General features: G+C 33.1%; 9 protein-coding genes and 2 long non-coding RNA genes across 14 annotated transcripts in view; 3 read left to right on the top strand and 8 right to left on the bottom strand.

The window, feature by feature from the left end:
* The window catches only part of LOC140974094 (uncharacterized), a 5,569-nt gene extending 2,230 nt beyond the window's left edge, over nt 1-3,339 (bottom strand). Inside the window, exons 1-5 of the mRNA XM_073437336.1 lie at nt 3,163-3,339; nt 2,648-2,671; nt 2,179-2,284; nt 1,946-2,014; nt 668-1,161 (exon numbers count right to left, since the gene is read on the bottom strand). Coding sequence (XP_073293437.1) covers nt 668-1,161; nt 1,946-2,014; nt 2,179-2,284; nt 2,648-2,671; nt 3,163-3,167 — 698 coding nt within the window. The 5' untranslated portion in view covers nt 3,168-3,339. The remainder of the gene's footprint in view (nt 1-667; nt 1,162-1,945; nt 2,015-2,178; nt 2,285-2,647; nt 2,672-3,162) is intronic.
* Nucleotides 3,340-4,365: 1,026 nt separating this feature from the next.
* Nucleotides 4,366-4,770, bottom strand: LOC140972311 (uncharacterized). Its single transcript, XR_012174492.1, has 2 exons — nt 4,566-4,770; nt 4,366-4,489 (listed from the first exon to the last, which is right to left on the bottom strand). It is a non-coding gene; the product is annotated as an uncharacterized lncRNA (long non-coding RNA).
* A 1,910-nt stretch (nt 4,771-6,680) lies between these two features.
* Nucleotides 6,681-9,056, top strand: LOC140974093 (uncharacterized). Of its 3 annotated transcripts, none has more exons than XM_073437335.1 (2): nt 6,681-7,920; nt 8,113-9,056. In XM_073437335.1, the coding sequence occupies exons 1-2, from the start codon at nt 7,056-7,058 to the stop codon at nt 8,874-8,876; spliced, it is 1,629 nt and encodes a 542-aa protein (XP_073293436.1). In that variant the 5' UTR covers nt 6,681-7,055; the 3' UTR covers nt 8,877-9,056. The 3 variants fall into 3 exon arrangements, with proteins under 3 accessions (XP_073293436.1, XP_073293435.1, XP_073293434.1); XM_073437334.1 differs by having other exon boundaries at nt 6,682-8,239; nt 8,345-9,056; XM_073437333.1 differs by having other exon boundaries at nt 6,684-9,056.
* A 707-nt stretch (nt 9,057-9,763) lies between these two features.
* LOC140974092 (isopentenyl-diphosphate Delta-isomerase I) lies at nt 9,764-13,434 on the bottom strand. The gene is made up of 6 exons (XM_073437332.1): nt 12,988-13,434; nt 12,472-12,527; nt 11,938-12,029; nt 10,930-11,032; nt 10,705-10,842; nt 9,764-10,236 (listed from the first exon to the last, which is right to left on the bottom strand). The coding sequence occupies exons 1-6, from the start codon at nt 13,248-13,250 to the stop codon at nt 9,983-9,985; spliced, it is 906 nt and encodes a 301-aa protein (XP_073293433.1). The 5' UTR covers nt 13,251-13,434; the 3' UTR covers nt 9,764-9,982.
* An 8,851-nt stretch (nt 13,435-22,285) lies between these two features.
* On the top strand, nt 22,286-24,700 carry LOC140974091 (putative gamma-glutamylcyclotransferase At3g02910). The gene has a single exon (XM_073437331.1). It carries the CDS (start codon nt 22,491-22,493, stop codon nt 23,034-23,036), a length of 546 nt encoding a protein of 181 aa, XP_073293432.1. The 5' UTR covers nt 22,286-22,490; the 3' UTR covers nt 23,037-24,700.
* On the bottom strand, nt 22,958-25,984 carry LOC140974090 (CRIB domain-containing protein RIC4-like). The gene is made up of 4 exons (XM_073437330.1): nt 25,259-25,984; nt 25,004-25,150; nt 24,457-24,699; nt 22,958-23,085 (listed from the first exon to the last, which is right to left on the bottom strand). Exons 1-4 carry the CDS (start codon nt 25,380-25,382, stop codon nt 23,042-23,044), a joined length of 558 nt encoding a protein of 185 aa, XP_073293431.1. The 5' UTR covers nt 25,383-25,984; the 3' UTR covers nt 22,958-23,041.
* Nucleotides 25,985-26,470: 486 nt separating this feature from the next.
* On the bottom strand, nt 26,471-33,544 carry LOC140974089 (GDT1-like protein 3). 2 transcript variants are annotated; one of them, XM_073437327.1, is made up of 9 exons: nt 33,287-33,543; nt 33,132-33,188; nt 32,621-32,761; nt 31,636-31,734; nt 31,345-31,417; nt 29,657-29,742; nt 28,948-29,031; nt 28,047-28,106; nt 26,471-26,832 (listed from the first exon to the last, which is right to left on the bottom strand). In XM_073437327.1, the coding sequence occupies exons 1-9, from the start codon at nt 33,371-33,373 to the stop codon at nt 26,644-26,646; spliced, it is 876 nt and encodes a 291-aa protein (XP_073293428.1). In that variant the 5' UTR covers nt 33,374-33,543; the 3' UTR covers nt 26,471-26,643. The 2 variants fall into 2 exon arrangements, with proteins under 2 accessions (XP_073293428.1, XP_073293429.1); XM_073437328.1 differs by lacking the exon at nt 28,047-28,106 and having other exon boundaries at nt 33,287-33,544.
* An 8,016-nt stretch (nt 33,545-41,560) lies between these two features.
* Nucleotides 41,561-46,261, bottom strand: LOC140974088 (cellulose synthase-like protein D4). Its single transcript, XM_073437326.1, has 6 exons — nt 45,527-46,261; nt 44,766-45,164; nt 43,763-44,567; nt 43,240-43,644; nt 42,820-43,154; nt 41,561-42,724 (listed from the first exon to the last, which is right to left on the bottom strand). The coding sequence occupies exons 1-6, from the start codon at nt 45,982-45,984 to the stop codon at nt 41,761-41,763; spliced, it is 3,366 nt and encodes a 1,121-aa protein (XP_073293427.1). The 5' UTR covers nt 45,985-46,261; the 3' UTR covers nt 41,561-41,760.
* A 1,502-nt stretch (nt 46,262-47,763) lies between these two features.
* LOC140972621 (uncharacterized) lies at nt 47,764-55,042 on the bottom strand. Its single transcript, XM_073435013.1, has 4 exons — nt 54,778-55,042; nt 54,293-54,490; nt 48,374-48,658; nt 47,764-48,242 (listed from the first exon to the last, which is right to left on the bottom strand). The coding sequence occupies exons 1-4, from the start codon at nt 54,928-54,930 to the stop codon at nt 48,042-48,044; spliced, it is 837 nt and encodes a 278-aa protein (XP_073291114.1). The 5' UTR covers nt 54,931-55,042; the 3' UTR covers nt 47,764-48,041.
* Nucleotides 55,043-59,837: 4,795 nt separating this feature from the next.
* On the bottom strand, nt 59,838-60,539 carry LOC140972310 (uncharacterized). Its single transcript, XM_073434755.1, has 2 exons — nt 60,232-60,539; nt 59,838-60,133 (listed from the first exon to the last, which is right to left on the bottom strand). The coding sequence occupies exons 1-2, from the start codon at nt 60,385-60,387 to the stop codon at nt 60,065-60,067; spliced, it is 225 nt and encodes a 74-aa protein (XP_073290856.1). The 5' UTR covers nt 60,388-60,539; the 3' UTR covers nt 59,838-60,064.
* Nucleotides 60,540-65,604: 5,065 nt separating this feature from the next.
* LOC140972309 (uncharacterized) lies at nt 65,605-66,542 on the top strand. Its single transcript, XR_012174491.1, has 2 exons — nt 65,605-65,936; nt 66,090-66,542. It is a non-coding gene; the product is annotated as an uncharacterized lncRNA (long non-coding RNA).
* The last annotated feature ends 4,698 nt before the right edge of the window (nt 66,543-71,240 follow it).

The following is a 71,240-nucleotide window of genomic DNA, read 5'->3' as shown; positions in this document are numbered from 1 at the left end:
ACAATCAAGCTGCATAATGAAATTAACATTAAATCACCTTGCAAAACTTGACAGCAAATAATTTCAAATCTTTTGGCATCTCCACGCCCAATGATGCCGTTTATACAAAAATTCTGTCATAACACACATTAATAATGCAATCACATTGCACCCACCTGGTTCGAGTGGCATCAACTGTACCCATGAACGGAGAGGTAATGGGTTTTAGATCATGTAATAAAAGAAACTATTGACAATGCCAACAGACTACAATAGATGCAGGCATTCCAATTACAATGAATGTGAACAAAAAGTGGTAAATTTTCGTCTTCTCTTATTGGTGAGAATAATATGGAGAGCTTTGCAATCTCTAGTTTTTTAAAAATTAATTATTTTGACTTTACCTCCACAGCTTAAAGATAAGCAGTCGACTTAAACATCAAGAATCAATCAAACTAAAGCACTTTATGATCAGCTTACACGAGGAAAAACTCTTTGCTTTTTTCGAATTTAGCCATGTTTCGAACAATGGGTCAGAGCAAACAGGATTATTTTTAAATTGTGTGATCACCATCAGATAATATGGTTTGTGTTATATGTGAGGTGATAATTTACTTAGCCACAGTATAGCTGGTAAGGATAACATCCATTAAACACAAATTGCAACGCAAAGGGGTAAAAACCTTACGTAAAATGCTCAGATAAAGCTTCAGGTGTCCGCTTTCCAGATGGGAAAAAGTCCAGGAGATTGTCATCCATTTTACCCCGCTTCAAGATTAAAATCAGGTCATCAAGGCTATTATCAACAAGATATTCCTTGAAGAATTCAGTGATGAAAGTGAGAACTATCCCTTTGGCAACAAGGTTATCCTTGAGCAATGGCTGGAAAACAGTTTCAGGAGGAAGGCCAGACAACTTCTGAGAAAAGGCAAGGGCGGTGAAGATTGCAAGCTTCTTTCTTTCATCATCCTCAAAAAGCTCCAAGGACTGCAAGAATCTTCGCATAACATTTTCAAGATTCTTAATAAGAAAAGGCTTCCTCCTCAAGATCTTCTGTATATATATCACAGATGGCAAAATCACTTCACGCTTTGGCTCACAGTCAATTATAGAGTATGGGTGAAGCTCTCCTTCATCAGGTTTGATTGTGCCAGGTTGTGTGCGGGCCCCCCTAAAGACCACCTGGATCAATGCAAAAAACAAAAAAAAAGGTTAAGGAAAGATATCACAAATCGTATCATGCAGATCTAAATTAGAGGAAAAATTGAAATTGATATAACAGACTAACAAGGTAAGTGTTTAAATTAAAACGTGTAATTGAATGGATGTTTTTGGGGTGAATCAGTCAAAGCTCAATAAACTAAATGAACTATGTTTCAGAGAAGAAACACCTTTGATGCCAAGCATTTCCTTCCAATTGTCTATTAACATGATGAGCTAAATTGCATGAATCTAAGAATGAAAAATTGCATGCTTTCCCACTTGTCATGTAACAGAAAAAGTATGGTTCCAATGGATATTCTTGGTAAAGCTTCAACTCATTTCTCCAAAAAGTGGATACCACTCTAAGAAATTTAACATGCATTCGAATACAAAGGTTCTGTTCTTTCATAAACACACCTCTTGAATATTTTATATACTAGGGATTTCACATGTATATAAATTCTGCACCATAACCATGGGTCCCACAACACGAGACCTCATAGGTGTAGCACTTAACTATGAGACCCTTTCAATTAGCACTACACAGGATAATATATCATTCATAAAAACAAATACAGTTAGATGGGCTCTTCATAGACAAACTTTTCATTTGTAATCCTAATTATTAGTTTAGAACCATGAGATTCTTCTCAATCAAACAGGAAGGCTGTAGCACAAAATTATTTCTAACAAAGGTGTGCCAAAACTACACTGCGAATAAATTTACACCAGGTAAAACAGAAGTTGAATAGAATAAACTAACCTCAAAAAAAGTGTCACCGTATCTAGAGAAATTCAAATCTGAAGATTCAATGGTCTTGGCAACAAGTTCCTAAATAAAATACATTCACATAAGTATAGTCTAAGGCCTGCATCCAGCCCCTGTCCAGAGGACAAATATATCCAAAATGTGTATGCATGCAGTGCAACCAAGATTTAAGGGATAACTGATTTGTGAAACTAAATATGAAAAAAGCAGTGAGAAAGAAGAAGTACCAGATCACCAGCATTATCCAAATAGACCTGGACCACTGCATCCGAAAATGCTGCAGGGTCCAGCGGCGCTGAAATATTCCGTTTGCGGGTCTTAATCCGCGTGCCACTGTAATTTCAACATTGAAAATTACATTGATGAAAATAAGCTTAGAAAACACTGCTGTAAAAGCATATCAGTTTCAGCTACAAAGACTACTTCAAGATTCTTTAAGAAATAACAAGAGACACAGAAAAATCAACTATAACTAAAACCAAGAACAACCTGTTTCCCAAAAGAGAACAAAGTAGAAATTTGCCATAGTTTCTGAAAAAGTAAAAACTTCTTGACCAAACTTTGAATGGATGCAAACCCATGACTAAACCAGGCTTGTACATGGACAAAATATAAAGCGCTCACACATTATTATACAACAAAATCAGACAGCAATCATCATCAATTAATTATTAAATTGGTGTTCAAAAAACTTACCCGAGAGTGGGTTTCTCCTTCGAGCTGCACAAGTGGCAAAAATATTAAAATCATAAACACACTAACAAAATTAATAACGATTAACGAACCCCAAATAAAAGCGATCGCCTATCGGATCTGACTAAAAGATTTTGACTTCCAAAGAAATAAAAAAACCATCAAGAAACATCTAAGCTGAATGAGAGAGACACCCTATTCCGCTATACAATCCAAGAACGATAACAGAGTGATCAAGATTAAATATTGATTTCACTGTAAGCTAAATGAGAAAGATACCCGCTTCCGCTATACAAATCCAGAACGATCAAAGAGTACAGGGAAATCAAGATCAAATCTTTCACAAAAAAAACTACTATCCAACCCTCAATTCATTGACCAAAATTTCTAAATGATTAGACGTCTAAAAGGTCGAAAAGGGTAGATCCAAAAATACAAATCGGACAAATTTAACACAAAATCATAAGATGAAGAACGAAATTCTACAAAAAGAACGGATCGAAAAGGGAGAATTGTACCTCATAAACCAAAGTTCGGAGAATTGAGGAGAGGGACGAGTCCGAAGAAAATCACAGCGACTCGCGATGCCAAGAGAAAAGAGGATGAGTGGTAAAAGAGAGAAATAGGTGTCGATACCTACTTTGAAACCCGCATTTATTGTTTCGATCGCTGAAAGAGAAGTACAATAACTAATGCACAAGGTACTGCTTATTCGCGTGGATCCCACTTCACGAGAGAAAAGGGGATTTTCTTTCGTAAGAATGACCAGTAGGTTATATAAAAAGAATGACCAATAATAAGTTGAAAATAGCATATTACACCCTGCTTCTTTGGAAAATGCTGATGTCCCCTTATCGTCATATCGTGTAACAAACGGGCAAATAGCATTTTACACTCTTGTAAAATTGCCAAAAACACAAAATTCCGTTATAAAATTAATAATATTTTTATATCATGAAGACATGTTTGGAAGAAAGGAATGTGTGTTTTCATATTCACAAGAATGATCATTCCGCCTATTTTAGATTAAAATGATCATTTTCACTCTCATTTTTTACATATTTTATTAAAAAATTACCTTATTTAGTCTAACTAATTTAAAATCATATCTTCATCATACAATAATATAATAAATATATATTATTATTTTAGGTACTTATATAATAAATATATACATATATATATAATATATTATTTATTTAAATTAAAAGAAAATCAAAATTGAGTTTTTCGAGCTCGAATAACTAGATACGTTATCGAGTCGAGCTCGAATTCAAGTATATAATTTTTTTTTAAGTCGAGCTCAAGTAATATGATATTCGATCTCGAATCAACTCGAGTACACCCTTATTTGCATGTATGATAGTTGATCTTACCCGAAAGATATTTGTTTTTAAAAATAACACTATTGAAAATAAGATTAAATTTAATTTTTTCCTACATCTTTCGTTAGTAAAATAATTACATTTTAGTTACCAAGAAAGAATACACATCTAAATTTTTGTAAAACAGTTTTTTTCTGAATTAATTTCGTTAAAAAAAAACGATTCATTTATTGAAAAATGGAGAGACCAAAACTTGTACATGAATAGTTTTATCGTTTCGCAAGTTAATTAGGCATCAACCACTTGGGAAATTTATCGAACATCTGGCACGCAGTATGAGACAAATATTTTCGTAAAATGGAACAGAGAGCCTATGATTTCTCCTCGAATGCGCTGCCATTAGGGTCGTCGGAAATAATGGTCGTGCCGGTGGGTTTTCCGACTTGGGGGTCGTCGGCACCGTTGTTGATGAATTTCTCCATGTCTCTCATCCTTGTCCTCACAACATTCGTCACCAGCACTGCGATCAACCCCACGACAGATCGGATTACAATGTATTATCGTTACACATACAAATATGGAAGTAAAACACGTACCAGCTGCGGTTCCGAATGTCCAAAGCCAAAGGATCTTGAGGCCAGGACTCTTGTCTTTCCACATTTATTTATCTTTTCCACTCTGTTTGATTCTCTGGGGCACCGGGCACGTAATCCTGGAAATACTACTTTTCCATTTCAGGACCTTAATTCATTAGAATATAAACGTATTTCACTTTGTATAAAATTATATTTGAAATTTTGTATTTTGAATGATCAAATTATAAAAATAAGAAGATATAAGACTAAACTGAAATTTGATAATAATACATTAAATATTCTTACCCGTGTCGTTGAAAAAAATATACAAGTCTAAAAATATAATTTTCTCAAATTATCTTACATGGTTTATAAATTCATCTTTTTTAGGAGTTTTATAAATAGCAGTGTTTTAAAAAAGAGAGATTTTCTTAAATAGGCTTCACACAATTACTATAATCAATTTTATTCTTCATTTAAATTAATTTACCAAAATAATCTTTTTATCATATCAAATTACAAAGATATCCTCATTCTTTTAATTCATATTCACCATCAATTTCTTCATCGATCTCAAACTATTTATTTTATTATCTCATTAATTCTGCATGTGTGTATAGAGGCGGCCGTTAAACACATCAATCCTATTTCTTTAAACAAGTATGAATTTTTTTTTACCACTTAATTTTTACGCAAAAAAAATTGATTTTATGTTGATATTATTAATTGTGTGTGTAGGTATATGGGTTATGAAAAACTCATTCTGTTACCAATTTTGTTTATGTAAAATCATTAGAATATATTGCCTAGAATTGATTGCTCTAATTTTAATTTTGAATTTTTTTAATATTTGACTTGATTATTTTCATGATTTTTTGATAATTTTTAGGTTTAATTTTTTTTAATCATGAAGGTTTGTAGGTTTAATTTTTTATATTGATATAAGTAATATTTAAAAAATTAATATATTATAAATAAATAAATAAAACATAACATATGTTAAATGAACTCTTAAAAAGAAATAATAGATAATTAAATAAATGAATTATGAAAATGGAACATGTGTGGTCATAGGAAAAGGGTATTTTAAGATTTTTAAATTATATAAGACATAATGCAAATTATGTAATAAAGAAGGCCATTTTAAAAATTATGACTTCGAAATAGACTAGAATAATCAATTTCCCTTTAAAAAACGCGTTTAAGCTTGAAGCTCGACAAAAACGTTCCGTTTCGGAGAAAAACGGAAAAAGCGGTTAAACTGTAGTTTGACCGAATTAAGCGTAATTAAAGCGTTTAATTAGACGTACTTAATCACAATTAATCGTATCAGTTTATTTTTAAATTTTTTTATTTTGAAGGTATGTCTTTTTATTTTAAAATAATAAATTATGTTTATAATTTAGATGTTAATTTTTATATTTTATTTATGATTAAGTATCTCTGACAATGATTTGACAAATATTTAATATTTTTTAATGTGGTCTAGTTGCAAAAACAAATAAGATTGTAATTTTGAGATGTTTATGTTTTTATAAATATGAGAATTAATGCATCAACTTAAATTTATCTATGTATTATTTTATATATTTATTGGTTTGAGATAATTACGATTACACTAAAGATAAAAAACACTTTTTCAAGCTCAAGCACGTGCTAATCTCGCTTAAGCTTGAAAAGCTTGGAGCTCGATATCTGTGCTTCGACGCACTTAACGCTTTTTAGAACCTTGATAAATAGTAAAGAGTTATGTATTAAATATATTCCTATCTTATTATAGTAGAAGTTCTTTAATTAACTGTTTTCTAATTAATTAGTTAATGCAGTAGTTTTTATAAGAAATTATTGCAACGTACGAAAAAATATTACGTACATATAAAAAGGTAAAATTGGATTCCCTTCAAAAATCTTATTTAGGTTGCTGTTTATGGTTTATAACTCAGTTGGTATTATGAATTCAAGTTTAGAACATGATATCGGTTTTGATCCTAATCCACTCCCCATAGCAATGATTTTTTATCTGCACTACTGTTGTTTTTCAAGATGATTGGCACCTGTTTGATGAATTGCCTATGTGGTGGGTGCCTTAACCTGTTGAACTNTTTTTTTTTTTTTTTTTTTTTTTTTTTTTTGCTTAATAATTCATTTAATTCATTGCATGTTTCTTGTCAGTTTCAGTATTTTCCATTTCTTTCGGTATTTGCGAAGTGAAATTTTATTTATGCTTTGAATATATAGATGGAGTAATTTAGCGTGTTAACTAATTTATGTCTTTTTTCTTACTCAGCTCGAAGGAGAAAAATCCCTCTCCCGTGAGTTTCTTGACAGCTTTCCAGGATCTATTTAATGATGATTGCTAACTTCTGGAGGATTGTTACTTGCTAATTTGGTACGATTGAGTCCTATTTAGTTGTCCATCTCTGCAATTTATTAGTGATCCCATTTTGGTACACTCGCTTTCTCAATTCAAGCTCGCCTTGTTTAAATTTTGTGTGACAATGATTTTCAGTCATGAGTCGTGCTAAATTAAGTACCCCCTTACCTCCACTTTCTCAAGTGACACAAATTGTTTCCGCAAAACTCAGGAATCCATCTGCTCTGCAAACTATCAACGGCAAACCGATACCCAACCCACTTTACAACTTTCTTCCCAGTACCGAAAATCCAAATAATATTGTGACCCTCGTATGCTCTTCCCTCAAGAAAAAGGATTGTGTCTACTGGGACCATCTTCAACAGAAAGGATTGTTTAGTAATTTCACGAGCCTTGAATTCTCAAGAGTTTTGTTGAGATGCCAGTCTGATTCATGTACAGCACTCACTTTCTTCAAATGGGTAAAAAAATACTTGGGTCTCGAACCAAATGCGCACAATTATTCCATCATGATTCATAATTTGGTGTGGTCTAAAAATTTTAAGCAAGCAATGAAGCTTTTGTTAGAATTGGTGGAAATGAAAGGAAACGGCTTGAGTGTGTACAAGAACTTGATTTCGTGTTCAAATGAATGTAATCGGGACCCTGTTGTACTTGACATGCTCATCAAGGCTTATCTTAAAAAGGGTATGGTTGAAGAAAGTTTTAGAACATTTAGAAAAATGTTAAATCTCGGCTTCGTTCCTAGCCTCATCACTATCAATTGTCTGTTAAATGGGCTTTCTAAGGTTGACTGTGGAGAAAAATGTTGGGATGTTTATGAAAAACTGCAGAATATTGGGGTGCATCCTAATGCGTGCACATTTAATATATTGACTCATGTGTTGTGCAATGAGGGAAATGTGGACAAAGTGAATGAATTCTTGGAGAGGATGGAAGATCAAGGATTTGACCCTGATGTCGTGACTTACAACATGCTTATTGATAGCTATTGCAAGACGGGTAGGTTAAAGGACGCAGTTTATTTGTATAATATAATGACTACGAGAAGAGTAAATCCCGATTTAATCACGTTCACATCCCTGATAAATGGTCTTTGTAAGGGAGGTAGTGTGAGAGAGGCTCATCGGTTGTTCCATTTGATGGTTAATCGCGAGATGAAGCCAGATGTTTTTGCTTATAATACTCTTGTAGATGGATATTGCAAGCAGCGAATGATGAAAGAGGTAAGATCCTTGTTGTTTGACATGATTGGAAGTGGGATTCACCCTGATAACTTCACTTGTTGGATTATCATAAAAGGATACCATGATCAAGATAGGTTGATTTCCGCATTGAATCTTATTTTAGACATCACACACATGGGAGTTACAGTCTCTCATGATGTGTATTTGTATTTGATCCTTGCTTTATGCAAGGAGAACAGGCCATTTGCAGCAATGTCTCTTTTGGATCAGATGTGCCAAAATGGTGGTGTCCCTAGCGAGGAAATCTATAATGAGTTGATTGGTTCTCTTTGTAGAGGTAATTTTGTAAAGGAGGCATTAAAACTGAAAGTGGAGATGGTATCGATGGATATGAAACCGAATCTGAATTCATACAGAGGTATGATTAGAGGTTTGTGTGGATCAAACAGAACCGTGGAGGGACAGTTCTTGATGCAAGAAATGGTTGAATCCGGTTTGCCCCCAGATGTTGAAATTTGTAGAACTGTGACGAATGGGCAATGCAAAGAGAGAAATTTCGTTGAAGCCGAAAAATTGTTGAAACTCTTCGCTGAGGAATTACAAATCTTTGATTCAGAATGTTATAATGCTCTTGTAAGGATGCTCTCCATGGAAGGAGATCTTGCTAAGTTGATGGAGTTCCAAGATAGGATGACAAAAATAGGATTTGAACCAAATAAGCTTACTTGCAAGTATGTTATTGATGGAATGCGGAGAGCTATGGTGGCGTAGAAACGTGAGCAGTTGGTGAAATAGCAGTGACTACACTCGCAGCACGTATGCCTGATGGTTAACATATAGTAGTAATTGGAGGAACGTGAACATATGTGTAATTCAATATTTATATATAATTTTTTTAATGAGCAAAATATTTTACGGAATGCAACTGAGTTTTAGGGGGCATCACTCATAAGAGTTGATTTTAAATTGTTTTCCTTAAAAATTTTGTAATTTGATTTGTGTTTGAATGGTCTTTTTAGTGCTTTTAAAAGTACTTAATTAAGTTTAAATTAGAGTTTTTCAAAAATCTCAAATTAAAGCTTTTCTAACGCTTTTTATTAATTATGAAATAAAAAAATATGTATCTATTTATCCAAACAAATAAATAACACAAATTTTTAANTATATCATTGATTTTTTATTTTAGAAAATTTTATTTTGCAGTATTTTGATATTTTATATCCAAACAATAAAATCCGTCTACAACATTCACTTCACCATTTACTAGTTTATTATGATTATCTGACCATTCTTGTTAATCAAAATATGTTAATAAAAATTAAAACGAGGCAATTTATTCTTTAAAAATCATTTCATTTTTCAATGGAAATTTTTTAATACATGGATCTGTACTTTACAAACATATAATCACCCCATACATTTTAGTTCTTGAAATAAAAATGAATTGTATTTCAAATTCTATTATCAGAATTTATGGTATAATTATCCATAAAATATTCATCAAATGAACAATGTTACCAAATGGATTTTTGGTAGAAACAATAGTCCAATGTCAATCAACAATTGCTTACAACTTATTTGACACCAATGCCTCAAGCCTGAGACGAGATTTCAGATTTGTAATCCAATTTTAACAGACCGCTAATGGCAACGGAAGATGACAGACAACAGACTCACTATCCATTTGAAGCCGAATCAATATGGGAACAAGTCTAAACAAAGATAATGTAGTTCCAAATCAAGGGACGCTGATCCAACTCAGAGTAAATCCGACAAGGTTTTAACTTATTGCTTCAAACAACCAACCTATGATATCAAGAAAAGACACATAGACAACCATAGTAGCATCATATATTCACTCACTCCTGGTAGATCTTCTAAGTTAACTTGTGAATTGTTTTCATGTCTGCTGCTTCCTTGAGAGTTCCTTTCTCCACATGATCCCACCACTTCATCAAGAAGTTGTCCACGACCAATCTGAACCATGGTGATAGCTTCAGTCCCCCCTCGCCCGCATCAGCTTTCCTCAAGAGCTCTTTCAGCTCCTCTCGGTTCACGTACTTTACATCAGCCACTTCATCAGGATTTGGGTTCACATTAACTTCCCGAACAATGAAGAGAAGATAATCAACTGCATGTGTCAAATAACATTGATCAGAGTCAGACACACATAGTGCCTTGAGCAATCAAGATTGCAACTAAATGTTCAGGGGAGGAGATGAAATTAGGGGGGCAGCTGGATCGACTGTGGGATAACTTATATATTTTTAAAAAATTAGACATGGAATTTCTCTTGAGAGCATTCACCCTCCCATTGAGTCTGCCATAGCAATGTTGATAGGTAATTTTAAGGTTGATCTGGTAAGATGTCCCAAAACGAAGCTGCCGTTAAAATTGAAATGAGAGATTGCTAAGATGAAGCGAAGATGGTGGCTTGACAGATTTGGGGCCTGGGGGCTCAGAGTAGCATTTTAGAAAAATTACTTTGAAAGTTAAGAATTTTTTCGGGTGGATCTTTCGGCAAAGCAAATGGTAATAGATAAGTGACAAAACAATTCCATGGCAATAGATAATAATGACTAGAAGTATGAAATATTACGTTCATGCTCTCCCCATTTCCCATCTGATGGTGCCTTGTACAGCATACGACCCAACGGAGTGAAATGACCGACTGGGACGTCTTCAGCAGGAATACCCAGTTCATCCAAGAGCTTTCTCTGAGCAGCGTTCCTCACCCCTTTTAAAATGAAAAATTGGGTTAGAGTCAAAATTTCTGTTGGACAAAAATTAACTCCTTAGTTTAAATGCGAAGCGAGAAAAATACCGAGAGCATTCTCTTCGATAAGCTCGGAATCTCGGTACAGAGGATGACTGCAGCAGGTGTTGGTCCACACCAAAGGAAACGTCACCTTTGTTGCTGATCGTTGCTGCACGAAAACAAACATGATAGATCATGTAAGCATTCCTTCACAGACAGACATGAAATTCGTGAAGAAACACTAGCTAGTTGAGATGAAATTAACAGGAGGCAAATTTCACGGAAGATCGACATCTTCAGAAATTTCTAAATTAAGTTGACCAAAAAAAAAAAACAATTTATTAAGTAGGTCTCAATTGATTCTTAGTGGTGCAATGCTTCGGGGACATCCAATGAGATACCATAATCAGACGTGAATCGTACCAAGCAGACTCCTTCTCAGCAGTATTATACCTCAATCTTCTTTAGGGCCTAGAGAAATCCTAGTCCTATTACGATTGTTCCATTTATTCTTGATCAATAAATTTTTTTTTTCATCAAAAAGGCATTCACATTTTAAAAAGTCTGTCCATGATTAATGTCGAGCATTTGAGAGAAACAGTTCGGCGAGAGCAAGAAATTAGATGTGCCCATGAAGGAGGAAACCTGAGATTTATTAACCAACAGATAATTCACTCTCCAAGTTCAGAATTATCCAGTGCCTTGACTAAACAAAATTTTAGTTCGATCAAGCATGAAAGTTAGCGTACAACACACATAGTACTATGGTTATGAGAACAGGGAAATATAAAATTCACAAATGCATTCAAACACAGAGAGTTGTGGCAACCTGAACGCAAGAGTAAGAGAATTGTGTAATTGTTAAAAGATATGCCATGGACAACTTAGGTAAAGATAAAAGTGATAACCGATACATGCTCCAATTTAATCCTTATTTATATCCAAAAATTAATTGCTTTTAAGAATACCCAAGTGCCCCGAGAAATGATAAAATAGCCCGATTCTAAAACAACAGATTGTATGCATGATCTTCAAAGAACTTAGCCAGCACAAAACTCACTCGGCAACACGTACCTGAAGCAGTAACTCATATTTTGAGTTAAACAAGAACACACTGAAAGCCCTGTGTAACAAATTTTCAGATTCGATCTTTTCCATCAGATGGCCTGCATAATACAAAACTTGAATGGTCAGGAGTATAATACTCGAAGCTAAAATAGGCTGCAGGTACCATATTAAAACTGCATCTGAGAAACCGCGAAAACGAATAAAAATGAAAATCACAGACCACTCTCTATGCACCCAGCAAGAACCATTAGAATATTTTTTCCTCGAGTAAATCATCAAACATACTTAAAGAGCAGTAATTTAAAAACATTGGCATACATATATCACCATATGTTTGATCATGACTTGATGACAAAGTAAAAGATTACAGTGTGCAGCATAAAAATCACTAACATATATGACCATACGTTTGATCATGACTTGATGACAAAGTAAAAGATTACAGTGTGCGGCATAAAATCACAAGATTTTATATCGATCGAATTACATGTTTTTTTTTGCATTCAAGATATTACAGAAGAATCGAAGGTGGTGGCTTACAATTGTATTTGGTGTCATGGCCAACAACCCGATCATTCTCATCAACCAATATGCATCTGCAAAAGAAGAACACAAATATTACTACTCCTTTTCAATAAAAAGCAAGACCAGAAATCAAATCCGAGGAAAAATACATCCGAAACTATGAACTCAATCAAAAGGAAGCTCGGAATGGGAAAAATGATCCATATTGTCACGTAAAAATAAATAGATGCAAAAGCTGATTAGATGGTCTTGAAAAAAAACTCAATAAATAAATAAACAAATAAGAAGCAGACATTCAAGAAAACATCTTTATCACGAATGATTCAACGTTCTCTATTTCTCAACCCTTTGTGGGGGAAAAAACAAACAACAAAGCAAACCCAGTTTCAATTTTCAAGATCCACATATCCCAGACTAGATAACCCAGAATCCAATCCCATTTCACCAAAAAACCCATCGCAAATCCCCTCATTTGAGTGTAACAAAAAGCAAAACGAGACAAATGAGAGGTCAACAGATAGAATCACTAACTCGTCGTCGAACATGAGCCGCCTCTGGACAGCATCCATGCCGGTATCAGCGGAAACAGCAGCAGCACTCATGGTTGAAGGGGTGTTGGTGAGGGACGAAGCGTGGACCGAAAAGGGCCTTGAGGAATTATCTCTGAAAAGGGATGCCGATTTGAGGAGAAGGGATTTGAATGGCAACGAAGATGGAGAGATTGAAGATGAAGAAGCAGCGGAGGAGGAGAATGGTAACAAACTTTGGAACCGAATGCCAGTAATGGAGGACATTACTATTCTGTGATTTTTACCCCAAAAAAAAAAAAAAAAAAGAGTATTCCCTTTCTTGGTTTCACACAACAAAATAAAAAATAAAAAACAAATAAATAAATTTGGAGCACTAAATCACGATCTTGGATTCCCCACCAGCAATCTTGGATCTTGGTTTCAGATTGCCTAATGGTTATGTATAGATATATACAATGTGGATTGAATCGAAAGCAACTTATTGTTGTTTTATTTTGTTTTTCTATTGTTTTTTATTGTTGTTGGGATGTACAAAATTTTTCATAAAACTTGTCAAAATCAGCCATAATTGACCGCTGCCAAATGTTGAAAAATACACAGTTACACACATGTTTTGACTTATGAATACAACAAATGAATGATTCAGTTGGTGGAGTCAAGTCTAAATTTTTATGTGGATATCTAAATTATGTATGTTAGTAAACTTTATTTGAATTTTTAGGTATAAAAAATGATTTTAACATAATTATATATATATATATATATTTATTACAACACACACGGGGAGGAGGATCGAACCCGGAGAGACCGACTAATTCGGCAGGAGGTGAGACCACTGGACTACAAGTCCGGTCTCAACATAATTATATATTGACCCCTCTACCTTTCATTGTGACGGCTTCATTTATGTCAAAATGAGGCCGTGCTTGGTTTTATACTAAATTCCATGCTGTGCAAAAATTTGTGTGAGACGGTCTCACGAATCATATTTTGTGATACGGATATCTTATTTAGATCATCCATGAAAAATATTACTTTTTATGCTAAGAGTATTATTTTTTGTGCTGAATATCGGTAGGATTGACACGTTTCACAAATAAAGATTCGTGAGACCGTCTCATAATAGGTTGTGTTCTTGGAGATTTCCATGACAATTTTTGTTAATTTTAGAATATCGAAAATCTTGGCTTCGGATTTTCCCTAATTGTAGTCAGACCACTCATATCTTAGTTCGATTTTATATGTGATGTATGATGGATTTCTCTTAACACTTCTCTAATTTATGAACTATGATAATAATATTACTATCTTTTAAAAAACATGACTAAAAAAATTGAAAATATAAGATCAAATATGTGTTACATATATTGAATATAAAAAATAATTTTCTCTCTTGTCCTAATTATAAAGGTCACGCCTTATTTTTTATCGATCCAAAATATATAATCTAGTATCTATATTTATTATGATTTTCTATATTTTTTTTACCAGTCTATCTCTATTCATTAAATACATTATATATTTCCAACAATTTTTTATATCATATTAGAACATTCATTAAATAAGAGTGAAATAAGAATTTTCTATTTAAAACTTGTTTTTCCAATAATTTTTATAATCCGTGAGAAAACACAAATAAGAGTAGAGACAGAGCTAGGAAAATGAAGTTATGAGATGAAAAATATATTAATGTTATGAAAAAATAAAAATTTACGGTAAAAAGTAAAAATCTCAAACTCTCAAAATTATCAAACTACACAATTTATAATATTTTTCTCTCAACTCAATTGTCTCAAATCTTTACAAATGGAGACCTATTTATAGGATTTCTTTACAAATAATCCAAAAATAAATTTCATCATTACATACATCACCAAAAGATTTTGGTTCATGATCTTCATTATCATTTATGATGTCGATTGCCACATTATAAGAAATATATCATCAATTTCTTCTATATCTTTTCGGTTCCATATTTTTCCAGTATTAATATAATTGATAGAGATTTCACGATTCTCGTCAGTTTGTAGTTTTGACAGAACATTTTCATTATCATGTGTTTCTTCAGGAACATCATTCTTTATTTTGTGATCATCATGTGTTTCTTCAGGAACATCATTCTTTATTATGTGATCATCTTGTTTCTCTATGAATTTTCTTTTTCGAGGATTTTTATCCTTGGAACCGACTGGCCTTCCACGCTTCAGGCGTTTAATGACATCATGAGTATCTTCAATTTGTTTCTTCGGAATTTCAATTCGAGTAGGAGCATTTGCAGCATGTATATACGATTTAGTTACCCCTTTTATGTCTGCAAATGCATCTGGTATTTGATTTGCTATTCTTTGCAAGTGCACAATTTGCTGTACATCTTTTTCACATTGTTTTGTTCTTGGATCCAGATGTAACAATGATGATACATACCATGTAATTTTTTTTTCTGTTTGTTTCTGTTCTCCCCCTAACATTTGGAATATTTCCTCATTAAAATGACAATCAGCAAAACGTGCTGTGAACACTTCGCCTGTCTGAGGTTCAAGATATCGAATAATTGATGGACTATTATAACCGATATAAATTCCAATCTTCTTTGAGGTCCCATTTTCTTTCGTTGAGTGGTGCAATAGGCACATACACCATACATCCAAAAATTCTCAGATGAGAAATGTCTGGTTTTTTACCAAATGCAAGCTGCAATGGGGAGTATTTATGATATGCACTTGGTCTGATGCGAATTAATGCAGCAGCATGTAAAATTACATGTCCCCATATAGAAATAGGGAGCTTTGTTTTCATAATCATTGGTCTAGCAATCAGTTGCAGACGTTTAATCAATGATTCAGCCAATCTATTCTGTGTATGTACATGAGCAACATGATGCTCAACAATGATTCTCATAGACATACAATAATCATTGAAAGTCTGGGAAGTAAATTTACCAGCATTATCAAGTCTAATTTTCTTGATTGTATAATCAGGAAATTGATTCCTCAATTTTATTATTTGAGCAAGTAATCTTGCAAATGCAACATTTCGAGTTGACAATAAACATACATGTGATCATCTGCTGGAGGCATCAATCAATACCATAAAGTATCTGAATGGTCCACATGGTGGATGGATTGGTTCACAAATATCACCCTGAATACGTTCAAGAAACATTGGTGATTCAGTTTGGATTTTGGCTGATGATGGTCTTATAATAAGTTTTCCAAGAGAACATACTTTACATTGAAACTTATTATTCTGAAAAATCTTCTAGTCTTTCAACGGATGACCATATGTATTTTCTATAATTCTTCACATTATTGTTGAACCAGGATGTCCTAATCGATCATGCCAATTGGTTAATATTGAAGAATTATCAACTACTATGTTTGATTCAATGGGACTTATATGTGTATAATGCAATCCAGTAGGGAGCATTGGTAGGTTTTCAATCACATATTTCTTTCATGATTTATATGTGGTAAAACACATATATTTCTCAATCCCTTCATTCATTGTTTGAGTATCATACTCATGGGAATATATATCATTAAAACTCAACAAATTTCTTTTCGATTGTGGTTAATACAAAGCATCATTGATCAAAAATATTGTACCATTAGGTAACAAAAATTGTGCTTTACCACATCCTTTAATCAAGTCTACAGGACATGATATTGTATTCACCATTGTTTTTGTTGGTTTTAGTTCTAAGAAATATCTTTTATCTCTGAGGATAGTGTGCGTTGTACCATTATCAGGTATGCAAACTTCAGCTTTGTTCATAGCATTTTTCATATTTGAACTTCAAAAAAAATATGTAATGAAATAAAATTACTGACGATACATTTATAAAAATAAAATACAATACATATTTAAAAATATAACACACTATAAAACATTATCATATGAATACATGAAAAATAAATTATTGTACATTTATATTCCACCAATATATTGTTCATTTTCAGATAAATCATTGAGAAAATCTATAGCATCAATATTTTTCATTTTTATCCCACCAACATATTGATCATTTCCAGAGAAATCATTCAGAAAATCAGCAGCATCAAAATGAGTTGAATCACTCAAACGGTCACTGCGTTCAGTGAAGTTGGTCTTTTTTTTTCCCCTTTATCGATTCTTTATAGAGCTTGCAAAGGTGCTCAGGGGCTCGACAAATACGAGACCAATGTCCTGGAGTGCCGCATCTGAAACAAGAACTTTCAAATCTTTTCGAGTGATTTTCATTAACACTCATGTTCTCATGATGCTTTTTCAGTGGGTGGTTCGTGACTACTTTTTGAGATGAGTTATAAAAATAACTATCTCGATTGTTTTCAAAACCACGACCTCGACCACGACCACGACCACGACCTCGACCTCGAATTGGATTTTGGTTTCCAGGTTTAAATTCATTTTTACTTACAGCATTTACTTCTGAAAATGCTGTTGATCCAGTGGGTCGGGACTGATGATTTCTCATTAGAAGCTCGTTGTTCTTTTCCGCCACAAGAAGACAGGCAATGAGTTCAGAATATCTCGCAAATCCACGCACTCTATATTGTTGCTGTAGGGTTATATTTGATGCGTGAAACGTGGAAAATATTTTTTCAAGCATTTCCGATTCTGTAACCTCATGTCCACAAAATTTTAGCTGGGATATTATTCGATACATCGCTGAATTGTAATCACTGACTTTTTTAAAATCTTGGAATCTTAACATATTCCATTCATCACGAACGGTCGGAAGTATAACTTCCCTTATATGTTCAAATCTTTCTTTTAATCCTTTCCACAGAGCCATGAGATTTTTTGCGATGAGATATTCACATTTCAAACCTTCATCAAGATGTCGACGTAAAAATATTATAACTTTTGCTTTTTCTTGTGATGAAGATATACCATTTTCTTTAATAGTCTCCCTTAGACCCAATGACTCAAGATGCATTACTACATCGAGAGTCCATGTCATATAATTTTTTCCCGTAATGTCGAGTGCAACAAATTCGAGCTTTGCCAAGTTTGACATGGTGGTACTAAAAAAAATTATGATGCATTTTATTAGTTAATGAATATTGCAATACAAAGTAATGGATAAACAACAAGTACAAGCATTCGTAAAAATAAAGAAAATACACGAGAAGTATATTCTCCGATAAATACAAGACTCGTGAGTATGATAACCAAAATAATTAAAAATAACCTTGAGAAAGCCATCTTCTTTTTTTCTTCAAAAATTTGATGAAGAATAATTTTTAGAGAAGAAGAGAAAGTTGGAGTGATTGAATGTGTTTGTGAGATCATATTTATAGGGCAAAAACTAGTCGTTTTGTTACCGTTTATGACCGTTGGTGTACAAAAAAATAAATGTGTGTATTTGTATAATTTTATGGTAATAATATGATGTATATAATATTAATCAGGTTTAAATAATTATGTATATCATATCACATTATTATAATGAGGTGTAATAAGGTATTTTGTTTAAAAATCTTATAGGCTTTTATACTTGTCGTATCCCTTACCGGGAGTGTGGGATGTCGTCTTAACATCCTCCCAGGATTTATAACAAGTTTTTTGAAAAATTTATTTTATTATATAATAACATTATATTATGTATTAAATATATACACAATAAATAAATAAACAGTAAAATAAATATTATTACTTTTGTTATCTTTTTCTTCTGTTTTGGAGCTTGGAAAAATATGGAGGACTTTTAGAGTTTCGTGCTGATAACGTGTTATGAAAAAATAAAAATTTACGGTAAAAAGTAAAAATCTCAAACTCTCAAAATTATCAAACTACACACTTTATAATATTTTTCTCTCAACTCAATTGTCTCAAATCTTTACAAATGGAGACCTATTTATAGGATTTCTTTACAACTAATCCAAAAATAAATTTCATCATTACATACATCATCACACACTAATTTTCAACATTCAACACCTAATTTTACTTAATTTTCAACATTCAACATTATAATTTTCAACAAAAATATTTTTCACATTTTCAACAATTAAAAATTTTCAGAGTGGCAAGTGCAAATTTTAAGAGAAGGGTGAGTCTCTTGTGAGACGGTCTCACGAATCTTTATCTGTGAGATGGGTCAACCTTACAGATATTCACAATAAAAAGTAATACACTAAGCATAAAAAGTAATATTTTTTCATGGATGACCCAAATAAGAGATTCGTCACACAAAATACGACTCATGAGACTGTCTCACACAAGTTTTTGTCTTAAAAGAGAGAAAGTGAAATAAAATAATTTTATCTAGTATCATGCTCTATAAAAATAAAAAAATCGAGGGGAGACGACCGTACTCATTACCCCTCCTTCGTCTCTATCTCTGAATAAGACTAAATATATGGAACAAATTGAATAATATTGTAATAATTTCTATAAAAAGTTTATGAATCGGCTGAAAAACTTTCAAGCAATAACACAAAAAACTTGAACTCGAAGATATAATCAAACATCTCGTATCTTAACCTTATGCATGTTTGTGTTCATCTTACATAAAGTTCAAATTTGATTTGTTTAATAAAAATTTCCAAAAAAATTTCAGAATCCAATGTGTATTAAAATGAACATTTGAAAAAGTAGTTTTAACATGANCAGACTTTAAACGCCTACCCCACAGCTCGTGATGACCAGATAGGCAAGGCGAAAAGGAAATTTTGGATGGACAAAATTTTAAATAATTTTTTATTATTTTCAAACTTTTTTAATACAAAATTTTTTTAAAAAAAATTAAAGGTAAAATTACAATATTTTTTAAGCTGTTTTGCCTCTACATAAAGCAGCTACATCCTTTAAATAAATAAAATAAAAAAAAGATAGCCACATCCTTGTTTTGGAACTTATCGACTAAGAATTTGCCGAACTCTAGCCCTAGCATAAATCCTATAGTCTGCTAAAAACTAATTTTCAAATGTTTCATATGCATTAAAAGAGTATTAGTACTCGTGAATATTATTTTTTTTTTATGTAAAATTTCTTAATAACATAAATATAGACTACAAAATGTATATTTTGGTCCATCCATAGTTTTAATTTTGCAAGATCTTGATGTAATTGAATTTTTATAAACAAAACAAAAAAAAAAGATTGAAAAAACTCAAAAAAAATCATATACATGTTTGACTCCTATATTTTGGAGTTTTGTATCAGATAAGTTATAAGATATCGATAAATACCGGTTCGTGAGTCTAGCTAGCTCTGAGAGGTTTGAGTTTCATATAAAATCCTTCTATATTGAGTTCAATTTTTTGTGGTAGAGCTCGAGCTCGAACTTGAACTTGACTAATTAATCTATAATTCATCGACTAATGGAACGCCAAATGGATGTGTCAGTTCAACATCGAAAGCCGATGATATTATGTAATAGTTATGTTAAATAATTAGTATTCGTCGCAATCTTAATTAATTAAAGTATTCAAAGATAAAGAAGTTAGGCATATGGTGGGCTTTGTCGATATTCAAAGATGGTAGGCATGCTGTCTGAATTAACCAAGTTTGACAAAGATTAATTAACACATTATTATATTACAATAAATAAATAAATAAAAATGGGCACCTGGCTGCATTCAAAATTTAAAATGTATAGACTTTAAAATAAAAATATCATGGTGCCAAATTCATTTCTCTTTCATATGTCAATTATTCATGGCAAAATATATCCGATACTCAGGTCAAAATATAGAGAAAATAATACATATTTTTTGGAGATGGAGAGAAATTTATATATAGTTATGTACCATATATTGCCTATATTTTTCTTGCAAGAATCAAAGGTTCGTCGAGAATCGAGATACAACTGAATTTTCTTATGTTGTATTTTGATCGAAAGATTTGAAATAAGTCCATTTGATTCAAATTAAGATGAAGGAAGCAAAATATATATTTTTTGGTAAATTTAAAATCCAGTCAAATACTTTCATCCAAATGCACCCTTAAATAGTCAGATTCTTCTGTATACATATAGGTTTCTTGGTTGTGTGTGTGGACTCCTGCACATCAAGCCATCCCAAGCCCAGTATCTGTCGAACCGTGGCGTCGGCTCGACTGGTCGAGCTAGTCTCGCCTTATTCGCTGGTTTCAAGTTTTTATCCCAAACCTAAAAAACCGAAATATGATTTATATGACAATTTTCGATAAATCAATTTTCAATTCAAATCGTAATTGGCATGTTGACAAATATTTTGAAAACAAAGGGGTAACGATTCGTGTTCATATTTCACAACAAAGTCCACATGTCTATCGCGAGACAACTCAACTGGGCCACCAAACCAGCCCAATGACTGCAGTCGCGGCCCAATGTACGTTGAATACAATCAATTAATAATCGGGATAATTCCATATTATTATTTTTGAAAGTGGAATGATTAATTAAATAATTATTCATTTTATGTCATTTTTCTGATTTAGTCATCCATTTTTCAATATTTCNGTTTTTTTTTTTTTTTTTTTTTTTTTTTTTTTTTTTTTTCCGGATTTGGTCCTCCGGTTAATTTGATCATTAATACGAGGTTGTGTTTGGATATAAATATGCGGGGTGATTCCGAAGGACTAGATTTGATTGTTGATTTGAGAATCAAAATAAATATATCGGGATGATATAAGAGAATTTGAATATTTCATTCTAATTTTGGAAAAAATAGATACAATGAATTTGAAATGTGAATTTGATTCACTCAAATCTTTCAATCCAAATGAAATCAGAGTGAATTTAAATATAGATCAACATAATTAAAATAGATTTATATTAATGCTAATACGCTCCAGTTTGTGTCTGCTTTTTCAATTTTAAATTATATATGTTTTGGTTTATTGTTATTTGTGAAATAAAAACAATTTCATCCTGATTATATAAGATTTGTTCACTAAAACCACTGAACTAAATGAACCGAAAAAAGGTTTTAAGGCTTGAATTATATGTATTCAAGCTTGATCTCGATTCGAAAGCTAGAAGAATTTCAAATTTTTTGATTGAACTTCTGTTCAAAAGATTGGAATATATTATCAATGTATTTGATCTATTGTTCGAAATTAAATGTTCAAAAAATATGAAATATATTTATTTATTTAATATATATTAAATAAATCAATAAAATTTTAAATCTTGCGATGTATTGAATAAAAAAAATTGGGTTCGAGTTCGACCGAAAGAAAATCGAACATATTTGAGTTTTGCTCAAATTCGATAATTATGAATACCGATAAAACTATTTCTTAAATCGGCTCGAGAGCTTCACGATCAGGCTAGTCTAAAGCTAACTGCTTCGATACTAAACCAGGCAAAAACGTGAAAGTTGTTTGATTGTGGTAAACTCGTGTTCAGGACCTAATGAAACTGATCGCACAAAAGCACGCCTTTCCTCTTTTTCCTATCGGTTCTCTTCACTTCCAGCAGGGGAAGATCCATCCTGATTTTTCTCATCAATCAAATTTCTCAATTGAAAGATCAGATTTTTACAGGCTTTATCGGCTTGAATCATCTTTGGCATGGCCAATGCAAGAGTGGCAGATGGAGTAGTAGTAGATGGCGGCGTCAGCCTCATCTTCGTGTATGGCACGCTCAAGCGTGGCTTCTACAACCACTCGCTTATCTCGGACCTCGTGCACACCGGCGACGCCGCATTCATCGGACCACGCGCCACCTTGGACGCATTCCCCTTGGTGTGCGGGCCCAACGGCATACCTTACCTGATCAACCTTCCGGGATCGGGTCAACTGATCCGGGGAGAGCTTTACTCCGTGTCTTCAGACCGGGGATTGGCCCGTCTCGATGAGCTGGAGGGGGTTGATCGAGCCCACTACGAGAGGCTTCCGGTGGCGGTGGTTTCGGATGGCGGGGACGAGGTGGTGCATGCGGAGGCGTACTTTGCGCATCGGGGATTTGGGGAAGCGATGAGGAAAAGGTGTGGGGAGGAGGGGCTGATGAGTGAGTACACTTTGGAGATGGGAAGGAAGTATGTTAGGAGGGAAGATAGGCCTCCTCGTTCGTGCTTTCTTCATGATATTAACAAATTCATTTCAGAAGGGAGTTGAGATTTTTATGGATTAATCATTCCCCTGCAGCCATTGCTGGATTCTTCAGCTATTTTTTGAAGGATTCAGCGTCGAACAATGCGTTGATCATTTCCAGTTATGCAATTAAGATTTCTGTTACTGTTAACACTGCAAATTCTCATGTTTTGGTTACTTTTAGTGATTCAACTGGGATTTTGTTATTGTGCTCACTGCATTTATGCGTATTGTATCTGGCATACAATTGATTAGCTTTATGTCTAGAATGTCACCAGTATGTATATTTTCCCACTACTTAGTAATAGCTTGGCAAAAATAGTCTCACTCATTTGCTCACTCGGCAAGAATATGTTGTTATCTTCATATCGAGGTAAAGTATTTTTTCCTTAAATTTTCTGAAAGACGTTGAATTGTAGTTTTTTCTAATTTTGAGTAGATAATAAGTGAATTATTTTTCATAAAAGTTTGAATGTAGAATCATAAGAAGCCAGCACTTTCGATGTGAACCTTAATGGTAGGATGCGTTTTTTTTCTTATGGATGACTATTATGGTTTCTTGGTTTCAATTATTATCTTTTTGACAATGTCACTGTGATGGTAAAATCATTTTTCTCTAGTTGCAAAGACAGCACAACTTCCGATGAGATATGAGACGAGCTGAGTTTAGGTTCAAATAGCAAGAGTATGACGCATGAGATACTGACACTATTTACGCATATAAAATGTTTATTCTAGTGAAATCCTCTCAACCCCCTAGATTTGACACCAACTGCATGCATTCAAAACTCACCAACTTATCCTTCATTTAACTGCGTGATAAAGCGGCAATGGGACACAACTCCTGTTATGTCTGGAAGTGATGTAATAGCTAATTATGTGTGAGGTGCAACACATGCAATGTCAATGAAAAATGGACAGTCATGCAAATCTTGTGATGCTTAAGTGGTTTGCTGCTTTGGGACTGCCTACAATATGGTAAATCTGTATGTGTTTTCAAGTTAATTTTGACAGCCAACCAGAAATTTTGGTTCCAAAAAATATGGGAGTTTGAAAAATCAAACATATTCTAGCTCAACTGTTCCCACCAAGAGCTTGTCAACCATTCAAATTGATATGGGAGCTTTGGACCTATCAGCTAGTAAATTTTCTTAACATTACTGTCGTACTTGGGTTTTGTTCTTACTGTTGTTAACTTTGTTGGTTTTGGGATTTAGTTTTATTGCAGCCGTATATATCTTAGAATTTGAACAAATATCGTATAACTGCTATAGAGTTTTGCGTTACAAGGTACACACAATCACAAAAGCAAACATAACCACAATAAACACTTATAAGATACATGAGCAAACTATCTGGAGATGCATATCACAATTAAAATTAAGTAACCATCTTCATCTGAGTCCCTCTTCAATTTTACTGTGATTATCACTTTAAACTGTACATTTTGTTCCAAGCAACATATTGACACTGGATGTATCAGCAAGGTTTTCTGCTGCAATCTCATGCGCCGGCGGTAAGAATAAAGATGGGAAATTTATCATTTCTGGTTCAATAAGATTGTTCCAGCCGTTTGAGAGGATCGAGCTTGCACAACCATCCAACCCTATGTGTGTCACATGCTTCACATCTGTCGGTAATCCAATCTTCATTCCTATTTCTGGTTCTTCTAACTCATCTTTGTATGCTGAATGAGATACATATTAAATATTTTTTGATACGTATATTTATAAGCATGTCAAAGAAGCCTGACAAGTGAACTGTGTAGTGAAAGGGGGTGACTTTGGAAATAATACTATTTAATTATATTTGGGTTATTTGATCAAGTTTGTGGAGTCAAATAAAGTAATCTTGGGGCGGCTTCCAAGATGACTATTTTTAGAGTATGACAGACACATTCAACGTGAGAATACAACCGTACTTTTAGTTATGCATCTTAAATTAGACATAACATGTGTATTGAATGATAGGAAATTTTCATTTTTACGTACCAAATAACTGGGAGAAGTTCTTGAAATTTTTTATCAGCTTTTGTAGTTTTGGAAGGGAGGATGGGCTCTTCAAATTTTGGCCCGACAAACTTTCTTCGTCATCCTCGTAGTCCCCTTCTTCTATGCTCCTGTCTCCTTCATTGGTTCCTTCAAAGCAAAAACAAAAAACCCAGAAAGGTTAAAAGTGTGCGAGTAAAAGGACTTAATGCTTGCATGAAATGCGTGCGTGCATGTATGTCTTGTAGAGAAGCAGACTCGTGGGAGTTGAGTCAATGTCTGGCTTTGATCTTTTTTGCTGCATTCCAATTGCTATGCTTGATTCAGAGATGCAGCCCATAGTGAATGGAAGAAGTAAAAACCGCTCACTTCGATCTCGCATGTCTTGATATGGTTTAGAACTGAGATGCAACAAGTTATGAGGTGGATTTGGAGGAGTGATGTTTCTATAATATAATATATATGCTTCTAACTTACACACTAGCTTTATTTTTAAGTTAGAACTACTTTGTTTTATATTGAGAAAGAATGTCCATTCACGATTGATGACTGATATTCAGTTGTCTCTCCGTTGGTTCTAAATAGGTGGGCTCCTCCTCTACTTGCCTCACTTAAAGGAGAAGGTAACCACCGCTATTTGCTTGTTTAATCTTCTTGTATCTTTATTTAGCTACTCCACCAAAATGAGTACGTTACAAGCGAACTTTTGATAACATGGAGAACCCCAATCGCTAAAGTCATAAATATAGCTGGGGAATTTTGTTAGTTTGCTTGATTCTGAAGAATTTGGAACTGTTGCTTTAAGAGCACAACATGTGGATACTGCTTTGCCTGAATACTGTATTTCTTCATTAGTTCTTTGTACTAAATTTGCCTGTCCATTCGCGGTCCTCACCATTTTGGGGCATCCGCCTTTGGCATACATGTCAACCATAACGAACAAGAAGCTAAAGTCTTGTACAAATCCTAATTTTCAGAGTATCAGATATGATCTGCGGGCCAAGCTCCAATGACGCAGTATTTGCAGAAGCCGCAACAATAGCACCACGAGTCGAATCCACGTCATATTCAATTTATGAAGGAAAAAATGATACTATCAAGCTTTTTATTTCACCATCTTTGGTAATATATTCACTTCAATTATTCTTTATATTCTCAACAAGAGGCTGTATATTTCATCAACTCGTGGACACAAGCAAATCTTCATAATTTGGCCTTAAAAAATATGACCAGATCCAATAGGATGGATTTGTGTCATCTATGACTTTCGCAATCAGTTTCACAAAATCTTGCGCCCTTTTCGTGTATGGTACTTCTGTTGTTGGTATCACGATGAATAAACTCGCTTCAATAAACCAAAACTATATGCATGCGAGACATCAGAGCTGGAAATTGGAATATGAATTGCACTGCAAGCTTTGCGTTTTCAAAAAAAGATGATTCTTTATACTGAAAGAAACAAGTTAAGAGATTTAATAAATTGATCTTAACACGGAGAATGCTACGTACAAAAAAATAGGGAGAACAATATCATTGAACACCAATATTAAACTTATCCTGGCACATGTGACGAAGTATAAATTAGAAACTTAACATCATGGGGGGATATCACGACATGTAATCGAGTTGAATGTACCAAATGATCATAGAGGAGGATAAAAATATGAAGACAAGGAGAAGCCAAGGAAGAGGAGGCCTCCGATTGTTGCAACAGTACGCTGTGAAATCTTTGATGCCAGCATACTTCCACCGACCACTGCCACCGATGTACAGATTGTATGTCCTATAATGGCCCCTACAGCAACTCCAACAGCATTTTTATGTGTAGCTAGCTGTAAAAGGCAAAAATTCAAAAGTTATTTACTCGTCCAGTAGACTAGTTTTGGATTTTTTTAGCTCGTAAACATGTTTGCAGTCCCTCTGATTGTTCAAATTCAAACATGTAAACTGTAAGATGAGATGACTAAAGAGATTATTATTGACAAGCCCAAAGTACAAGATGTTCACAACCACAAATATTGTATCACAACATTCACATTGAAACCATGACATATAAAAGTTTTCGATGTAATAAACTGTCCTCTAACAATCTACATCAATACAGATAGCAAATTAAGCATAACTCCTATTTTGCTTTCACTCCAGACAAGCCTCAAGGATCCAAGATCAAACTTAATCTGGGACATGGACAACTCATGCAACGGTATCATCTAGTTTTGAAAACTTCAAATTATAGTATGAAGTAGTGCCTAGAGTAAATCATGAAGGGGTTTTGAACTGAATTAAATTTTCACACTTCAGTTCACTCACTATGAATTAGGTTTATACATGTAGAAATATGACGACAAAAATCAATGAGAAACCTTATATTTTCTAGTCAAACAAAACCAATAGCGTTCGTAAAATGTTGTGCATGTCTTGGAATATAACGAGATGAAAATGAATAAAAGTACATCACCAAAAACAAATTATGAGCACAACTGTATATATTCCTCTATGACCAAACAGAGATCTCCAATGAATTCACAGTTCTCTGTATCCCTTGCTAAATCATTAACCATGACACAAACCATATTGATTATCTTAAGTTGATAGCGAGTAGATACTATGTGCAATATCCTTGTCCATAAATGTTGGACTATAATGAATTTCATCAAAATTTACTAGCAGCACAAGGAAAGCTTTGGCCATAATTTCTATGGCCCAAGTGTATGTAAATCTCTACAACTATAATATAGTTCTTAATATCGCTTGTTTAGCGATTAACCATGTTAACATAGGCTATCGTTCAAACACCAAGACCATTGGATGCTTCTATCTTAAACGAGACTGAATCTTGAAGCATTTCCACAGATCTTAGAAGAAATGGCTGAAATGCTTAGCCAGTCTGGTGGTGAACCACCAATTCTTAAGTTCTACAAAGGACTTCATGTCTGAAATGCATTTGACACCATTGGACGGAATATATACTCATATCCACAATGACCAAGTTTGAAAGTTGGCATACATACAATCAGAAACTTGAAGGTAAATAAGAAAATCTTACAGCTATTGTCGCAATCTGGCTACGATCCCCCCACTCTGCTAAAAATGTCAAAATAAATGACTGCGAAAAGGACATTGCAGTCAGTTACTTTAAAATCTCCAATCCATTTGAATTAAAGCAGAGGGAAAAACAAACACATAAAAAATTGAATAAATGAATAGGGAGAAATTTATCTATCTATTCCTATATTAAAGTTGAGTCATAATACAGACAAAATAGGTAGGTTTGTATGGTTTTTTCATGATTGTCAAAATCATCCCTATTCATTTTGATAATTATCATTTGACCTCTTTCTCAATTTTCACAATTACCCCTTTGGCGATTTTATGCAATTATAAACCTAGCGGTTTTAATAATTAACATTTTACCCCTATCTCAATTTTAACAGTCACCCCTTTGACAATTTTACTAATTAGCATACTGCCTCTATTCTATAATAATGTACCCATTTTATATAATTATCATCCCTATTCATTTTGTTAATTATCATTAGACCTCTTTCTCAATTTTCACAATTTCCCCTTTGCCAATTTTATGCAATTATCATTTCAACCCTAGCAGTTTTCATAATGACCATTTTACCCATTTCTCGATTTTAACAATTACCCCTTTAACATTTTTTTATATTAAACTTCCATTAAGGCAATAACTTAAAGATCATTTTAGCATTTTTTTAAAATTAAATTTCCATTAAGGCAATAACTTATGGATCATTTTTTACTCATTATCATATTGCCTCTATTCTATAATAATGGACCAATTTTTACATAAAAATTGAATTAATTCAATGATAACTTTGAAAAGAAAAGGACTGCGTGCACCTGAGAGCTAGTTAGAATATAAAACTTGATAAAGAGTAAAACAGGTAGAATATAAAGCCTGACAAGAAGTAAAAATAAACCTCCAAATAGATTGGTGTACAAAATCTAGAAAAATAACGTCGGAATTGTGTTTTCCCTTGCCCACCCTCAAGTTTCTCTTCTACCTGAAAATATTCACAGTGACAAACCAAATTCCACAATCTATCAACACATGTGAGTGGAGGGAAGATAAGAAAAGCTACAGAAAGTGCAGCGTATACGCTTTAGTAAGGTAGATAAGCTAGGATAAAGTCATGATTGGAATTTGGAAAGTAACTTCAATTTCAACCACCAGCTCTATGAAACAAGAAATATCGCCCATAAAAACCAGAAAGTGAGGTGAACACATTATGGTCCTGGTGTTTGGTAAATAATCTCCCTTTCATAGCGTTACATTTATCCACAGAGAACGCGTGGAAAAAGCTAAACTAGAAAGTTAACGAGCTAGTCATGCAACAAAACCAAAAATCAATGACTAGTCATATCAACCATGATATTTTACTATAACAAAACACCAAACAACAGCATCATGAACACAATATAGCACCAACATAATCAGCTTGCAGAAAAGGTTTATGCATATAACATACTGCAGGCTAGCATCCGGAGTGTCTCTTCAAGAGTCAAATTCCAAAAAATTAATTCCATAAAATAATTCAAAGATTAATAGAAAAACAAAAAACAGGAAACAGTATCAATTTCAGAAATAAAAATTACAATTATAAACCAAATTTATGAATAGGAACATACTTCCTCCATTTCTTTCTTCTGAGAGGCTTTTGAATCTGATCTCCAAGCAATATAAAGTAGTCGGAGTCCAAAAAAGGCATAAAGAACTGCCATAGAAAATTAATATCAGATATCTAAACAAGTTGAAAATCCAGTTAGCATAGATAGAAACTTGAGATTATACAAGCAAGTTTATCTTTCATTAAAGATGCAGGCGTAGTTCACCCACAACATGGCTTTCAACTTGGTGGTAAATGAGCCAATACCATTTTAACATTTTTTATTTTCATATTTCTCCAGCAGACTTCAAGGTTTTTAAAGCTCACCTTGGTTTCATGAAAAGCGTGAACAAAAATATTCAAGATTTTGCTTGTTTGAGCCATCATTTGATGAACCAAGTTCAATCACTATGGGGATATCACAAAGCAAAGTCCATAGGAAACTGACCTGGTGATAGTAGATTCTGTTTATTAGATAGACTGATGATAATTGAGTTTAGTGTGATGGACATAAGTGGTACATATATGTGAGTTGGACTAGAAGTCGGTTGCCTTTTTGCATAAATGTGCTGTGCACTGAGAAGAAGCTTAAATTAGGTTCGTAACAAGCTTGGAGCATATCCAATATGTTCCACGAGGTGAAGTGTAGCTTATATTTTTGTCTGTATGCTTAGAGTAGTATAGTTACTATTTTGGATACTGGCACATTATTCATTCCGGTCATTCACTTGATGATGATTATAGAAAGCCCAGGATGCATGTACTCTGAGTTCGGATCTGTGTAGTTAATATAATTTTACGCAACAAGCATTTCTAAAATGACACCAGGCACTTCACTGATCGATTCTATCCACATTTACTTCCTACAGATTCTTGTTATCTCCTTTCTAAACTCTCTAAAGAAGCACCCCTATATATTTCTTTTACTTTTTGCTTCCCCTTGCCTAACAACACTCACTGATTCTGTCCATATTAATTTCCCACTCATTTTTGGCTCTTTCTTTATAATCTCGCAATTGGCAATTGAGGGAAGCATGTTCTCATTTTCGCTACCCATCAAACATATTTAGTTGAACCGAATCATGAATCATCTGATCTTTTTTTTTTTTTTTTTGGAAAAGCAAGCGCTTTACATATTCAATTAGGGATGGCAATGGGTAGGGTATGGGTCGGATTTCATACATCCATCCCCATACCCATTTATTAAATTCATCCTTATACCCATCCCCATACTCATCGGGTATTGAATTTCATCTCCATCCCCATACCCATCGGATTATCGGATACCCATACCCTATCCAAATACTCAATTATCATATACAATTGAATTTTTTCAATTTTAAATTGTTTCAATGAAGTTATGAATATTTAAAAATTTATTTAAATGAACAATAAGAAAAATTATTCACGCTTTATAATAAGTGTGTGTGTGTGTGTANAAAAAAAATTTAAAAGAGTATTCGGGTCGGGTGTGGGTTGGATTACATCAAACCCGCCTCCATACCCGAACCCGAAAATCCTCATACCCGATTACCCAATTATTTAATCGGGTCTAAAGATCCCTCCATACCCTCTTCTATTCGGGTCGGGTATCGGATACTCTAACGGGTTCGGAGGAAATTGCCATCCCTATATTCAATCCCCCCTCCCCCGTTCCAAAAAAAAGGCAAAATTTTATTGATAGATATGGGAGAAGAGTGAAGCAATAACCTGTAGCTGCACTGTTAGTGTGTTTCCTTGATATCAAATTAGGCACAATCCTACCAAGACCAGTTGATAGTACCTGGTAGCATGTGTGGGAAATAAAGCATCAATATCATCCATCATAAGAAGTTTTGAGAGCCAAAAACTGGAAATAGACATAAAGCTTTAAATATTTGGCATTAATGGAGAGATAAGCCTAAAAGAAGAAATATAGAGCACTATTTCAGCAAAACGTACAGCATTCTTTCAGAAAACAAAACAGGACTATTTCAGCAAAAGAAACAGGATTCAACTTACTGTCATCACAAATAAAGCACTGAGGGCGCCGGATAGAACAATTGACTTGGGATGACGCATTGCCATAAGAGCTGCTATTATAAAAGTTTCATCTCCAATCTAGTAGCAAGGCATCAATAAAGATTATCAATAAAGATAAGGGATGTCAAATGAAGGATCTTATCAAAACAGGCTATCAACCGCTTAAAAAGGTTGATTTCATAAGTATAAAACAAACATAACTTTTCAAAATTGTGATGCCAATTTTTTGAGTGGTGAAACTTAAAATAATGTAATCTTGTAAAAGTATAATCAAGACCTAAGGCTGCACACTTTGGAGTATCAAAACCATAAAACACAGACCAACTTTTCAAAACACTGCTGCAAAAACTATTGACATTCTATTGCTTTTCCATTAGATATTTTCATTTCAATATTATCTTAACCACATAGACTGCGACCGACTATTTTCATGTTTTACTAGATGAAAGAAAGGAAATGATCCCAGCAAATTTTCGTAGGCATACTAGTGTTCTCTCTGGTTCTAAGTGAGTGGTTAACAAATTCAATCTTAACAACAAATGGCTGAATAAAAAAGGAAACATTCACATATTGTCCATGAAAAACAATAACAAAAGAAAGATTTTAGCTGTCCCATTTCTCTATTATTTTAAAGAAGATATTTCAACAATACGAGTCAAAATCTTGGTCAACAAAATTAAATCAACAATAACTGTTGCACGAGATGATGCCATGTTCATTATTGTAAATAGGTGACATTTCTATTGAGCATTACACCAGAAAACAAAGATTAAAATGTGGTTCTTATCAATATGACAACTCAAACATTAAGTAAAAGGATGGTAAAAAAAGAAATACTTTTGATGGGATGAGAAATCAAAGTAGTTATACATGGCATGATACTGGAAAGTTCAAGCTCGAGCAGCAGAGAACATCGATAAATCTGAATGTAAAATGCCTGGCAATATATGATACCAATATTTACCTCGCTGACAATAATCATTGATAAACTTGCAAAGAAAGCATCAGATAGCCCAAGACCAGAGTCCAACGCAACACCAAGATTAACAGAATCAGGATCTTTTACATTCCTTGCAATACCAGTCTTGATTTTGTCCACAAATATCTGCCAACCAAAACTCATGAACGGTCATCACACTCCAACATAAATTCCACAAATACAACACATACACCAAGAAAATATCACGCCAGCATGTACATGATCACTAAGGCACAGCTTCTATTTCCAGCTACAGTTGTTAAAAGTTCGAGAATTCTTTCGTCCAATAAAAGTTCAATGGCACCAAATATATGATAACAAGCAGCAGCTACTGAAGAAATTAAGCTCCTCAGAAACAATTACAGCGGCTGACACATTATAACATGATTAAATCGATATAAAAAAAAATCAAGAGTTTTTAGACATTTTAACTCAAAACCCAACTATTGCAACGTCTGATTTAGCGGGTAAAACTATAAAGCAGTGGAATACTGACTTTACTACGTCGGCCCAGATCCTTGATCCCTGCACTCGCCTCATCCCTGCCATTCTCCTAGCATTGAGAGTATACACATAGATGAGTCCGAACATAAAAAATCCAAGTGATTACCACGAAGAAATAAGAGTGAAAAAACAACAAAATCAAATTACCTGAGCTGCGATTTGGGAGAAGAAGAGAGAGAGCAAGAGCAGGTAGAAACCAAAGGGTATCGTTCGAGAAGAAGTTGAAAACCCCATTTTGGCTTGATTCTGAGCAGTTTTTTGGGATCAACAGAAAAGATATAGAAGGGGATCTGGATCCGGAAAGCTAATTGTGGATCGGAATAATTTTGAATATTTGTTCTATTAATTTCCCAGAAATTAGGGCTCATTCCATTTTACTCATAATTTAGTCGTTCGTTATTCTTACATATTTAAGAACTAGCGGTGCGAACGCGTGAACATGATATTAGATATTTGATAGAATGAATATGAAGCTTTGTAATTTGATATGAACATTATAATTAGTGTGTTCGTGCATATTGTTGTGTATGACAAAAAATCTATTTTTCTATTAAACTTAATTACAATAAAAAAATATAATAGTATTATGGTAGGAAAAAAAAATTTTGCATTAAAAATACAAACCGTAAAGTTTTTTTAAATTGAGAAGTTTTTAAATGTGTTGGTACGGTAGGATTGACGTGGAATTATTATATGTAGTACTGTTGAAGACGAGGGTAAAAATGGAAGATATTTTGGTGTGTCCTCAAACATTTTTTCTAACCGACTCACACTTAATAAAGAAGAGGATAAAAATGGAAGATATTTTGGTATACTCTTCAAACAGTTTTTCTAACTCACTCATACTTAATAATATAGTATAGAAATATAGATATAGTATAGAAGTATAGATAGTATAGATAAGTTATTTATTAATTATTTATATTCATGAGATTAGTTGATTGATAAATTTTTATAAAAATAATAATATATTTTATTAATTAAATGGGTTCGGAGTGATCTTATAAAAATTTATGCGTTAATTATCTATGTCGTTTTACATTCATCATTGAAATTTTTTTAAATTACACAATATTATAATTATATATTATTACAAAAATGTGTTGATTCGATAACAAATTTAAATATTTATGTTTTGTGTTATTTACTATATTATACGATTTCAAAAAACAAAAATTCAACTAAATGAATTTTTTTGAATATTTGCACTCAAAATATTATTATTTAATTCATTAGTGTGTGTAAATTAAATAGATATAATCAAATTAATACTAAAATTGTAGAATTGATTGGTTATTGAAAAAAATATATAATTTGAATTTAAATAATCAAAATAGAAAAATTAAAGAACCATAATATGTATAACAAATTAGTCAAAAAATAAATAAAAATGTTTAACAAATATATTTTTTAAAAAATACTTTGATATATTCAGCATGTTCAAATTTTAGAGAAAAAAAAATCAAATTAATGAATTAATCATCAATATATCAAATTAAACAAACCAAAATTCAATTTAAATTGTAAAATATAACTTGATATTAAATCAAAATTTAGGGTGCGTTTACTTGGAAGGATGCGATTATATATAAATAAATCATATTTGGATAATTAAAATAATTTTATAAAATGCGGACTAATAATAGATAAACAATAACATATTTACTTTGATTTACGATTTTGTTATTAAAAATAATGATTAAGTGTCGAGTTACGATTTTGTCATTTGTCTATAATAAATAATCTCAGTTTTAGTTTGTATTTGTAAAATTGATATTTGTTGAAAAATTATTTAAAAATGTGTTAAATATTTGTGTTGAAAATGTGAATGTTGAATGTTGAAAATTAGGTAAAATTAGGTGTTGAATATTGAAAATTAGTGTGTGATGATGTAGGTAATGATGTATTTTATTTTTGGATTATTTGTAAAAATTTTCTATAAATAGATCTCTCATTTGTGAAGAAAATCACAATTGAGTTGAGAGAAAAATATTATAAAGTGTGTAGTGTGATAATTTTGAGAGTTTGAGATTTTTACTTTTTTACCGTAAATTTTTACTTTTTCACAACACGTTATCAGCACGAAGCTCTAAAAGTCCTCCATATTTTTCCAAGCTCCGAACAGAAGAAAAAGGTAACAAAAGTAATAATATTTATTTTACTGTTATTTATTTATTGTTTATATATGTAATATATAATATAATGTTATTGTTAGAAATAATAAAAATAATTTTTTCAAAAACTTGTTATAAATCCTGGGAGGATGTTAAGACGACATCCCACACTCCCGGTAAGGGATACGACAAGTATAAAAGCCTATAAGGTTTTTTAAACAAAATAACTTATGACACCTAATTATAATAATGTGATATGATATACATAATTATTTAAATATGACTAATATTATATACACCATATTATTACCATAAAATTATACAAATACATACATTTATTTTCTTATACACCAACGGTAATAAACGGTAACAAAACGGCTAGTTTTTGCTCTATAAATACAATCTCACAAATACATTCAATCACTCCAACTTTCTCTTCTTCTCTAAAAATTATTCTTCATCAAATTTTCGAAGAAAAAAAGAAGATGGCTTTCACGAGGTTATTTTTAATTATTTTGGTTATCATACTCACCAGTCTTGTATTTATCGGAGAATATCCTCCTCGTGTGTTTTCTTTATTTTTACGAATACTTGTACTTGTTGTTTATCCATTACTTTGTATTGCAATATTCATTAACTAATAAAATGCATCGTAATTTTTAGTACCACCATGGCAAACTTGGCAAAGCTCGAATTCATCGCTCTTGATATTACTGGGAAAAACTATATGCCATGGACTCTTGATGTAGAAATGCATCTTGAGTCATTGGGTCTAAGCGAGACCATTAAAGAAAATGGTATATCTTCATCACAAGAAAAAGCAAAAGCTATAATATTTTTACGACGACACCTTGATGAAGGTTTAAAATGTGAATATCTCATCGAAAAAGATCCCATGGCTCTGTGGAAAGGATTAAAAGAGAGATTTGAACATATAAGGGAAGTTATACTTCCGACCGCCCGTGATGAATGGAATATGTTAAGATTCCAAGACTTTAAAAAAGTCAGTGATTACAATTCAGCGATGTATAGAATAATCTCGCAGTTAAAATTTTGTGGACATGAGGTTACAGAATCGGAAATGCTTGAAAAAACATTTTCCACGTTTCACGCATCAAATATAACACTACAGCAACAATATAGAGTGCGTGGATTTGCGAGATATTCTGAACTCATCGCCTGTCTTCTTGTGGCGGAAAAGAACAACGAGCTATTAATGAGAAATCATCAGTCCCGACCCACTGGATCAACAGCATTTCCAGAAGTAAATGCTGTAAGCAAAAATGAATTTAAACCTGGAAACCAAAATCAAAGTTACAGACAAGATTTTGGTCGAGGACAAAATCGAGGTCGTGGTCGTGGTCGTGGACGTGGACGTGGACGTGGAAGTGGTCGTGGTCGTGGACGCGGCCGTGGTTTTGAAAATAATCGAGATAGTTATTTCTATAACTCATCTCAAAAGAACGTCCCAAACCACCCACCGAAAAGGCATCAAGAGAATATGAGTGTTAATGAGAATCACTCAAAAAGATTTGAAAGTTCTTGTTTCAGATGTGGTACTCCAGGACATTGGTCCCGTATTTGTCGAGCCCCTGAGCACCTTTGTAAACTTTATAAAGAATCAATAAAGGGGAAAGAAAAGGAGACCAACTTTACTGAACACAGTGAACCTTTGAGTGGTTCAACTCATTTTGATGCTGGAGATTTTCTGATTGATTTCTCAGATAATGATCAATTTGATGGTGGAATAAATATGTAAAATATTTTATTTTTTATGTATTCGTATGATAATGTTTTATAGTGTGTTATATTGTATTGTATTTTATTGTCAATAATTTTATTTCATTGCATATTTTTTTGAAGTTCAAATATGGAAAATGCTACGAACCAAGCTGAAGTTTGCATACCTGATAGTGGTACAACGCACACTATCCTCCGAGATAAAAGATATTTCTTGGAACTAAAACCAACAAAAACAACGGTGAATACAATATCAGGTCCTGTAGACTTGATTAAAGGATGTGGTAAAGCACAATTTTTGTTACCTAATGGTACAAAATTTTTGATCAATGATGCTTTATATTCACCACAATCGAAAAGAAATTTGTTGAGTTTTAATGATATATATTCCCATGGGTATGATACTCAAACAATGAATGAAGGGAATGAGAAATATATGTGTCTTACCACATATAAATCAGGAAAGAAATATGTGATTGAAAAACTACCAATGCTCCCTACTGGATTGCATTATACACATATACGTCCCATTGAATCAAACATGGTAATTGATAATTCTTCAATATTAACCAATTGGCATGATCGATTAGGACATCCTGGTTCAACAATGATGCGAAGAATTATAGAAAATACACATGGTCATCCATTGAAAGACCAGAAGATCTTTCAGAATAATAAGTTTCAATGTAAAGCATGTTCTCTTGGAAAACTTATTATAAGACCATCACCAGCCAAAATCCAAACTGAATCACCAATGTTTCTTGAACGTATTCAGGGTGATATTTGTGGACCAATCCATCCACCATGTGGACCATTCAGATACTTTATGGTATTGATTGATGCCTCCAGCAGATGGTCACATGTATGTTTATTGTCAACTCGAAATGTTGCATTTGCAAGATTACTTGCTCAAATAATAAAATTGAGGAATCAATTTCCCGATTATACAATCAAGAAAATTAGACTTGATAATGCTGGTGAATTTACTTCCCAGACTTTCAATGATTATTGTATGTCTATGGGAATCATTGTTGAGCATCCTGTTGCTCATGTACATACTCAAAATGGATTGGCTGAATCATTGATTAAACGTCTGCAAATGATTGCTAGACCAATGATTATGAAAACAAAGCTCCCTATTTCTATATGGGGACATGCAATTTTACATGCTGCTTCATTAATTCGCATCAGACCAAGTGCATATCATAAATACTCCCCATTGCAGCTTGCATTTGGTAAAGAACCAGACATTTCTCATCTGAGAATTTTTGGATGTATGGTGTATGTGCCTATTGCACCACCTCAACGAAAGAAAATGGGACCTCAAAGAAAGATTGGAATTTATATTGGTTATGATAGTCCATCGATCATTCGATATCTTGAACCACAGACAGGCGACGTGTTCACAGCACGTTTTGCTGATTGTCATTTTAATGAGGAAATCTTCCCAATGTTAGGGGGAGAACAGAAACATACCGAAAAAGAAATTACATGGTATGTATCATCATTGTTACATCTGGATCCAAGAACAAAACAATGTGAAAAAGATGTACAGCAAATTGTGCACTTGCAAAGAATAGCAAATCAAATACCAGATGCATTTGCAGACACAAAAGGGGTAACTAAATCATATATACATGCTGCAAATGCCCCTGCTCGAATTGAAATTCCGAAGAAACAAATTGAAGATAGTCATGATGTCATTAAACGCCTGAAGCGTGGAAGGCCAGTTGGTTCCAAGGATAAAAATCCTCGAAAAAGAAAATTCATAGAGAAACACAATGATCACAAAATAGAGAATGATGTTCCTGAAGAAACACATAATGATCACAAAATAGAGAATGATGTTCCTGAAGAAACACATGATGATGAAAATGTTTTGTCAGAACCACAAACTGACGAGAATCATGAAATCTCTATCAATTATATTAATACTGGAAAAATATGGAACCGAAAAGATATAGAAGAAATTGATGATATATTTTCTTATAATGTGGCAATCGACATCATAAATGATAATGAAGATCATGAACCAAAATCTTTTGGTGAATGTAAAAATCGGCAGGATTGGATAAAATGGAAAGATGCCATCCAGGTTGAATTGGATTCGCTAAATAAACGTAATGTTTTTGGACCTATAGTCCTTACACCTGAAGGTGTAAAACCTGTTGGATACAAATGGGTTTTTATTCGAAAGCGAAATGAGAAAAATGAAATAGTAAGATATAAAGCTCGACTTGTTGCACAAGGTTTTTCTCAAAGGCCTGGAATTGATTATGAAGAAACGTATTCTCCTGTGATGGATGCAATTACGTTTCGGTATTTGATTAGCTTGGCAGTATCTGAAAATTTAGAAATGCGTCTTATGGATGTTGTTACAGCCTACTTATATGGATCACTTGATAGTAATATATATATGAAAATCCCTGAAGGATTTAAGATGCCTGAAGCACAAAGTTCAAAACCCAGAGAATGTTATTCTGTGAAATTACTAAGATCATTATATGGGTTGAAGCAATCCGGCAGAATGTGGTATAATAGGCTAAGTGATCACTTGATGAAAAAGGGATATGTAAATAATTCAATATGCCCTTGTGTTTTCATTAAGAAAACAACATCCGGATGCGTAATTATTGCTGTATATGTTGATGATTTAAACATCATTGGAACAAATAAGGAAATTCAAGAAGTTGTGTCATACTTGAAAGAAGAATTTGAAATGAAGGATCTTGGAAAAACCAAGTATTGTCTGGGTTTACAAATTGAACAAAAAGAATGTGGAATATTTGTTCACCAGACAAATTATACAGAAAAGATCCTTAAACGTTTTAATATGGACAAATCAAATCCTTTAAGTACTCCAATGGTTGTTAGATCATTAAACATAGAAAAGGATCCATTCCGTCCATGTGAAGATGATGAAGATATTCTTGGTCCAGAAGTACCATATCTAAGTGCTATCGGTGCCCTTATGTATCTTACAAATTGTACAAGGCCTGATATATCTTTTGCCGTAAATTTATTGGCAAGATTTAGCACATATCCAACAAAGAGACATTGGAACGGAATTAAACATATATTCCGTTATCTACGAGGAACGACAGACTTGGGACTTTTGTATTCAAAAGATGCTAATCCAAGTATAATTGGTTATGCCGATGCTGGATACTTATCTGATCCACACAAAGCACGTTCTCAAACTGGATATGTATTTACTCGTGGAGGCACTGCAATTTCTTGGCGTTCACAGAAACAAACACTTGTAACAACTTCATCAAATCATGCCGAGATTATTGCACTACATGAAGCAAGCCGTGAATGTGTGTGGTTAAAATCAATGACTCAACATATCCAAATCTCATGCGGATTATCATTCGACGAGAAGCCTGTGATACTATATGAAGATAATGCTGCATGTGTTGCTCAAATGAAAGAAGGATACATAAAAAGCGACAGAACTAAACATATTCCTCCTAAGTTCTTCGCATTCACCAAGGAGCTTGAGAAGAATAAATGTATTGATGTTCGTCACATTCAATCAAGTGAAAACTCATCAGATCTCTTCACAAAGGCACTTCCTACGACAATATTCAGAAAGCACATATATAATATTGGGATGCGCAATCTACGAAATTTGTGAAGAATTGTTCGTGTCAACATGAGGGGGAGTTTACGTGACTGCACTCTTTTTCCCTTACTATGGTTTTTATCCCAATGGGTTTTTCCTAGTAAGGTTTTTAACGAGGCAGTATAAAAACACGTAATGTATACAATCATTATGATCATCATCACAAGGGGGAGTGTTGAAAAATTATTTAAAAATGTGTTAAATATTTGTGTTGAAAATGTGAATGTTGAATGTTGAAAATTAGGTAAAATTAGGTGTTGAATATTGAAAATTAGTGTGTGATGATGTAGGTAATGATGTATTTTATTTTTGGATTATTTGTAAAAATTTTCTATAAATAGATCTCTCATTTGTGAAGAAAATCACAATTGAGTTGAGAGAAAAATATTATAAAGTGTGTAGTGTGATAATTTTGAGAGTTTGAGATTTTTACTTTTTTACCGTAAATTTTTACTTTTTCACAACAATATTGTAATTTTTATTTTTTTTTAAAAATGTAAATTATTATTTCACATATAATTTTTTTAATTAACCAAAATTTTATTTAACACAGCTTTTTGATGAATTCAACAAGGGTGTAAACAAAACTCTACTTTTGAATATGCATTAATGAAAATAAATTATATTATTGACTTATTTAATTAAATTTTGTTACATAGCCGACAATGTGAAGGAAATAGATAGGGACTTTACATAATTATGAAGATAAAATGATGATGGAGGTAGTGATATATACATGGAATGTGGCCTAAACCCATCCAAGTGAGTAAGTCCAAAATGGTGAAAATTCAGTGTTGATGTAACTTATTATCAAGACATTACAAATAGTAATCAACCATATTGCACATGATCTATAACAATATCAAGACTTTTTTGTCTTTGCAAAAGAATGAATAAATGCATATAAAGACCGTCAAAACATAATTATTAGTACTCGAATAATAGAATAGAATATTGTATAGAACGTTAGAACGTCATGTTCTGAATTCCATAGATACAAGTTGATTTATTGGACAACTACGTCGACAAAAACAACAAATATTGAATGTGTATTGGAAGCATATGTGCATGCATGGATAGTGTCATTGTTATCCTCAAAATCTTATAATAACAAAAAAAAATGACATATGTAGTTAAGCTCAAGGGAATTTAAAGCCACCACCTCCAAGATCTGTTTGTGCACCTCCAGGAGGATTAATTGCTACCCAAAGTAAAGAAATTGTGATAGCAATCAAACCTGACCATACAAACACTATAGTTGGAGTCTTCCCTCTTCTTCCCATCAACCCTTTTGCAAATGGATATAAATGAGCAAGAACCCAAAAACTGAAAAACGCCCCACCGATGAACTTGCTCCATTGAGGCACAGACTCATAAATCGTCCTCGAAAACGCCACCACTATAGCTATTATGTTCACCATTCCAATCACAATAGGTGGGATCATCAAAGAAGTCCATTTAACCAAGTAAAGCTCGGCGTAGATATCTTCGTTTTCGTCTCCTGCGGACTTGGACGTTAGAGTGAACGAGATTTCGATGCCTGCGATGACCTTGAGTAGTCCTTGCACCACCGCGGCTAAGTGAGCACTGGTTCCAGAGATGAGCCAGAACTGCTCGTTTCTCCACCACTCTTCGAGCCCGATTCCAGACCATTTCACTTCCAAGATTGCTAAGCCCACTAGACAGAGTGATATGGTTAGGAGGAATAACAAGAACGCGACATTAAGTGTTTGTACAATGAAGTAGCCTGAGAAGAGCGAGAGTGCCGGAAGGAAACAATAAACCACAAGAAAGAATGAGGTGAAAGGGTAGACGCCCACGTTGAGGTAAGCGAGGCGTTGGAGGAATTTGAGTTTGGATGTTGCTAACAAGGCATTGTTTCGTGAAAAGAATATCTCGACTGAGCCCGTAGCCCATCTGAGAACCTGGTGGAGTCTGTCTGTGAGATTGATTGGTGCTGATCCATGGAAGGCATCTCGCTTGGTGATACAGTAGACAGAGCGCCACCCTCTGTTATGCATCCGATATCCGGTCACCACATCTTCTGTCACCGAGCCATAAATCCATCCAACACGATCACCCCACTCTGTCTTGTCCTCATACCTACATGTGATCATCCACATTATAAATGAGTCACTCTTATCCGAAATACGACTATTTATCATAGCATACTAGAAGGTTAGGCAAAGAATGAAGACCAGCACGATATTGACGAAACAGCTTCAGCTACAGTAGCTGCATCGAGTGGTTCACGCGGAGCTCTGAGAATACCCGGTGGTCGACCATATTTGACAGCAGGATGATCAGCAAGAGGACGGCCTTGGAATTCTGCAACAGGGATCGACTCAGCTAACATTGTGGAATTACCAAAACGTTTAGGCAATAAGTTCACATCAAGATCAGGATCAAAATCTGTTGCTTTTAGAGCTTGAGTTTCCGAGCCTTTATCTGTAATCTTGTCAACTTTTGGAGGATCAAAACCATAAAGAGCAAATCTTCGAAACATGCATCCTGTCCCCACATAAACCGGGCCCTAAAATGGAATTGATCAATCAATCTCTACATAGTTTGTGTCATACCATTATGTGAAAACGTACAAACATACATGCAAAGTTTACCTGTAAGCCATCGAGTGCTCTCATATTACCATCGAAAAACACGGTGTTGTTATTCGCATAACGATCAGAGGGATCAATGCCTTCAAATCTCTGAGGAAACTGAATATAACATATATCTTCACCACCTCTGTCCATCATAAAACACATTCCTTCGCGGATAGCTTTGCAGTTATAGATATAATGGTCACAATCAAGGTTGAGTATAAACGGACCATTAGACAAGATGGCCGAGGCTCGTACGAGGGCGTTCATGGCACCGGCTTTCTTGTTATGATCATACCCAGAACGTTTTTCACGTGAAACATATACAAACATGGGTAAACGGATGTCCACATCAGTAAAATCTAAAAGATTTTCCTCTGAACTTCCCATTAGTGGATCATCACTAGGGGGCTTCAGCATCACCTATTGATAACAAATATAAAAAAGACGACAAGTTACATAAAAAAATATAACAGAATTAGCTACAGATGTGAATAGTGTAGAACAAGAAACATCCGAGGACAACAAATTTTGCTTGTACTTGAAGAATTCCCGCGTGATCGCCTTTGGCGTGATCACTAGATGGAATGGCCCAAGTTCCAGGCCAGTGGGTTCCGTCGGCCATCCAAGTAGCCTTTGGGACTTTGATTTTCTCAAATGGATCTGTCCCGCTCTCTCTCATGTGCTTCATCATTTTCATCTCCTCCCTTGCATTGAATGCTTCTGATCTTCTCCTTATCGAATCGGGTAATCCGTTTATTCTTACTTTGAATTCATCATACTCCCTCTTCACTCTACGCCTATCTTTGACAAAATCTGCCCTTTTCTTGTTCTTTGTTGGATCGCCTTTCATACTGAAATAAGGTTCTGGATTCCTAGGCTCGATGTCATGTTTTCTACAAAAAGGGACCCATAAATCAGCAAAACTCGCTGCCTCCGCCATGGCTTCAAAGGTCAAAAGGGCACCACCATCATCAGAAACATAACAAGCTAATTTCTCCACAGGGTAGTCAACAGCTAGAATTGATAATATAGTGTTGGCAGTGACGAGTGGCGGCTCTTTTTCGGGGTCTGCTGTGGATACGAACAAATCAACACCAGGGAGGTCAGAGCGACCAGTCGGGTTGGAAGGCGATGGCATTTCGAATTTATCATGCAACACATCTAAATCTGTGCTTCTATTGACGGGATTCATCTTTGGAATCTGATCGAGGATCCAAGAAAAGCCAAACCATATCTCACAAGTAACCGACATCAACCAAAGCCATACCGCATCTTCATTTGGATGTCGAACTCTCCAAGCCAAGAAAAAGCACAGGACAACTAACCGAACAACAATCAACAACCTGAGTGATCATTGAGAAAATGGTACATTAATGCTTACTTCGCTTCCGTTGTGGAAACAGTTAGCAACTTACTTTACAAGGATCACATAATTTAACAGGGAGTTAATCTACATGAATGCGCCACATTTTTATTTTATTTTTTGAAAAAAATCAGCACAAAATGATTAATACATACTGTGTCTATGAATTTTAGAGTACCTGTAAGGACTTATAATGCTATTCGGGATAGGTAATTTTCGGCTTAGAGGCTTCCATGGTTTGTCTGCGGAATCCAACATGCCCCCTCTAAAGCTTCCTCCATCCCCATTATCTCCATACGTATCGTCTTGAGGCCAATATGCGTTCCCATATCCATACGTGCCTTGTGTTTCATATAGCCATTTATTGTTGTCGAATTCTCCATTTTGGTTCCTTTTCATCAAGGACATGCTGCGGTGATCTCTCTTGGGATCATCCGGGACCGGAAGCGATAGAGTTCCATTCGAGAAATCAACTGGCTCATCGTCATATTCGCCGACTTTGTATGGCTCCTTACATCCTGGACACAGTCCGGTGTCTCCTTGGGCATCCAAGTAGCAATCTCTGCATATTTTAAACCTGGACAGAACAAAACATTTTCTTGAGTGAACATCAAATGAAGAAACACTTCTTGGTGAATTCATCATTGTAATGTATATGCAAGGGGAAGATGCAATATTTTTACTATTTTGTGTACAATTATCAAGTTTAGTCACAAAAATAAATAATTGATTGTCATCCATGAAAAGAATAAATCAGTAAATTTTCCATTTTTGGTAGTGTAATTATCATTCAAAGAATAGTTCTAGTTATTTGTGTCTAAATATCCTAAATTGAAAAACATTTTGTGCGAAAATTAGACAACTTATGAATGTTAAAATACTATAAAAATCCTTTTATCATAGTTATATATTCAAGTGATCATAACATTTAATCTATACCTGCATTCGCAAGGAATGACATCTTTGCCACGCTCGTCTTTCATAACTTTGCCATCACAGGCCGGCATGGCGCAGGAGGAGCCCTTAGATCCGGCCATTTGCGGATGGCTCACCTCGGAGTCGATGACCTTGTCCATTAGATGAGCACGAGTCACGCTGTTGAATCCGCCCGTAAAGAGAGAATTCGACACGTATTGTTCCTCGGCTTTTGTGGCCACGGAGGTGTCCATCGGCTGATTATCCGGCGTAGGAGGAATGTGGACCGTGTAGTTCATGTAATCCCCCGACGATAACTCTTCGGACATGTCTAAATCTTCTCTCGACAGGCTGACATACCTCCCGCTGGACGTCCGTCGCGCAAATTTCACGGTCTGCCCAGTCGAACCTCGGTTCCCTGATGAAGAAGAATTGGCGGAGCTGCGCACCTTCTTCGATGGCTGGCTCGACAAGGTCGCCATTTTCGTCACAGAAAATATATAAATGTGTTACGTATACGCTAATGTCTGCAATAATTTCCGGCTGATCCGATCAAGTTTCATTTCATCCTCAAATCGACAGTTTGCAACATTGTCGTTTGTATATTCATGAACATCATGTTTTCGGAACCAAACTTCGTGAATCCCACGATTGTCGAGAGGCTATGAAGATCTTCAACAAGTCTCTGATTCAAATTAGTAGAAAAGATTGTTTCATGCACGCGTGCATGTTGGGAAACATAAGGAAATTGTAAGAATTGCAAATAATTAGATGGTCGGGGGAATTAAGATCCTAAAAATGTGATATAAAGTTGAAAACCTCCCAATATTCCTGAGGACTAATTAGTGGACGGACGAGAAGCAAGGGGACGTAGAAATTAAAGGGACAAATATTTAATATAAATTTTAAGACAAACATAAATTATTTTTCAAATTGTGTTAAAACTAGTAGCAAAATCTAGATAAGAAAAATTCGATGTTTCTCTTGTTGAACAAAGTATATATATATGAGCAAATATTATCGTCTTATCAATTATTGACAAATTGTCACGACGGTTCAAACGTCATGTGTTGATCACTTGTCGATAAGCAGTTGCACCCTAACACAAAGTATTGGATTCGGATCTTGCGATTGGAAGAGAGATATTATGTAATCTATTTTCATATTAATTACGTTCTTCCCTGCTCAATATAACTCTGGAAACTGGGGTGTTATTATCTAATAAAAAGGAATTTGGTGCACTAACTAATCTTTAATATTATTTCATCATATATACACTTGGACCATGATTTAATGTTTGCATAAAGTGATCGCTTGGTATTTGAGTATATTTTATTGTTTGGATGTGTCTAGAGGCAGCATTATTTCGGGTTCACCGACTTATTTAATTTTAATTAATATGTGGGTTGATCGATCATTTTTACATTTTCAAAATAAAAAAATAATATTTTTTATTAATTAAATAAAATTAATTATTTTTTTTATAAATTATTCAAATAAAATATTCGTCGAACCATAAAACCGTCACATTATCAAGCAAATTCATTCACCACCTTTTATATTGAAAAAAAACTTGTGTACGACGATCTCACGAGTCATATTTTGTGAGACGGATCTCTGATTTAGATTATCCGTGAAAAAATATTACTTTTTGTACTAAGAATATTACTTATGAATATCGATAGAGATGATCCGTCTATAGATTCATGTGACAATATCACAAAAAACTTACTCTTTTATATTTACTAAGCGTTACACATCGCTAATGTGTCATTATCTTAATACATATGTAAAGATTTTCCTTAATAAAATTTGATATTTCATTATATTATCTACCGTCAGATTCGGAGAATCTTTGATTAATTTATTATAATGAATTTAAAGGAAGTTTTTTTTTTGGGGGGTAAAATATAGGTTATTGTTTAACTGTATTACACTAATAGAAGCCTGCACTATTCTACAGTTGATAAATTAATATAGTTATTTATAATTGTATAGTTTATATATAAATTAATTTTTTCCCCTAGTTTTGTTTATATTTTAAACATAAATTTAACATTATCATATATTCAGGCGTTATCGTGTGACGCAACACCGAGGGGAAAAAATTCCACCTCTCCAACAACAACTACAAAGTTACTGGCCCATTTTCTATTCAATTTTTAGACGAGAAATTTCCATAGAAAATAATTGAATATGATATTTAACAACCACGTACCATTACCAAGCACATAAAATATAACACCAAATGACCAAATAAATGACCAAACCCTGAAATCTCATGTAATACTGTAGGATTACGTACACATTCAGGAAAAACAAAAAACAAAAAACAAAAAACAAAAACAACAATTCACACGCACGCCAATGTCCTCCACTTACACACCCAAGTTAAGGATGGCTTGCCGGCTTATTACACACAATAGTAAGATGCTCGTACACACACTTAAAACACACAAATTACACAAATATATATATATACATATATATATATAAATATGTACGTATGCGTGTGTATATAAAGTGTAGAATATTTTATTTAGTTGTGGTGACCGCCAGGCAATTTCTCCTTGATTTTGTCCATCATCCCCTTCTTCTCAGGTTCTGGTTGTGCGCCGTAGCCTCCGCCGTATCCCGCTTCGTGATGTGGCTGAGTGTCTTTGTGGCCACCGGGTAGCTTCTCCTTGACCTTGTCCTTGATACCCTTCTTTCTCCTACCACCTTGCCCGTCGTCCTCAGACTGCCATACATATGCATACGTAAGATTTTATGATCAATCAATAAACATGATTCGCAGAAAAGATTTTTCTATTTTTTCCCGAGTAAAAGACTAAAAAATGAGGTGATTCCTTGACCAGGCCACTAACGTACCGAGCTGCTTGAGCTGCCGGATCGGCGGTGTTGGGGTTCACCGGTTGTGGGTGGCACCGCGATAGGAGCACCATGGTGATGCTCGGCTCCGTGAGTTCCTCCGAATTCTCCTCCGGTCGGATGATGGACGGGGTTGCCAAACTCGTCAGTCTTCCTCTGCTCATGAGCTCCATAAGGTCCGCCGAATTCTCCTCCTGTCGGATGGTGGACGGGGTTGCCAAACTCGTCAGTCTTCCTCAACTCGTCACCGTATTGCGCCATCTGCCTTTCTTGTTTTTTGCTTTGTCAAGAACGTAATAGGAAGATAAAGTTTGATAATTGATGATCTTAAACTTAGGCTGGTGAGGAATATATATATTGTGAAGGTCGAAATCAAAGGTGATTTTGGGCAGGACAAGTGTCGGATAAATCCGAGAGCAGTTGGACACGTACCAAAGCTTAATTAGGCTACGTGTACTTTTGCCACTTTTTCTTTTTTCCGAATACAAGGGCACGTGTATATGTAGTACGATATAATATTACACAAAGATTTGTCTTGATTTCGAATGGATATTGACATAAGCTCCCTTTCAAAATATAAAGGAAAAGATCATCTAAATCTATTATATAACTCGCAATAATTTAATATAGTCGATTTTTCATTTGAATTGATTATTACTTCTAAAATGCATATACTTCTCATAACTAAAGATTTCATTTGGAATTTGGTTTTTCATCTTGCAACGATGCACGAAAATCCTGCTTGTGGTCGTGCATTGGTTAATCAGTCGCCTTCGCTTTTTCACCAACCATGGCCATTTTCTTTCCCAGTTTGACTGTTTTCAACAAGGCACAAATTTGTCCTATGGAGGTGTTATCGATTATTTAAAATATTCTTAGATGTGAGGATCAGTTCTCAAATATATATGAGGAAGATCGCAATTATGGTTTTTAGTTTTGTCATTTCGATCGTTTATGTAATGAAATTTCAGTTTTAATCATATATCAAATATATATTTAATCATATAATGATTTAATACTCGAACAATAATCTTAGCACATAGAAACCAGGTTTCGGCATTGCTCATCAGCAGAGAAAAGTTCAAGCTGTCCTCGCCCCCTGCCACCACATTTAACTCTTCATGTAAATTTTTTCTAGTTTTATTTGTTCTCTTTTTGCTCCAAATAATTTTTTTAAAAAACGAGAATAATGATATAATAGAAAGTAAGAGATAAATATGGAAAAACTTAAAATTAAAAAACACAATAAAATACATAATTAAGAAACATAGTAAAATTCCTAAATTGATTTGTCATAATTCTCCTATTATCTCTATTTTTCATATTTTTGAATTTTCAATTTTCACATTTTTTTCCTCCAAATTGCAGTCTTTTAATTTTGAATATTCCATATAATTTTGTTGTTCCTGACACTCGAAATGCATACGTTGGTTCATTCTATACACAATTTTTTTTAATATTTATGCGAACATATTTTATTTTTCGATTATTTAATATAATTTGATACGATTACTAGATATTTAAAAAATGAATCATTAAATTATTTTATGTATTTCATGTACTTTTCATGTATTAAAATTTTTTTTTTTTTGGTTATTGTTAGTATTAGGTTAGAGTTTAGAGATGAGGTGAATAAACTCTTTTAAAAAATTGAACATCGAGAAATTAAATTGAGTCTGGTTCTAAATTTAAGCGGAATGAACTCAAAATGATTTATCTAAAAAACGATTAAACATTTTGTAAAACGCTTAAAAGATATGCACATTGAATGTGTAAAAATGATTTAGTTAAAACATTTTATCAAACACTTTGTATGCAATATTTTTGTATTTGAAAGACACATAAAATGTTTCAACTATGCGTACAAAAAACAGTAGCAAAAGTAAGCAAATTAAATAAATAAATATGCACGAATTTGTTTTTAGATGTTAGGAGAATATCAACTTCTACGTCGTACGTCCTTTGTTCCTCTCGGAAAGATTCACTAAAAGACGGTGATTTACACAACCATTTGTAAAAACCCATTACGATTTAGTACTTACCATTTATCTAATCAAAACACCTTGCACATTCATGATTCTAAGCCAATCTCACAATCCACATAATGTTTTACGTCATTTATGGCAAGACTACAAATACAATTTATACTTTTTTTGTGAAAACTATCATTCAACTAAATTTTGAAGTTTGTCTCTATTGTATACGTGGGTGATCTTGTGTGTGAGAAAATTAATCAATTACAGTGTGTATACTATCAAATGTATCATCACACACAAATGCAAAAGCTACCATTAAGGTCATATATCTATTTAGACTTCCCTTCTTGTCTTTTATTTCTTTTTAGCTAATTTTTTCATGTAGCATACTTGTGTTTTGAATCTGTTTCAAAAGCTTTTATTTGATCTTCAAGATATTAGATATATAGTCTCCAAGAATGATATATATGTTAAAGAAAATAATATGATATTTGGAAAATGTTCTATACAATTTCTGATATAAAAACGATCATATTCGTGTTTCTGGCACGTTGTAGTCCGATCTAGTCTGGCTCCAGGAGCTTAAACATTGAATAAATGAGAAGGTTGGATGAGCAAAACGGTTGAATGAACGTGATCTGATTCGGTGATTATAGCTCTTGATTCATCTTATTTCTAGGCAAAGTGTTGAACATAAAAATTGTGGCCATTTATCTTAGATTTACATATAATCAAGAATTACTAAATCTCGAGTTCATGTGAGAGGGATATGCTTGTAATACTGAAACTGCTCGAGTATAACCGACAGTTGTATCTGAGTTGCAGAGCACCAACTTCATCGCGAATTATCAGCTTCTTAAGCTCTGATTCAGACTTCGACTTTAATTTGAAAGATTATTTAATTTGTAGATTATTGACTTAGCTTTGCAACACTTGCTGAATAGTTCACCTCGATAACATCTGAATTCACTCGATCAGTCTGAAATTTGATTTTTAGATAATTGAATATGATTTTTAATCATTTTAACATGTATTAATTTGGATAATTGATTTGTGAGTTATTACTGAAACATTTTGCTCATCAGAGTTTTTGCAAGACTTCTTTGTCAAATGTTTCAACTTGATATTTTAGTACACATGACTTGATTAAATATGTTAAAACACAAAACAAATTTTTTAATAATCAAAATTAAGATTACTAACATTTTCACATGTCAACAGTTATTAATAATTATTAACTCGGACAACGAACACCACTATTAGCAACCTGACTCCGTCTTTACTCATTGGAGCTTTGAAAAACTTGGTTGTTGTTTAAGAAGGAACGGGCTGTGCGGAGACATTGCTTCAAAAATTCGATTGTCAGACTTGCATTAAAACTGACAGGAAAATTGAATTTTAATTTTGCAAATTGACATATCTTAGATTTTGATCTCAATATTTAAAAATAAGGCAGAGTAACANAACTTCCAATAAGGAGGGATGAATGTAAGAATATGATTTATTATTATTAATTATTAGTATTAGTATTATATTTATTATCCATTATGGAGTTCAAAACATTGACAAACATGAGCTCAAAACATTGAAAAACAATTGTGCCCAAATTTTTGACTAAATTAATTAAAATATTTTAAAGCATGCATTAAATTATAAGAATTATTCTCCAATCTTACCTATAAATAGATGTTTTGAGAATGAGGGAAGACACACCATAAACCTCTCAAACTAGAGCATGAATGAAGCTTGGACACCATCAACATTTTCTTGAGTGATATTTTCGAGCTAAAAATTCTGTTCATTTTCGAGAGAAACTTCCAGTCCAACGGTTTCTTCAAATCTAATCTCCACCGTTCATATTACACTTTCATATGTTTTAAATATCATATCAAAATTTCAGCCTCATCCATGCGGTCAAATTTTGTGAAACAATTCGGCAAGAAAACTGCTCGGATTTCAACCGAGTTTAGCTAATTTACGGATTTTCGGACGATAAATTCCAGCTTGTTTCTTCCGTAATTTTGGAGCACCTTTTCGGTAAGTGGGCTTATGTTTTAAAGTATTTAAGTATGTTTTCGAAAAATCGATCGACGTGATATATTCCTTCGATTTGATATATGAATATTTCGTTTCGATAAATTGTTAAGCATGTTTAAATAAATTTCAAATGCATGTTCCTTTCGTTTCAAAATTATGTTGTTTTCGTTTCATGTTATATTCTAATATATATTCTTAAACATCAATTTGGTGTATTCTAAGAATTATGTTTAAAGGCACTGTTATGATTCAAGTTAGAAATGGTAAAAAGGAAAATTTTCGTAAAACATGATAAGATATAACAAGTTTATGGCCCTGATGCGGTGTGTAATAATAACCGATATATGGCCTCACCCCTTAGAGGAATTACATATAGGGGACTGATCAGTAACACCATTGATAATAAGATGAAATAACAGTGCAATACCAATAATATATGATATGTCTATATGCATATGATAAGTTATGCTCATTGTTACTATCATGTCCTGATTTTGTTATGAATTATTATTGTGACATGAAATTCATTTAATATTTACATAAATATATATAAGTTATGTCGTGTCTATCATTTTGTCTATTTATTGTTCCGACGTTTGTTGAGACACGGAAAATTTCGAATTGTTAAGATCTATATATGTATATCCTTGTGTTATTGTGATCGATCGTCTCCCACTTGCTGAGTATTTCACAAAATACTCACCCTTACACCTCTCATTCCCAGATAAGAATGAAAAACAAGTTGAAGAAGAAGAGCAAATGCATTTCTGGGGATGGTAACAAGGTTTCAGTTGATCAAGACATACTTTGGAATTTGGCTATCTTTTATTTTTACGTTGTTAGCTTCCGCACTCTTGTTTGTTAAGTTGATTACGTTGTAAAGACAATGTATGTTTAATGAAAAAGACTGGTTTGGTTGTACACTGTACTACGAGGCTTGTTGATTTACGATTGAATAATTGTAAAACAACGTCGGATGTCAACTCACCCCCGGTATCGGGACGTGACAAAGAAAATAAAAAACTAAACCAAAACAGATTATACGTTACAGAACCAAACTTTTTGAGAAAGGCTAGGTTTATGCCAAACATGTATATACACTAAAAAAAGTTACCGGACCAGATTATTAATTACCACTCGACGCTACAGGCGACGATTGCATATTGAGAAAGATAAGATCGTCAGAAAGAATTCGATTTTAAGTTGGTTTGAATGTCTGAAACATTTAAGAAAATTTAATACATCACAAAGTTTCAGTGCCTGATTCTAACATCTTGCTCCTTGTGATTGTGGTCCAAACACGTACTTCTCAATATAAATGTTCCATAAAAAAATGTTAAATCTTGCTACTTGTTAAGTTTAACCCATGGTTGACTCTATTGCCAATTAAGTTGACTTGTTTTGTAGTTTAATTCGTAATCATACGATTAAATATTTATATGATCTAATAAAAAAACAAATTGTATATATTGTATATGTTCTTCTCAAATAAATCCAAACTGCGATTGTTTTCAGCATAAATGTATGATATATACAGCATTAACTTTATCACGTATATCTCTTTTTATCTGTTATTTTTAAAGTACGACAATTAATTACCATTCATGAAAAAAAGGTACGACAAATATAGAGTGAGATTAAAAAGTAAATACATTCTTTATGTTTATATGAACGCAAACTCGAAGATCACAAAGCTTCGTGTTCTCTCATCGTATAAGAAAGAAAACACGATTTTATTGAAATTGAAATTAATTTACGGAAACACTCGATGTGGGGTTGTGGTATTTAGTAGTGGTGGCCGCCAGGTATGATCGTACACACACACACACACACGCACACACACACATATATATGTATGTATTTATATATATGTGTGTGCATTAAGTGTAGAATATTTTACTTAGTTGTGGTGACCGCCAGGCAGTTTCTCCTTGATTTTGTCCATCATCCCCTTCTTCTCAGGTTCTGGTTGTGCGCCGTAGCCTCCGCCGTATCCCGCTTCGTGATGTGGCTGAGTGTCTTTGTGCCCGCCGGGTAGCTTCTCCTTCACCTTGTCCTTAATACCCTTCTTTCTCCTAACACCTTGCCCGTCGTCCTCAGAAGACTGCCATACATGATGATATATATATAAGATAACAAGAATCAATACACGTAAACATATATAAATGCGCCGAAAAAGCTCGGGAAAAAAACGTAGTGTTTTCAAAAACCTTGCGCATTTATACCACTTATCAGGGAATCTACCAGAGAATAACAAAGATGTGTTGATCTTGCTTTTGAAGTTCTTTGTTTTTTCAAATTTCCAAAAAGGGTGTTAAATACATGATCGAGGCTAGTGTAAAAGTCTAAAAACTAAGTGATCATCGCTTAAACAGCAGACCACTAACGTACCGAGCTGCTTGAGCTGCCGGATCGACGGTGGTGGGGGACATCGGTGGTGGGGGGAATCGAAATAGGAGCACCATGGTGATGCTCGGCTCCAACATGAGGTACGCCGTATTCTCCTCCAGGCCGGCGTGTGGTGAACGGGGTTGCCATACTCATCAGTCTTCCTCAATTGGTCACCAAGTTGGTGGTTCCCGTATGGCTCCATCTGCCTTCGTAGCTTCTTGTTTCAAAATGAAGAAGTGAACGTTCAAAAGCTGTTAATATTGTAAAGCGTGATAAATGTGATGTAGGTAATAAGGAGCTAGTGAGGGATATATATAGTGTGAAGGTGGTAATAGAAAATGAGCTCAGGCAGGACAAGCGTCGGATGAAAGCGAAGCAGGTGGAGTGGTGGACACGTAGCTAAGTTTTATTAGGATACGTGTACTTTTGCAACTTTGGCCTTTTTCCTAATAGAAGGGCACGTGTACTTATATAAAGATATAATAGAATACTAACTACTTGGCACACGCGGTGCGTGTGTACGGTTTTTTTTATAATTATCGAGAGTTTAAAGTGAAATTTGACAAATTATCGAAGGACTAAAGTGCTATTTGAATAGTTGTAATTTAAAAAAAAATAAAAAAAAATGTTTTTTGTAATTTAAAACAAATAAAAACAAAAATGTAATTGTGATATAAAATAAGAGCAAAATCGGAAAATCAAAAAACAGACCAATTTGTTTTGTCTCTATTAGAGAGATTCTTAATATATAGTAATAGAAATAGATATATAGTAATAGATATCACACATGTATCTGGATTTCGAAAGAAGGATATTGACCTTTTTGTGGCGAAAGGAAAATGATATTTTTATTTTATTAATAATTTGTTTAATTTTGGAGTTGGTGATGGTATATTAATTTTTATTTTATTTATCTTATTTGATGTGATATCTAATTAGTTAACAATACTTTATATGATATTAATATTTTTCGATGTAATGTCATTATTTTTTTGGTGTCATATTAATTATTTGATCAAAATGCTCAAAAATTAAAAATATTTTATTAAAATCGAATTTTGAAAATTTATTAGACTAAAACTCAGAACCGATCAAATTGATTGAGAAATATTGTGAAAATTACAACTCTAACCATTCCAGGCTGCCCGAGTACCCATGACTCGTGTAGGCTTGGGTTTCTCTTAACATGGAGCACTCACGTGGATATATAGGTCTAATATACCTTCAGTTCTACGTTGTTTAATCAGTTGCCTTCAACGAAATTTATTCATCAACCAAGCACCGGAATATCCAAACTTCTACTGAATTTACGCTATTAGGATCGGGTTTAGAATTTAAATTACGTAAATAAGCTCTCGAAACTCTTTTCGAAATATTTTAGCTTGAGATGGTTCTCAAACCAAACTCGACAGTTGTCAACAGTAAAAAAAATTTCTCGTACGGACATATGTTGAACCACCTCAAAAGGATTTTCATAGTATGGAAAGGTCCATATGGATCTAGATGATGATACAATCAAATGAACTAGATAAAATAAATGAATGTGGTAATTTAATCAACACAATAGATTTTTATGAAAATTCAAAGATTTAATCATTTTATGTCTTTCATTCTTCCACTTAAGAAGATATATACTAGAAAATTTTGATTTTACAACAGTTTGCACAAACCTATTTCAATCTAAGACTAATTCTTTTGTCTAAATCGAAATTTCTAGTATCACTTAACCAACAATACAACAACTATAATTAAGAATGGGTCCTTAGATTCAATCGATTCAAGATTTCTCGACTGTGATTAAACAAAGACTTGAGAAATTGTGAGAAGGCTTGGTTGATCCTTGAAGATCAATGATACATTTGAACAATAGGGATTGAGACTGGTTTGATAATTTTTCAAATCAGTGTACTCGAAGATGTTGATAAAATTGAGAGAGTGTAGAATTGCAAGTTGTTCTGGAGCTTCAAATCCTTGCAATGTTCAACTTTTGCTTTATCTGGTACAAAAACAACTTTGTCTCGGTTTTTTATTGATTCATTGTACACTGCATTGAATGATTGTTGGCACATTGTCATAAATGGTAACAAACGAATCGGAAAATTTGATCTCGTGAATGAGAAAACTGCAATTATTCCATATCTTATTGAGAGACATTCTAGTCTTATAATAATTGGGTTAATGTTGCAGGTTCGGAGTTAATTGACTTAGAGGTATAACCAGGCGAGCCTAAAATTTATCCGTTGATATAATAATGCGGTAATTTGAGGAAAAAAGTATATTTTTAATTATTAGAATTTGTCATAATAATTCGAGCTAGTAAAATAAGTGAATTCAAATATTATGAATTTTTTTTTATAAAATTCAAAGTTTGGGAATTTAGAAAAACTAGTCGCTTGAATATTGGTTTAGCGTTATTTAAAGATAAATTATTTATTTTAGGCATTTTAATTGAATATTGGAAGTTTAGAAATTTAAAGTGCCTAAATAAATAAAGTTGGAATTTTAGTTGAATTTAAATGGATATGAGATTGTTATATGATGATAAGACCATTTAAATTTAATATTCGAGTGATTCATTTGAGTTGACATTTCCAAGATTTTCTTGAGGATTTAAATTACTGGTAAATTGGTTGACGTACGTAGAGATCAATTATTTTCACGATGTCTGACAGAGCATCTGATAATCCTATGTCCAATTTATTGGTTACTTGTTGATTTGTGTTATATTATATGCTGACTTGCACATTATCAGTGGGTAATTGAGGTGCAAAAGAAATAATATTTATTTTGTCCACATACATTTTTATTTTAGTTGGACACATAAATATCACTGAACATATCATATTGAGTTTGTCTGTTATCGAGATCCAGTTATATTTCAGTTGATATCCGTTATATATATGAATTATGATATGATATTATGTCATGGAGATGTTTTGACACTTTGATTTGGTCCGACCTAGGTAGTTGTTAGCTTCAAGGCTGGGTCATATCCCATGCACGATTCGCTGAATCGTTAACCAGCTCGAGCATGTTATGTATGATTGTTGATATCGATCATTTGACTCTTGATATCGATTATATATTATCTAATTATCGAGCCTTGTTGATTCTATTATATTTTTTGTTTATATATATCATGAATGTGTCTAGCCGTCACTTTTTGATATTTTAACTCACTTTTAATTGTTTACTGATTAATTATTATTGTTTGTGTAATTAATAATGATTAGGACAACGAGCCCTCACAGATAATGTGTGGTAACTCACCAAGTGTAGCATGAACAAACCTTAAAATGAGTTTATAATTCTGCAACTCTTATCACTCAGCAAACAAACACATCATATTTCTACTTATTACAATGGTTTATGGCATCCCAGTTAGAAGTGTTGGGCAGGATATTATCATCTGCGTGAATATTCAAGAACCATGTACAATACAATGAAATGGAATGGGATAGCTATTGATCTATATGGACATTATACTCATAACTCAGTAGTGAACTGTCGAATGATTTCTCCCCCACTTTTTGATTCTACCCCTTTATTCCTGTTGTATCTCCAATTACGATGTTTGATTTTAAGGTTTCTATTTATATATATTTAACTGACAAATAACATTTTATACTCTTGTAAAATATCGGGAAAAAAATCCACAAAAACCATAATATAAAAAATTAATAGTAGATGTGTTCAACTACGATTTGGTTTGGTTTTAGAAAAAAAAGTGAATCATAATGTATTTTATTGATTTCAAAGAAAATAACTAAAACTAGTCGTCAGAACATAGTGACATGAATATAATTAAAAAAATATCACACTATAATACACAGGCAACAAAAGCACATCAAAAAGGCAACCAAATGTGTGATTTAAGTGCAAATGTTTGATAATCTTGCAATCCTTATCCGATTAAAGACACAGATCACAAGATCGATGAAATTCAAGATAAATAAACTGAAACAAATGAAGTCGGGTTAAAAATGTACAAAAGTAAAATTGCAAGAGATAACATGTTATACGCAATATACAGAAACCAGAACAAGTAAGTATTAGCTGACTAAAAGGATGGATAATAACTCGAACACCTATTTCATTTTAACTATATATTAGTGTCATAATTCCTGCAGTGATAGGTTTGAAGGCACAAATTGTAGGAAATTAGTGTACAAAATTACAGTAATTGCAAGTATTAATTGAAATGAAGTGTTTAAACTAAAAATATGATAAGTGAATTTGCTCTGCTTTTAGTCAGCAGGCTGACTTTAGAGCCAACAGGCAGCCGGAATAGCCCTGTTGTTAATGAAGAGACTGAATTTAGAGCAACCAGCAGCCATAATAGCAGCATCTACCGGAACAGGAACATGGGAAACTCCAAATACTTGGCAAGTAAGGCCTGAACTCTAATGGTAGGACGAGTACAGCAACAAGGAAACAATACTGATATGGTCCAACAAGCATGGTGGAAGAGACAATATTTCTCAGTTCGGGTTCAGTATAAAAGAAATATGATTTCACTGTTTTCTAGAGCTATGTTTGAAAGAGAGAAAACCCGGTTCGGAATAAACAAAACATATTTTAATTTTGTGACATCAGATTAACAAACACGAGGCTTATGGAACTCACAGCTTTTTCAAAAAATATCTGTCCTCTGACATGGGTACTTATAGTTTCCCAAACAAGCGAGTAAAAATCATCACTTCAGAGGAACAAAATGTGTGCCTGAATATTAACATACAAAGTCGGAATAGAGAGGCAAAGTAGCAAATTCAGATAGAATTTCGAATGAGATTGCTCGGAGATTCAGTATTTGAACCGTGGAAATGGAGTACATATTTATAGGCTTAAACTCGATTCATTAGTAGTCGCCACTAATTCCATTTCAATTCCCCACTCTAAGGTATCCACTTCTTCGTTACCATAAACATGGCAAGCGTGGGGGAGACGATGTGCCAATTTCATGGGTTTCTTATTAAATTGAATACTCAAGTCGGGCCAGTGAAATGTTCTTCCAGTTCGATTTCTACCACTTCCAATTGCCATTAAATTCAAGCTACATATTTTCATTCAAGTAAGTGCAAAATTTAAAACAGACATAATATGGCATTACATGAATAGTTGCAAATTGAGAAAGATACAAGAAAATATATGCGTTTCAAGCCATGATATTTACAAGAATCAAGAAAATAAAGCAACGAGAATTCGTACTGATTTGTATCTCTGCAACAAAAGCTCCTAATTACCAAACCAGTTACACATCAGGACTCATTTGCAGCAGTGGCCTCTCCTAATAAGGCCACCAATCAGGTCCCCCGGGCTTCTTCACAAGGATTTGATTATATTCAGGCCTCGATGTCTAGTAAACATTCAAGAAAATTCAATCGATAAATATCCAGTCGTCATAATCGATCAATCATGAATTAAGAGAAATGCCCACAATTAGCATCCACTAACCAGATCTTTGAAGAGGAGATACGCGATGAGAAAGAAGAGGACGAAGAGGATCTCGAATTCAGCTAATCGGACGAAGGCAAACACAGAGTTGACCCCTCTGGTCAACAGCGATGGTTGGTCCGAGGAAGACGAATTGCGGCCTGCGCGACGTCCCATTTCCAGATGATCTCCTACGATTACAACAATAGGATGACGACTATTCTTGCAATGTTCTTATACGCGGATGAATTTAGGGATTTCTGCAACTTTATTGGGGTTTCTTTTGGAGTCAATGTTGGAAGCTTAGAATATTCGATGTTTGATCTTTGATTAAAAGTAGAGTTGATAGTGAAAAAAATTCGTACTAAAAAATAAAAATAAAATTGTAAATTAGTGTTATAATTAATAATGTTTGAATTTTAAATATTATTAATTTACTTATTTTTTAAAAATACTTTTTTTCCATATAATTAATAATGTTTGAATCTCTAAATAAAACAATACTTTATGTTAAAAATAAAAATAAAAATATTTATTATTTAATTAAAAATAAATTTAATTTAAAAATTTAAATCTACAATAACACACATAATAATTACGAATAATATAAATATTTATATTTTTTTCGTAATTCGTTAGTTTAAATAAATACATATTATAAATATGAATATAAATCATTATTAAAAAATAAAAAAATCTCTTCAAATTCACTACAATATATTTTGGAAAAAAATGCTAAGAATATTATTATTTTATAATAATTTATTATTATACTTAAAAAATATTAAAAATAAAAAATTTAATTAAATTGTTTGTAATATTTTTACGAAAAAATAAATAAATTTTGTTAAATTAGTTTGAATAAGTCTCATGTGAGACGATCTTATAGATATATATTTATAGGCCGAGTTAACTTAGTCCATATCTTTAGTGAAAAATAATAATTTTGACATAAGATAATATTTTTTCATGAGTCGCGTCAAGTAAGAGTCCGTCTCACAAATGAGTGGGTCTTAGCATAAAAAGTAATACTTTTTCATGGATAACCCAAATAAGATATCCGTCTCACAAATACGACTCGTGATACCGAGATCACACCAGTTTTTGCCCTCACAAATTGACTCATGAGATAGTCTCTTAATAGTTTTTGTGAATTATTTTTATATTTTATTATATTTAATTTAAAAAATGTATAAAAAAACATTATATATTTATATCAATATTTTTTAAAAATTTATCTGAAGACATATTAGGCATTTTAGAGTAAATATGAAGTGTATTTTTAAAAAATAATGTGTAAATAAAACTCTCATAAGTGTTTGTATTGATCGTATCATTTCATTTACTGGGATGTATTCAATGTAAGAAATTTAATGACTTTTATATATTTTAAAAGTCAAGAGATATTCAATCAAGGCTTTTGAATGTTCTATAGAAGTCTATTGGTATTCAATTAGATTTTCATATAGTTTTAAAAAATCAATGGTATACAATATTGATTATTAAAAACTTTATAAAAATCTAGATGTATTCAGATTTTCAATAGGCTTTCAACAATTTCATAAAATTAATTAACATACGAATATTAAAGTCTAAGATACAAATAAATTGTAAAAAATTATCTTTAATTCAACTCAAAAATTTTGATAGATTGCTAAAACATCAAACCCATACACAAGTTATTTCTTTCTTTTTCTCACCTCACATAACTTATGTTTTCTTCTCATCTTCTCGCATCTCTATATCACCCTCACTAATTTTCAAAATGTATTTCTATATACATTTTTTTTCTTTTTTCAAATTTTTCATTTTTTAGATGATTACTCGTTTAATAATTTTTTATTTTAATATCATATGAAATTTTAAATTTCATAATCGATTTTGTGATTTTTAATTTATGATTTATACAAATGAATATAAAATTCAATAAAAATAAGATATAATTTAAACAAAATAATGTCATTTAAATCTTAATAGTTGAATAGTCTCGCAATAAACATGATAAAAATAAAATAAAATTTAAAATTTTAAGCTATGATTCAAAAGAATATTTATAATGTAATTGATAATATAATTTGTTTCCTACTATTTAAAAGTTACATATTATTTTTTTTTAAAAAAATAATATGTTATAATTAGATACAAAATTTATATAATTTTTTTAAAAAAATTACAAAAATAAATAAAAATATTACAAAAAAAGCTACTGAAATCATTAGAAATTTGTTTGTAAATCTGTGAAATTTATGTAAAAAATCAATAAAAATATATCAAATTCACAAAAGTCTATCATTTAAAAAGTCATTAAAAATTATCAAAACTCTAGATTGAGCTAGCAACTACACATTTGATTAGATATATTATAAACACAATAAAATTTTTTGTTATAATCAAAATCAAGATTGTTTGTGTTTCTCAACCCAACAAATGTTATAGCGAATTTTGTTATCATGTGAAGGGTTGGAAATTATAGAAACAATTTTTGCACGGATGAATTCGAATTCAAGTGATGATGATGATGGCTATTATTATTAATGTTTCTCGTTTTTTTTATATAATATTGTTATTTGATTTCAAAAAAAAAAATCATATTGTTATTTTTATAATTATTTACTACATTACGATGTCACACAAAGAAATTTTAGAAACAATTTTTGCATGGAAGAATTCAAATTCTTAAGTTATTATTATTACTGTTTGTCATTTTTTTCTATTATATTATTGTTAATTATTATTATTATTATTAACATTTTTCAAATTTTTATTATATATATATATATTTTTTAATAATTATTTACTACGCTACGATGTCACGCAAGGATCTTCCGATAATAATTAAAGTTTTCAGTAAAAAAATATATCAAAATAAAAAATAAAATTAAGTTGACGAAGACAAAACTAATTGACCATTTAAAGGACAAAAGGCAAAAATAGGTCAACTTACCAGACCATTTTTCCCAATTTCTGCATCACTTTCCCTAGGTCAATTCCATATATTTTTATTTAACGTAAATATAAACAAAAGTTTTTTTTTTTTTTGAAAAGAAATTTCATTAATCATGCAACGAGTTACAATAATCATCTAAATGTTCAATCAAGCAAGGCAGTGTTTCAAAATAAACAGAAGGACTAGCATAAAAATGAGCAGCTTTTGCAAGAGCATCTGCTGCAACATTTGCTTGTCTATAAACAAACTGAACCGAGAATGAGGTTCCTTGATTCAATAGACTCCTGCATTGGTGCACAAGAGATCCAAACTCCGTAGCATCATCATCGATAGATTTGATAGCATCCACAACTATTTTTGCATCAAGTTCGAAGATCACATTTGACAGGTTCATCTCTTTAATCCAGGTTAAAGCATGTAATAGAGCAAGAGCCTCACATTCCTTCACTAGTGGTTTTCTCGGGCCGTGTTGCACTCGACATGCCATCAATTCTCCATTTTCATCTCGCAATACACAGCTAAGGCTGAACGTTTTATTGTTTGTAAAGATGGCTGCATCCGTGTTGCATTTCAGGAAGTGTGGGGGAGGTTTGTGCCATCTTTTACACACTGGTTCAGCCCTTTGTAAATTTGTATGAATTAGAGACCCTCTTTCTTTTGCTTGTAGCCAATCATACAGTGTCTGTAAAGCTCCAAAGACTACCTGTGACGATGTGCAATGCTTATTGTTCCATAGTTTATCATTCCTTTGTTTCCATAAGCCCCACATGATCATAACAGATTTCCCAACTTCAATATGCGTTAATGTATTTATCATCGAAAATATCATTTCTGCAAAACTGTCCACCTGAGCTGCACATGAGTTTATAGCATGGGAGAGATGGGATTCATTCCAGCATTCTTGAGCAAAAGGGCATAGCAAAAAAGCATGTCATGTGTTTTCAATGTTTCCTTTGCATTGAACACAGGTGAGAGGGGTTGGAATACTTTTGCGTTGAAGAGTTGCTCTAACTGGTAGACAGTCTCTAATCGCTCGCCATAAAAAGGTTTTGACTTTTGGTGGGATCTGTAAATTCCAGATTTTTTGCCACTCACCCGAAGTCCTGAATTCCATGTTTGACGACGTAATTTCAGAAACCACCCAATACCCCGATTTAACAGTGTATTTCCCATTTTTGCTGTAGTGCCATATTCTTGTATCTGCCACTGGAGTCTCCTGTAAAGGTATTTTCAAGATTTCACATGTATCCCTCGCATTAAACAATTCATTGATTAGATCCACATTCCATTGCTTGCATCCTGGGATCATCAATTCAGCCACCATGAGAGATTCCATTCCAGAGATCATCGAAGTTTGAACTCGGAAATTGTTGGTCTCTCTTAGCCAAGGATCATTCCAAGTATTTAATTTTGTTCCATCTCCGATCTTCCAACAGCACCCAATTTGCAACATTGAGCGAGAGCTCCAGATACTTTTCCAAACGAAACTTGGATTATGGCCCAACTGGGCTGTGAGGAAGTCCCCTCGAGGGAAATATCTAGCTTTGAAGATTCTGCTTGCGAGTGTATCTGGGCTGGAAATAAAGGACCAGCCTTGTCTCCCTAACATTGCAAGATTGAAACCATAGAGATCTCTGAACCCAAGTCCTCCTTTCTCTTTTCTAATGCTCAGCCTGTCCCAAGAAAGCCAGTGGATACATCGTTGGTTGTTTTTTCTTCGAACCCCACCAGAAAGAGTTTAACATTCGCTGAACCTCACGGATCATTTTTTGTGAGACGGATATCTTATTTGGTTCATCCACGAAAAAATATTACTTTTTATGCTAAGGTACTATTTGGTTCAAGTACTTGTAAGTACTAATATAAATAGTCCTATCATATCACTTGTTTTGTACAAGTATTATTTATCTGGATCAATCAAATTATTAATTATTTATTTCACATCAATCAAATTCGTAATAATTTATCTCACATCAATCAAATCAATAATATAAAATTACGATATTATCCTTAATAAATCATATTATTAATAATCTATTAATATTTTCAACAATAACAAAATGGTAATATCATATTATCTCAAATTTAATCAATCAAATCAATTAAATCAAACACTATATTAACTATCATTTTCTATTTATTTTATTATTACAAAATATTATTTATCTTCATACTATATATCTCATACTAAACGGTACCTAACAGTATTATTTTTTATTGTGAATATTGGTAGGATTGATCTATCTCACAGATAAAGATTCGTGAGATCGTCTCACAAGAAAACTACTCTAAAAATATAATATTTTGAAATTTTTATTTAATTATTATAGATAATATGTGTATTATGTTATCGAGAATTATTATAGTTAAAATAAAACATCAAAACCGTGGTATATAATAACACTTGCTCAGCTTAATTATTCACACTCACTCACTCTCTCTCTCTCTCTCTCTCTCTCTCTCCGCAACCTTCCGAACTCCATTACTCCACTTTTCTCTTGGGAAAAAAAAAGTGTGGAGAAATTAAAACCTTCTTCTTTACAGTTGAATCCCATTAATCCCCACCTTCTCTACCCATATCCATCTTATTTATAGCAAATACAACGCTTTCACCTAATTTGCAAACCTTTTTTCTCCGCCATTTTCGAGATTCCTTCGCCAAAAAGCTGAATAACCACTGCAAGAGATGCGTCCAACTGCTGGCGGGGTCCTCTGGTCGCTGTTCCTATTGTTATTCGCTGCATCCATTGCATCAACCGAAGTAATTCAATCGTCCCTCGTGAGTATCTTTCTGAAAGAATAATCGAAATCTTCCGGTTTGATATATAACTTAGATCCCCATCAGTCCACTAGCAAATTCATGGGTTTTATTCCATTCCACGTCTTTCATTGCTTTGATCGGTTTGATCATGACTGAGTTGTGAATTGGCAGGAAAATGGGTTCATGGCGGAGGGGAACGTGAGCGCGGCGGGGGAGATGGTGCCGATGGGGACGGAAGAGATGATGATTATGGTGAACGAGAGCCGCAGAAGACTGGGGAGTTTTCAGATTTGCGCGCTGTGCACTTGCTGCGGAGGCCGGAGCAGAAGCTACTGCTTGGCGTCGCCATGTTGCTATGCCATCAACTGCAACATCCCGAACAGGCCCTTCGGCTTCTGCTCCTTCACTCCCAAAACCTGTAATTGCTTCGGATGCCATCTCTAGTCTTTTTTATATATATAATATAATCTTTTTTCCTTCTATTTTTTCGAAAATTAGATTCCCTTTTGAATTTGTTGAATTTTGTTTAGCGTGAAAGTTAAGGTTTTTAATTTGTTTGTAATTATTGATGTTATTATTTCAAGGACAGCTGATTCCAGGCAAGTTTTCTGGTATTGGATAGAAGACTGGCCCTTTCCTGGATCTTTGATAATCACTACTTCTTTTGATCTTCATACAGTTCCCGTGACACTAAGGTCTGAATTTAAAACGAGATTAACTCGAATTTTGATCTCGAATTCGAGATACAATTGTAACAAAATCTAGTATAACTAAAAAATCACTTCTTGCATAAACTAAAAAGATGTTAAAACAATAAATATATCATTGTCTTTGGGATCTATCATAATATTTTGTCCAAATATCTTTAAAAATCATTTGTGTAATAAGATTTTACACTTTATTGTTTATTTATTCTTAAAACAGTTTGATACGAAACTTTATATGTAATTTAAAATAAAATTTAGCACAATATTTTTCAGTTTTGATTATTTTGTTAGAATTACATTTTTTTGAGATCCTTTGACTGAACTAGTATCGGGACCAGGATACAGAAATGCTGTTAATCGCAGCTTTGTCAATAATTATCTGCTAAGTTCTGTTATGGCTGTGGTGTGGTCTGTCTGGTCCAATGGGGTTTTAAAATATTTAATTTAATTGTGTTATTATAATAGTAGGAGGCCCATAGGCCATAATTACTGTCATTTAAATCGGTAACATAAATAATTATTTGTGGATAATTACATGCATTACCTTGTTTACCTATATATATTTTTGAGATGTTTTCAAATCTTAAACATATATATCTATAAAAATATGTATGGATCGATAAGAGTGTGTTCAAAATTTGGAAATATAAAGAATTCATATATAGTTTGTTATTTTTTATAAAGGATTTTCAACAATATCGAGATTTTCAATAAAATAGTGTATGTCACTAACTAAAATAATTATTCCACTACCCTTAAATATATTAGTTATTTATAACAATTTTATATGAGAGACTTAATTTTATCTCCAATAGCATAGTTAAATGTGTGTTCGGCATGTGTCACACCGAAACTTTTTCTATAATCCTTGATTCACACAAAATATTTTTGTACTTTCTGGAACTACAATTATTCTTCGGATGAAATTCAATACAAAACTTTGAAAATATGGAACATGTATATGATATTGCAGAATAAAATGTTTTAGATCTGGTACAAAAAATACATTTTTGAGTGTAAATTTGGGACAACTATATTAATATCAATACTTTCTACATTTGTTTGTGTATTCAAATATCATATATTAGTATTTGATCTGAAAGAATTTATATTGAATTATCATGTCTTAGTACTACATTTTTAATGCTTTGTATCAATTTTCATAAAAAAAAATATGTCATTAATACCAAAATTTGTTATGTATATTTAAGTACTCATAAATCATATATTAATGTCAGATCTGAAAGATCTAATACTTAAATATCATATATCAATACCAGATTTCAATGTTTTATACCAAATTTTTGTCCAAAAAAATGTGTCATTAATACCAAAAGTTGTTATACATGTTTGGGTACTCAAAAATCATATATTAATGCAATATCTAAATTATTTAGTATTCAAATATCATATATTAATAGCAACATCTAAAAAAACATGGCATTAATATCAAATTTTGTTATGCAAATTTAGCTACTCAAAAACATATATTAATATCATATCTAAAATATTTAGTTTTGAAATATTATATATTTGTTTTAGATTTTTAATGTTTTGTATCAAATTTCGTCTAAAAAACATACGTGGACCCAAAAAGTAAGTAAACTTATTTTTATGTTAGTGAGGGGCTTCAAAAAATGAATCTGTTGACAAAAATAAGACATATCTAGTTATTGGGATGAAAATATATTGATCATTCGCTATTTTTCTATCATATTAAAACATTTATTAAATAAAGTAAATTGAAAAATCGTAAATTTGTTTTTTTTCCAATAATTTTCTAGTGAAAACACAAATATGTCTACATATAGGACGGAATAAATATTTATTTATTTAACAATGTTTTAAAAAATAGATTCTATGTATGGAAAAAATGGCCACCCCATGATTAACCTTTAATGCCACATAATTTGATTGTTTTGTATTTTTCATTGTTTAATATTGATTTCTAAATCATCTGAAATTAATGCCTAATCAGTTTAAAACTCACATGATCGCGAACTCGACACTTCACTAAGCTTCGTGTTTTCTATAACATTTGAAATTGTTGTCAATCGAAATCCGATTTATTAGCTACATGAAATCATCTCTACAATTTATGGAAACTCGACGTGGGGTTTGCGCATGCGATACATACATAAATATATACGTATAGACGTAGACTTGTTACCAAATGTGGTGTAGAAATATCACGAGCGAGCCAAGTTAGTAATGTGCAGCTTCTTTCTATGCTAGCTGTGAGGGTGGTCCATAGCCAGTGAGTGCCAACAATATCACGGTCTCCTCTCTCCCTACAGCTGTATAATATAATCCCTGTACAAATACATAAAAGCCAATAATACAAGATATTTATATTTGTACCCCACAAAAATACAAATTCATATTTTATCATTATTTAATTCATTCAAGAAACGAAGTCTTGAATATATCAGTAGAAAAGATAATTATAAGAAACTAGATTATATATGAGTAGGTTTTTCATAAGATGGTCTCACGGATCTTTATTCGTGAGACGGATAACTCATATCCATATTTACAATAAAAATTAATATATATTGACATAAAAAGTAATAATTTTTCGTGGATGACCCATATAGAATATATGTTTAACAAAATTGACCCGTGACACCGTTTCACAGGAGTTTTTGTGATTATATATTTGTGAATTTGGGGAAAAGAAATACAACTTCAATATTTGGGACGAAAATATTATAATTTATATAATGGAGTATTGAAAATTGATTAACACTAGCAAATATTATTTATGGGGTAGTTGTGAATTATTGATTATTTCCAATGAATTCAACTGCTATCTTTAACTAATTGGTGGTTGGAAGTTGAATTAATCCACAACTGTATATATTTTTTTGAGACAATTATAGAAATACGAAGGAGGATGCGTGTGATTTAATTTTATTTATGGTAGGGGAAGCGTGACACTATTTATAAGCCTTTATTGGCCATCAATTCGACCAAAATGTGGGGTTTTATGTAATTGAAATCTTGGCAGAGTTTCTCAAATACAAGAAAAATCTTGGAAGCTATGGAGAGGGCATGAGTAGGGGCAAGCAATCCGTTAAAATCGAATCGACATAACGGAATTTATTAAAATCGAATTAACCAAAATTTTTCCGACCAACTGTTTTTCACTTATTAAACCGAACAAACCAATTCTTTTTTAAAAAATTTAAAATATATTATTTTTTTCAATATTTTTTTTAAAATAAGGTTTTTCAATTTTTTTATCATAAAATATATATTATTTCTTGGATTAGAGAGGATTTTAATGAAACTTGAAAGTTTTTTTTCCTTGTCTAATTTGGGTCATTCCAAAGTTTAATAAGTATGAAAAATAATTGTTTTAATTTGTAATGCAGCAGTATAAAAAATTTTAAAACAAGAAATCTACAGATTTATGACTCTACACTACTAAGTTACCGGTCTAAACATTTGATTATGTACTTGGAGAATTATTCATATTGCCCCATAGATTTGACCACAGTTATGTTGAAATCCTGAACTGAAACTGACATGTCTTTATATTTCTGTTTCATAAGCGGAAGCGGGAGTTAATATCAAGTCTAGATTCTTGTAATGTACATGAAAAACTTGTTAAACCCATGCAGGTAACAATTACAGTTTATTTAAAACGTATTTATCCTTTAAGAACATGTGTCTCGATCTATCGCATATGACATAACATGTGTCTCTATCTATGTTACATATTTGGGGAGAACTCCATACCATTTTTTTTCTATTTTGATACCCCATGGATGAACCCATCAAGATCCGGCCCATATGTAGGGTCCACAGGTGAATGGCCCATGACAAGCCCAGACATTCTCTTATAAATTCCAGGTTTGAGCGTACGGTTATTTCATTCACTATATTGTTTTCAGCAGCACCCTTAGCTGCTCCCCCCATATATCCTCAGTCTCTGACTTGAGCGTCGGAGGGGCTACGCCAGGACACCCTCTTGGCCCCCTTCTAACGGTCTTATTCTTGATTTCAGGCTCAGGGTAATCTTAAAGCCCACGTGTGAACTAGTGACGCTCGCTGAAAGCGGACCCTAAAATTTTCCGTGAGTATCATATTTCTTTAGTAACATACCGACAATGTTACTGTTGATTCTATCTAGGTATCCCCTTGGTAAAATTTATGTTGATCGATGAGACTTGTGACACATTTTTCTTGAAAAATAGGTGATGTACTTTTATGAGGATGATATTTTTTTGGGTTTGGAACTGATTGTCAGCATCCAAAAATGGTCTCCACCAACTTTTCATGTGAAAGACATCAGAGGAATTGAATACACGTTCATATGAATATGTTGGAAATTTTGAGCTCAAAGAATGGAGCTGAATACACACTCGATCCAAAAGTTGTACAAGAATTGTCCAAACAGCAGATGACGCGCTAGGGAGCCTTAGCGCCCCAAGAGATGTCTGTATTTTCCGGGCAGCAGGTGTTGCACTAAAAAGGCCGCCCTTGTGCCCAACATCTTGCTTGGAAAATCAAGGCAGCACTGGGGAAGTCCAAGCGCTCGTAACACTGTTTCATGAAAATGTACTAGGTTTTTTGAGTTTTATGATACCATTTCATCCAAATAGTGTCC

Source organism: Primulina huaijiensis, chromosome 3, assembly GCF_012295235.1.
Source record: "Primulina huaijiensis isolate GDHJ02 chromosome 3, ASM1229523v2, whole genome shotgun sequence".
NCBI classification, from domain to species: Eukaryota; Viridiplantae; Streptophyta; class Magnoliopsida; order Lamiales; family Gesneriaceae; genus Primulina; species Primulina huaijiensis.
Note: the sequence above shows the minus strand (reverse complement) of the source record. Positions and strands in the feature narration are given on the sequence as shown.

Bases quoted from the DNA above. Each gene is read 5' to 3' on its own strand.
- LOC140974092 (XM_073437332.1), bottom strand. From the start codon at position 13,250: ATGTCCTCCATTACTGGCATTCGGTTCCAAAGTTTGTTACCATTCTCC. The intron at 11,033-11,937 runs GTACGTGTTGCC...GTTTTCGTGCAG, and splicing joins AATATGAGTTACTGCTTCAG to CAACGATCAGCAACAAAGGT. The intron at 10,843-10,929 runs GTATTTTTCTCG...TCATTTTAAAAG, and splicing joins TATCGAAGAGAATGCTCTCG to GGGTGAGGAACGCTGCTCAG.
- LOC140974088 (XM_073437326.1), bottom strand. From the start codon at position 45,984: ATGGCGACCTTGTCGAGCCAGCCATCGAAGAAGGTGCGCAGCTCCGCC. The intron at 44,568-44,765 runs GTACTCTAAAAT...ATGATCACTCAG, and splicing joins AGCATTATAAGTCCTTACAG to GTTGTTGATTGTTGTTCGGT. The intron at 43,155-43,239 runs GTAAACTTTGCA...ATTCCATTTTAG, and splicing joins GAGCACTCGATGGCTTACAG to GGCCCGGTTTATGTGGGGAC.
- LOC140974090 (XM_073437330.1), bottom strand. From the start codon at position 25,382: ATGCGAGATCGAAGTGAGCGGTTTTTACTTCTTCCATTCACTATGGGC. The intron at 24,700-25,003 runs GTACGTAAAAAT...TATCTCATTCAG, and splicing joins GAACTTCTCCCAGTTATTTG to CATACAAAGATGAGTTAGAA. The intron at 23,086-24,456 runs GTACAGTTTAAA...TTCAAAAAATAG, and splicing joins TATGTTGCTTGGAACAAAAT to CTGAAGAATCCAGCAATGGC.
- LOC140974091 (XM_073437331.1), top strand. From the start codon at position 22,491: ATGGCCAATGCAAGAGTGGCAGATGGAGTAGTAGTAGATGGCGGCGTC.
- LOC140974093 (XM_073437333.1), top strand. From the start codon at position 7,056: ATGAGTCGTGCTAAATTAAGTACCCCCTTACCTCCACTTTCTCAAGTG.
- LOC140972310 (XM_073434755.1), bottom strand. From the start codon at position 60,387: ATGGGACGTCGCGCAGGCCGCAATTCGTCTTCCTCGGACCAACCATCG. The intron at 60,134-60,231 runs GTTAGTGGATGC...AATGTTTACTAG, and splicing joins ATCTCCTCTTCAAAGATCTG to ACATCGAGGCCTGAATATAA.
- LOC140974089 (XM_073437327.1), bottom strand. From the start codon at position 33,373: ATGGGGTTTTCAACTTCTTCTCGAACGATACCCTTTGGTTTCTACCTG. The intron at 32,762-33,131 runs GTCAGTATTCCA...TTTGGTTGGCAG, and splicing joins ATCTGGGCCGACGTAGTAAA to ATATTTGTGGACAAAATCAA. The intron at 28,107-28,947 runs GTTTATTTTTAC...TCCTTTTCGCAG, and splicing joins GTACACCAATCTATTTGGAG to TCATTTATTTTGACATTTTT.
- LOC140972621 (XM_073435013.1), bottom strand. From the start codon at position 54,930: ATGAGTATGGCAACCCCGTTCACCACACGCCGGCCTGGAGGAGAATAC. The intron at 54,491-54,777 runs GTACGTTAGTGG...CATGTATGGCAG, and splicing joins CCGGCAGCTCAAGCAGCTCG to TCTTCTGAGGACGACGGGCA. The intron at 48,659-54,292 runs AACTAAGTAAAA...TTACGTTCTTGA, and splicing joins AACTGCCTGGCGGTCACCAC to CAAAGCAAAAAACAAGAAAG.